This window comes from Marmota flaviventris, chromosome 3, assembly GCF_047511675.1.
Source record: "Marmota flaviventris isolate mMarFla1 chromosome 3, mMarFla1.hap1, whole genome shotgun sequence".
In the NCBI taxonomy this organism is placed as follows: domain Eukaryota; kingdom Metazoa; phylum Chordata; class Mammalia; order Rodentia; family Sciuridae; genus Marmota; species Marmota flaviventris.
Genome location: NC_092500.1, coordinates 64,360,675 through 64,426,667, shown reverse-complemented (window position 1 = coordinate 64,426,667; position 65,993 = coordinate 64,360,675). Strand labels below are relative to the sequence as shown.

At 45.9% G+C, this 65,993-nt stretch overlaps 3 protein-coding genes across 4 annotated transcripts in view; all 3 read right to left on the bottom strand.

The window, feature by feature from the left end:
- Positions 1-8,646: 8,646 nt before the first annotated feature.
- Positions 8,647-20,665, bottom strand: Krt72 (keratin 72). 2 transcript variants are annotated; one of them, XM_027949885.2, is made up of 9 exons: positions 20,210-20,665; positions 18,560-18,774; positions 14,472-14,532; positions 13,983-14,078; positions 13,107-13,271; positions 12,391-12,516; positions 10,196-10,416; positions 9,561-9,595; positions 8,647-8,837 (listed from the first exon to the last, which is right to left on the bottom strand). In XM_027949885.2, the coding sequence occupies exons 1-9, from the start codon at positions 20,663-20,665 to the stop codon at positions 8,647-8,649; spliced, it is 1,566 nt and encodes a 521-aa protein (XP_027805686.1). The 2 variants fall into 2 exon arrangements, with proteins under 2 accessions (XP_027805686.1, XP_027805687.1); XM_027949886.2 differs by lacking the exon at positions 12,391-12,516.
- An 11,668-nt stretch (positions 20,666-32,333) lies between these two features.
- On the bottom strand, positions 32,334-42,826 carry LOC114103961 (keratin, type II cytoskeletal 73). The gene is made up of 9 exons (XM_027949868.2): positions 42,380-42,826; positions 40,552-40,766; positions 39,695-39,755; positions 39,027-39,122; positions 38,156-38,320; positions 35,506-35,631; positions 34,950-35,170; positions 33,996-34,030; positions 32,334-33,206 (listed from the first exon to the last, which is right to left on the bottom strand). Exons 1-9 carry the CDS (start codon positions 42,824-42,826, stop codon positions 32,950-32,952), a joined length of 1,623 nt encoding a protein of 540 aa, XP_027805669.1. The 3' UTR covers positions 32,334-32,949.
- A 17,137-nt stretch (positions 42,827-59,963) lies between these two features.
- Positions 59,964-65,993, bottom strand: part of Krt2 (keratin 2) — a 6,233-nt gene continuing 203 nt past the window's right edge. The window contains exons 1-11 of the mRNA XM_027949870.2: positions 65,872-65,993; positions 65,555-65,817; positions 64,339-64,553; positions 63,945-64,005; positions 63,273-63,368; positions 62,502-62,666; positions 62,154-62,279; positions 61,110-61,330; positions 60,671-60,705; positions 60,263-60,571; positions 59,964-60,139 (exon numbers count right to left, since the gene is read on the bottom strand). The exon at positions 65,872-65,993 is cut by the window's right edge and continues 203 nt beyond it. Coding sequence (XP_027805671.2) covers positions 59,964-60,139; positions 60,263-60,571; positions 60,671-60,705; positions 61,110-61,330; positions 62,154-62,279; positions 62,502-62,666; positions 63,273-63,368; positions 63,945-64,005; positions 64,339-64,553; positions 65,555-65,817; positions 65,872-65,993 — 1,789 coding nt within the window. The remainder of the gene's footprint in view (positions 60,140-60,262; positions 60,572-60,670; positions 60,706-61,109; positions 61,331-62,153; positions 62,280-62,501; positions 62,667-63,272; positions 63,369-63,944; positions 64,006-64,338; positions 64,554-65,554; positions 65,818-65,871) is intronic.

Sequence of the window (65,993 nt, the reverse complement as noted above, 5' to 3'; positions counted from 1 at the left end):
TTAGGGATGACCTGGAATTCTTTGCTTTCCCTTAGAAAAGGAGCTTGGTGCAGAAATTGGACCCACTGCCTGTCCAAGACCAGCCAGCAGGAGTGAGAGGAGGTTCCCTCCTCACCCAGAGTTAGCTAGCTCACACAACCCTGTCCATCTGCCTTCCTCCCTGTCCTCTCTGCGTCCCTCCCCAAACTCTCCATCTTCCTGACCTGAACCGCGCAGGCTCCCGGGGGTATTCAGCCCCATGGCAGAGAGGAAATGCACCAGGGAGCAGGTACAACTGCTGCCATCTGATCTGGGGCATTGGAGAGGAAGGACAGGGAAGGGATGCGTGCGAGGAGGCACCCTATCCCCATTTAAAAATAAAAATATTTATTTTTGGGTACTGGAAATTGCACCCAGGGGTACTTTACCACTGAACTAAATCCCCAGTTCTTTGTTGTTGTTGTTGTTTGTTTGTTTGTTTAATTTTGAGACAGAGGCTTGCTAAGTCACTGAGGGGATCCATCTGCCTCGGTTTCCCAAGCCACTGGGATTATAGGACTGTGTCACCATGCCAGGCTCAGCATCAATTTAAATTTACTTCCACTCACACCCACTAGATGCCTACTCTGTTATGGATACTGTGCTGAATGACATCCCAGACAGGAAGTCACCAAGGTCAAAATTCCCACATGAGCATCTATTTATGACAAATGAAGCAGATCACGGTCAGGGACCTGGAACCTGGCAGCCATCCCCTCATGACTACTGGTCTCATGGACCTTTCTACAGCACCCTTGGGGTATGCATGGGGAGCTGCCTCTCTGCAGACACCCTTCTCTGGGTCAAGGGCTTCCCCTAACCAGCATCAGCCCCTCGGTCCTCCTCTGTGGCAGCCCAGCTCAGGACAGGCACATGCCTCTCTTCTCATTCAGTGCCTTGGTGCCAATGTAAAAAAAGGTGCCCCTTCTTCTGTAAAGATGCAGTCCTTTGCGGGGTGCATGGCTGGGTCACAGCCCCCACTTGCTCTTCACCATGCCCTAGTGCTGGGCACAACCTGCAAGTCGCCTCCAGAGCAGCCTTGCTGAATCTCCAGAACAGGCTCATGTTGCACAGGTGAGTGGAGCCTCTAGTCAGAATTCTCCCTCCCGCCCAAAGAGGGTCCTCAGAGTCCCCTGGACCCCCATACTCCCCAAGCTTCTGCAGGGAAGCCTGAGCTCTATCTTTCTCACCCCTGTCTTCTCCTCTTTGGGCCCCCAGAGGAAAGTGATGGTCCCCACCCCATTAGGGCTCTGTCATCCGAGCCCTGCTCTGCCTGGCTTGCCTCTGGCTTAGGGGCTCTGTGAACCAGTTTTCACTTTTCCCAGTCCGAGTGTCCTTTGTCTTCAGTAAGTCCTGGCCTGGGCCCCACCAAGCTCCTCTGGGCCCGTTTCTCCCTGTTTCTCCCCACAGCACTTCTACACAGAAGGCCTTTAGCACAGGCCAGGCCTCTAGCTTCACTACGTAGACCAAGTCCTCTTGAGCCCTCTTTCTCTCTTCTGTTTTGTTTTGTTTTGTTTAAACAAAGAAAGAAAAGAAAAAAGAAAATCTCTCTGAACTCTCTACAGCTCCACCCACTCATCAGGAGCTCCCCCCAGCAGGAACACATGCAGGTATGTCCAGGCAAGCACCGTCTTGCTCAGGGAAAGATGAAATTTCTTCCCTCCCCTCCTTTCAAAATACCACCCGGCCCCTGTTGGAATATTATTTCGATCATCTCCATATCTCGGGCTCTTCTACCCCCTTCATTTCTAGAAACGGTTTTTGTAAGGTATTTTCTGACTCCCAAGCCCGCTCATGGTCTGATTCCTTTCTGAAAGAGAACAAAGGGGCTGGGGAAATGCCTTAATCTTTTGATCGTGACTGTGAAGTCTGATGCTTGATCTGCCTCTTCCTCTGCCCATTTACAAAGTAAACAAGCCAGACTGCATAGCGGGCTGTAATTAAGCCACCTCATCACTAATGACATGCTCTCGATCTCCTATCATCCCTGTCCAAACAGGAAGGAGAAGCCCAGCCCCACCCCATCCCTAGGGAGATGCCAGAGTAGTGGGCCAGGCCTGGGGTGGCACCTACCTAGGCTGTGGGGAATGGACAGCCTTTCCCTGGGTCCACACTATAACTGAGCCTGCCGGGCCCTCGGGAGTGCAGTTAGGAAGGGGACAAGGGAAGGGGAGGCACCCTTGGGCAAGGCAGAGGCACTAGGGTGGGAGTTGGGAGGATAAAACATAAAAGCAGGATGTCAAGAAAGAAACAGAAAAAACAAGAAGTGGGTATTAAGGGAAGGAGAAGCCTATAAAGCCTGGGTCAGTGGAGAGGATAGTCTGGGGGAAGGAGCTATAAACAGAGAGAGCGGAAGATGCACCCTGTTGCTGGAGGCAGGGGGCGAACTGAGCCCTCCAGAGTTCATGAAAGACATCTCCCCACAGCCTGGCATGGAAGGGGTGGCTACCCACTGGCCACAGGGAATGTCTCATTGCTGTGGAGACGTTCCCTGCCCTTTGCCCCACCCTCAGGGAAGCAAACCTGCTGTGCAATTAGAGGTTAGGGCAGGTGGGTTCCAAGGGGCCCTTGACACTGGCACCTGGGCTCTGGTCGGAGTGTGAGCTCCTCCCACCCAAGCTGAGACCACAGCTAAGCCCCTCCCCTGTAGAGAAGGAGGCAGGAGACATGGATGCTGGGAGACGAGTCCCTATCTCTCCAGTGTGGTGGGTTCCCAAGGGGGCAAGCCGGGGTTTATGGCTGGGCTACAAGCTGCAACACCAGCTGTGAGGTCAGGAGGATGGTTGGGAAATGAGCCAGGAGCTTGAAGAGCAGAGAAGGGGTGACAAATACGAGGGAACAAGTGGCCTGGAAGTAAGAACCACTGATCGCAAGGACTGGGCTGCCGGGGTGGTGTGAAGCGAAGCTGGGTGACCCATGTCCTAATAGGGAGCCAAGGACGGGGCTCAGAGGACCCAGCAGCCACGGAGGAGAACCTTCCAGAGGACCCAGGAGAATGCAGTGGGACTGGAATGGAGCCGGGAGCCAGCCTGGCAGGTTCTCACTGCATGTAATGGAGCCCGGGATCTGCTGCGTGCTGGTCACCCGCTGAGCTCTGTTCACGTTTTAACTCACTTCATCCTCGAGTCGGTCCCTTGAGGAAAACACTCATATTTTTCCCATTTTCCAAATGAGGAGGCTGAGTTGCCCAAGTTCATTGTAAGTAGCAAAAGAAACAAACTAACCAAAGATTCAGCCCCCACCCCACCCCCCGCCCTGGCCTGCTGCAAAGTGTTGTGTCCTTACACAAGGAATGAGTGCTACTGTCCCTTCCAGCCCTGGACCCACCAGGCCCCGAGCTGGGAGCGCCTTTGCTCTAGAACTTGCTGTTTCATGTGGAGTTCCAGCAAAAAGCCTCTGGAATCCCTGAGAGCTGGGTCTAGTAGGAACGGGTCAGCCTTCCTGGGGGAATGGAGGGATTAGAAGCAGGAAGGAAGGTGTAGACGTGAGCCTCCTAGGAGGGATCTGCATCGACACAGGGAGGCAGTGAGGACACCTCCCCAGGGGGAGCAATAGGACAAAGTGATGAAGGTGATTTGTAGAAATGAGGCCCTCAGCCCTCTGGAACACTTGCCAAATGTGAATGTTAAGGACTTAGGATTTGCAAAATGATGGTCCTTTATACAACAGTCACTCTGCAGGTGGCTGAAGTGATGAAACTCTGGAAAGAAAAGTACAGGCAGCTGGGAAAGGGCACTTCAAGCCCCAAAACAGCTGCCCAGTGAGACCTACAAAATTTTAAGAAGTTCCCTATCTTAAATAAGACTTTTACCTCCTCCTCTAGGAAGTCTTCCTAGATTGTGTTCAGTTCTGATGCCTCCCTCCTCTATAGCTCCTTGATTGTGCCTTTCCAATGCCTCCGTATCTAGCTTATCTACCACATGAGACAGAAAGAGTTCTTGGAGAGCTCCCCATGCAGCCAGGACTGTGGCCTCCACATGCAGCCAGTGTCCATGGCCTTGGGCGAGCGAGTGTGTGTTGCTGAGTGACAGGGCTCTCACTCCTGGGACCTCTGGAGCAGCACCAAGATTCTCAGGCAGCCATTGAGAAAGTGCTACCTGAAGACCCTGAGCTCTCTAACTAAAGGTGAGAAGGTTCAGGGGGCAGCAGCCCCAGCAGCCCCTGCCCACCTCCCACCTGTGGAAGGAGAGGAGGGAAACAAGAGCCAGGGCCCGGGCAACAGGGAGGCCAGGGCCAGCCTGGGCATGCTGGGGAGCCAAACAGCATCTCTTTCAGCTGGCTGCTCTGCACTCTGCATGTGAAGGAACCTGCCCAGGATACCTTTCCCGCACCCGCCCATCCATGTCTTTCCTCCAGGGCCCACAAAGATGGGAGGTGCAGTACCTGGAGCTTCCAGCAGAGGGCAGGATGTACATAAAATAGAGGCATCCCTCAGGATTTGTCCTCACTGTGATGAACAGCAACTGGTGTCTAGATGGAAATGTGCTTCAGTGATCCTGGCCCCCACTTAGCACAGCTTCACTGGACCTCTGGGCAAGTCCTGCTGCTAATCCACACATCACAGGCATGAGCCAGTACATAGCCAGCAAACACAAAGAGAAAGCCCTGCTAATACACATTAATAACTGGGGCTGGGGATGTGGTTCAGTGGTGGAGAGCTTGCCTAGCATGTTTAGGGCCCTGGGTTCAATTCCCAGTAACAAAAATAAGTAATAATAATAACAACAACAAATATAGCCATGCACTATGTAACATTTTTGGTGAACAGCAGATAATATATACCGCAGTGGAATCAAAAGATTCCAATGGAGCTAAAAATTTCCTACCTCCTTGTAACTGATAGTGGTCATAGCATAAGGCATTGCTCAGGTGTTCATAATGATGCTGGTGTAAAGAACCTACTGCACTGCACTATTGCAGAACACACCTATTGCATACATATGTTGGTGTCCAGTGCAGAGTGCTTGATGATGGTCATAAACACTATGTTACTAGATTCTTTATCTGCTAACTATGCCTTCCATCATTTTTTTTAGAATGTGCCACTTGCACTTATTAAAAAACACTGGAACAGCATGCCACAGTCTCCTGGCAGCCTCCTCATTCAGCTCATGCTTGCTGTACCTCTTATTGTGCCAAGAGACCACATTGAGTGACAGACCAAGTGACAGAATCTGACTTTGCATGACCACAAAATCAGCTAATGACACTCTTCTCCAGAAGTGTCCCCATCATTGTGTGAGGCACAACTGTAATCAAAATAGCAGTGGATATGTGCATATTGTATTCCGGGTACTAATTTTCTTCCATTATCTCTTTTCGAGTTCGCAGATGTCCTCTCTGGTGAGTTCTCTGACAGTAAATAGGTGTCCAAGCAGGGAGCCCAGACTCCAGAATTGGGCTGGGCTTCAGCTTCCTCCTCTGCCATTTCCTCACTGCATGATCCCAGGGAACGATAGCTAACCCTCTGAGAATTAGCCAAGTTGCCAAACAAGTACTTAGGTGGTGTGAGGGGAGTTCCTGGCATATAGAAAGCTCTCAACAAAGGCCAGCAGGATCCTGTTTTACAAGACCACCATCTTGCACCAGCTAGGAGAAGAATCCGACCTTGAAGTCATGTGTACAACTCTTCAGACAAAATGCCAGACCCAGAGTCTTGTTGTCTGACAGACTGACCTTGTCTGTTGTCCAAGAATCCAACTTAGCATCTGTCCAGGACAAAAGGGCCCCAGTTTGGTTGATAAATTATACATACTGCAGACACACAAATGGATATAAAACAGCAATTTATGAACATAGATATGTGTCTCATCATTTGCATGCCAAGATATCAAGACACCAAGCATACACTGATCTCTTGCTTCCCAGTGAAGGTGATGTTATGGTCTGGATATGAGGTGTCCCCCAAAAGCTCATGTGTGAGACCATGCAAGAAGGTTTAGAGGAGAAATGAGTGGGTTATGAGAGTCTTAAGTATATATTTTGTGAGTGGAGTCTCTCTCTGATTCCTGATCATCATATGAACTGCTTCCCTCTACCACACTCTACCACCATGATATTCTTCTACCTCACCTTGAGTCCTGAGGAATAGAGCCAGATCTCTATGGACTGAGACCTGAAACTGTGATCCCCTAAATAAACTTTTCCTCCCTTAACATTGTCCTTAGCTGTTTTTAGTCACAGCAGTGAAGAAGCTGACTAAAACACGTGGGCTACACCCAGCCACGCATTCCTGCAGCAAATGGACATTGGAGGATCCTGGAACTAGGGGACATGAGGACATGGATGAGGAGACAGAAATAGGGCTGCTGCCATGATCCCAGGTAAACAAGCACCAACTGTAACACAGGTTAGGGATGGTGCTGCCATGTGCAACTATCAGTCCAGACCCGGGTGCTCCCAGGGCTGTGAACACATCATTCAGCCCTTGGGGTCCCAGTTTTCTCACCTAGAGAATTGGGGGATGGAGGGAACTGTTGGATCAGAAACTTGAGTGTTGCTTCTCATTTCATGCTAAATGGCTTGATGGATTTCACCTAGAGGGACCAGGCATCACGTGAACATGGGAGGTGACATTTCAGCCTGGTCACAAAGGATAAGCAGCCTTCTGATAAGTGGACACCCATCATGGAGGAATCATTATTTGCAGAGGCCCACAGGTGGGAAACCCATGGCTTTTTAAGGAAAGGCTAGAATGTAAAGGTAGGGAAAGAGAAGGCATCGTGGGTACCCCAAATGCCACCCTCTAGTGAGGCTCCTCCTTGAAAGATGAGCTGTCCCTTAAGAACTTTCTTCAAGTCAACAGTGCTAACTGGCTCCAAGACAGACGATCTCACAGAAACACACGTTTCTAAAAAAACACCCTTGAGTCTCTCTGCTTCTTACTCTGCTTAACTTTTCTTCATAGCAGTTCACACACTTGACATCCTGTCACATGTCCCTTGGTTAGTTGTATCTTTTTCCAATCCCCACTAGACTGTGAGTTCTATGCCAATTTTGTTGATTCTGATGTCCCGAGTGCCTGAACCATGCCTGCATCACCAAGTAGTTGTTAAATGAGCCACTGTCGGACATCTACAGCAGATGCAGATGCATCCGTAGCGTCTAGACACACAGGCCTCACACTTGAGGGTGAAAAAGAACTTGCCTAGGGAAGGAAAGCAGGGCCACTGTGGGAGAACAGGACTGGGAGTGGGTGGGGGAGAGGAAGGAAAAAGAATGAAGACTACTCTAGCAACTCCAGGCAGCGAGTGTGGAGACTGCGGGGCCTTCAAACCTGGGTGACAAGCCACATCAAAGTTTCAACTTCTTTCTTTGGATTAGAGAAAGGGGAATGAAGGGAAGGGAGGGGGCTGGCAATAGGAAGGACAGTAGAATGAATCAGACATAACCTTTCTATGTTCATATATGATACATGAGCAGTGGAACTCTACATCATTCACAACCAGAAGAATGGGAAGTTGTACTCTATGTCTGTATAATATGTCAGAATACATTCTAGTGTCATGTATAACTAAAAAAGAACGAATTTTAAAAAGAATAACATAAATGAATTTTTTAGAAAAGTTCCAACTTCTGACACAGTCTCAAAATGTCTTTCTGTAGCAGGTGCCATCACCTGTCTCACAGGGCCATTATGTAGACTAGGTGACACAGTGCCTAGGGACCACTGAACCTACTCAGTGTATTTCAACCATATACAGGATCAGGTATCGCCCAATACCTGCCTGGCTAAAACCAGAGAGCAAAGATCCACAGAAGGCCAGGGACTCAGAGGAAAGCAAGAGTTTCAGACCAAAAAAAAAAAAAACTAGGGCGATGCAGAGGCCAACATCCCAGGTTACAGAGTCCACTTGGAAAACCAGCTGGCACTAGGGCTTGGGTAGGGTGTGTCCCCACCAACACCCATGTTGAAATTTGATCCCCAATACGGTAGCAGCTGTGGGAGGTGGGGTCTTTGGAATGTGACTAGACCAAGAGAGCACCACCCTCATGAATGGATCAGTTCTCTCTAGAGCAGGCTGTTGTGAAGCAAGCCTGGCATCTCCCCTCAGTCTCTCTCACCCAAGTGCTCCACCTGCACATGTCACTTCCCCTTTCCACTTGGCTGCCACAGAGATGCAGCGTGAGGCCCTCACCAGAAGCCAAACAGATGCTGGGGCCATTCTCTTGGCCCTCCAGAACCATAAGTCAAAACAAATCTCTGTGTTTTTTTTTTTATAAATTACCCAGACTCAGGCATTCTGTGATAGCAATAGAAAACAGACTTTATTGCAGGAGAAGCATGGAACAGACACAATCCCAGTCAGGGGACAAAGAGAGCTTCTTGGCAGTGACAGCCCAAGACAGCCACTTGAAAAGGGTTTGCACTTGAAAGAGGCTGGCTGCAGACCAGCCTCCTGGGTGTGTGCACTATCTCTGCAGTTAAGCAATGAAAAGCCACCAGGACAGAGGGAACTAGCCTCCCCACATCAGAGTATGGCCCCACTGAAGACAACAGGGGAGAAGATAGGACTGGGATTATGGTGACAGGCAAAGCATTTCCTGAGTTGGAAAGGGGACTCTGGGATGGACAGGGAGGAGGTGAATGGCTTCTGCAGCCTTCCGCACAGAGCCAACACCTGCCCATCATCTGGAAGCCTTTTTGGATGCACAGCTACTGCTCGAGGTTTTGGCAAGGGGATCCTTGAGCTCGCCGCCACAGCTGCCTTTGGTCTTGACCTCCATAGCCACAGGTTTGTAGCTGTAACTGGTCGAGGTGCCAAAGCCCACATTGAAGCCAGCCCCTCCTGCGCCTGCATTGGTGCTGCTGATGACAGCTGTAAGGGCAGAGAGAAGACCCCAGCCCAGTCGGCCCTGTGCCCTGGACTACTCCTTCAGCATGCTCTCTCTTTTTCACTCTCTTTAGTTTGCTAAGAGATTTTCATGGGCTCGGATATATGGCTTCATTTTTCATGTACTCAGCCCCATATAATCAAGCTTTTTCTAGTGGTCTGTGAAAATTTATCAATATCAGAATTTCAGCTCTTAGCAGCCAGGACTCTTCTCAGGAACTTCCCCACAGACAGAACCAAATGATGACAGGCCCTTCACTGAGGGAGACCTTCTGATCGCTGCTGATGCCGAAGGAGGCTGCTGGCAGTATTCCTGCCTCTCCGAATGCAGCACCTCCCCACCTCTCCCCGGGGTTTAAGCATAGAGTGGGTTGTTTCAGCTGCTCTTTTTCATTATTCAGCTTTCAGGTCCCCCTTAACTCCTTTTCCTGAAATATGGGACTTCTACATTGGCCTGACCTCAATAGGAAAAGAAGGTAGTCATTAAGCATTGTTCTTATAGCCAACAGTTGGATTAGACACTGTTGGGTATCACTGAATTTTTCGGTAGATTGCGCTTCTGTTTTTCATAATATTGTTATTCTCCATCCATCATTTCCCTGTGGTTACTAAAGCCAGTTCCCTGATTTCTGTCTTATATCATGGGATTAAAAGGCCAGATTTCTAGTAAGGTGATGAAGGGTGGTACTGAGATGTGCAGGTACTTACAGATGCTCACGGAATTTGGGTATTCACCAGACATCCTGCAAAGGGAGAATATAACAGGTAAATCTCTCATAAACAATTGCCCCATCTGTGAATTAACCTCTTCTCTCAGAACATGCTCTCCAAGCCCATCCCATCCTCTTCCCATATCCCAGGGGGACCTGTCAAGAGGACTAAAGTGAACTCTGTTGTAGGGAGTCATTCTCCACCAGAGGCATCAGGATTATCTCTTCTGTGAGACAGCTTTGCCTCCAGTCCTCTATAGTTATGCCATTAGTCTTAGACAATTAAGAAAGAGCCCACATCCTTACTGGGCCCTAGGCTTCTCCAAAGTGACCTTGAACTTGAATGACCCTTGGAGGCCATCTTGTCCCTCCTCTCCAAGCCAGGTGAAGGACCATAAGATGTTCTGTTTTTCTAACACTGCTGACATTGATACTCCCTGTCCCATGACCTCTTTGGGACTTTTACAACTCAGTCCTTCTTGCTGTCTAACTTAAGCCTTCCGTACCACGTGGCAAGCCCATGTGCTGTAGGATTTATTCAGTTGGACCTTAACAGAACTAACCTGCTTGCCTTTGGGCTGCCTACTAAAGAAGAGAGAACACTGCCCCAGGCAGAAGGTATCTGCCCCTCACCTGCTCTCCTCGCCCTCCAGCAGCTTGCGGTAGGTGGCGATCTCCACGTCCAGGGCCAGCTTCACGCTCAGGAGCTCCTGGTGATCGCGCATCATTCGGGCCAGCTCCTCCTTGGCCTGCTGCAGGGCGCCCTCCAGCTCATCCAGCTTGGCCCGGGCATCCTTAAGGGCACAGTCACCCCTCTGCTCCGCGTCAGCGATGGCCGTCTCCAGACTGGAGCACTGGTGGCAAGCAGATTTAGCACTTTACGTCAGAGCCCAGTTCTGACATCTTGCTTGGACATCGCCCCCTCCTGTGGCCCTGACTGATAGCAAATGCTTTGAGATCCTCCAGGTTGATCACTAGAGGTGAATCCATCCTTCCCCTGGCTCACCCCAGTTGATGCCTCCGCATCTGAAGATGGAAGTACTGTTTTTAATGTGACAAACTCTTGCTATTAGGTAAAATCAGGTGACCTGCCAGAGGACACTGCAGATGGGGCTGTGTGCTTGCATGCATGTAAAAGCCTCCGGGGACTTCTTGAGTCTTTTAGTATGGACATGTTCTGGTCACTCAGCTAATGTTTGGTGGGATCTAAGGATCAGGCTTCTTTGTGGAGTGTCCCCTTTCTGTGGAGGCAAGTTTACTTCATGTCCAGAAAAACAACAACTGAACCAGAGGAAAAATGGATTTCTAGAATGCCACCTTCTTCTGTTAGGCAACCCCCAGAATGCCATCTCCCATGGCATTTTGGGTGAGTAGCTCACAGCCTGAGGAGACGCCCAGGACCTATTTGCCTAACCACAGAAAACCATGTCTCATCCTTGGAACTGTGAAGGTCTAGTGATTTGGGGGATGGTAATAAATTCTGTCATTTGAATTCAAACTGTCCTTTGCTCTTTTTTGTTGATCAAGAACCCCAGAATGAACCCAGGGCACATCAAAAGCTTAGGTCTTGTGAATGCAGTGTCGTGAAATCTTGACATTCTTTGATACAAATGCTACATTTGTTACTCTGAGCTTCTTTGAGCAGGGCAGGAAAGACCCTTGACTGAAGGCCCTCAAAAGGAGACTTGATGAGGACCGAGTGTCACAAAGGATATCACATGTTTACTACAGAGACATCTTCCCTGACCCCCAGAACACAGTGACATTCTGATCTTAAAAAGTCACTTTCTGGTAATAAGTGCACCCAACTGTGAGCACACAACATTTTATCAGCTAGATACCATCATCAAATGCCAAGGGAGCTTCAACATCACAATTTTTTCTTGCATTTACACATATCTTGATTAAGCAAAGAACTTAAATAAGTTCTTACTTAATTCTAAGTTCTTATTTCTTCTTCCCAGCATTATGAGCCTACTACACAGAGGAGTAGTAGTGTGTGTGTGTATATATGTGTGTTCACACATGTGCACATACATGTGCACAGGCACAGGATGAGGGGTGAGGAATGAAGTGAAGGGCAAGGAAATGGGACAACTGGTCTCCACAGAACCACAGGTGAGGTGGCACAAGTGTGGTTGCAATCATGCTATCCCAGAGATGGGGAACTGAGTGCAGTGCCCGCCACATGTAACCACCGTGGGGAAGACCCCCACCAGGGGCTTAGGCTGAGTCTAGGGTGGGAGGCTATTTCTTCCCCATTTTGTTCCAAAATCAACTGCAGATTCTCCTTCCTCCAACAAGAAATAGCCATGTCAAACCTTAAAAAGGCTTCCTTTTACCTACAGCATCAGGCCTAAACCTACTGCCTGACTTAGAAGGTGTCCAGAATCCGCCTACCCCTACCTCGTGGTCTCCTCTACTCCAGGCCACCTTGCTGCATTACCTGCCTTCTGCCCCAGGGAAGCAGCCCTCCTCCCTGCACATGCACCATGCACGTGCCTGCCTCCGTCTGTGGCTCCTGCTGGCTCCTTCGGTGGCACACCTCTCAGTCTTCCCTTTGCCTCCCATCCCGGTGCAATCCCAGCCCCTGCAGACAGCTTCCCTCGCGTCCCCACTCATCTCCAGCCCCTCTGGATTCCCATGGCATCTACAGTGCACGCTGCGCTGTGTAGAAGGCGCTGCTATCCCCATGCGCTCGATCCTCCCCTCCCTATGAGTTGTAAATACCTCCGGAGCGGACCACGTCTTACCCTTTATTCATATTCTGTCTTGTCCAGATGGGTGCCCAATCAACCCCATTCACGGACTCATTTCATAGAACCCACCTGCTTCTTCACATTTCCTATTTCCGAGTGGATCCTCTGAACCAGCCGGTTGAGCTCCGAGATCTCTGTCTTGGTGAGCTTGAGGTCGTCCCCATGCTGGCCTGCTGCAACCTGCAGTTCCTGGATCTGAGGTTGGATGGCAAGAGAGAAAGATCAGAGGTCAGACAGAAGTCACCTGCTGAGGGGTGCTCGGCACAGGGATGGTGCCCCCAAGCATTCTCATTATTGAAGCAATATGAGCGCAAGAGAAGGAGTTGGGGGGTAAGTGGGCAGGAAATAATGCTTTTCTTCTGGAGAGGAAGGGCCCTACCCTAATTCAATAGGATTCTTGGGTTCTCAAACATGAGAACCTTGTAGAGTTTGAATTTTCTGTCCTCATTTTGCTTGAGTTGGAAAGAAGAAGAAAACCTGAGATATGTAGGTTATTCATAGACACGATATCAAAGTTCTATCAGGGTTGTGGCTGTCATGGCCTCAGAGTTCAGTCAAAGGCCAGGGCAGGGGAAGGGCTAAGCCCCATGTGCATTCCTAACACATGCCAAGACTGCGGGTGATCTCCCCGGGCCATGGAGAGGCATTTCCACACACATGCACGTACACATCAAATGCACACACAAGCACATACATACACACACATGCCACGTGTGCACATAAGCATGCACAATGCAGTCCCAGCTGTAGTTACTGGGCTTTGGTGCATCTGGCACCCAGCTCACCTTGCCCTGATACAGGGCCTCGGCCTCAGCCTTGCTCTTCTGGGTGGTCTCCTCATACTGGGCGCGGACCTCATCAATGATGCTGTCCAGGTCCAGCTGCCGGTTATTATCCATGGACAGGACAACAGATGTGTCACTGATATGGGACTGCATCTGAGCAATCTCCTGGAGGACAGTGAGGGGAAGGGAGCCAGTTAGGGGGTCCCTGTGAGGGGACCACTTCTCCTGACCCTCCCTGGGCACATGTCTTGCTATCCTCAATGTGGAGCTCTGCCTCAGTGTCACCGGTTGTCTGGCATGAGAGTGGGTCCTTGAGCTTCAGACCCCCGTGATGGGACCGCTCTCTACCATGCCCTCAGGACTCTCCCACCCCTCTCCACTCTTCCTCAAAATCTAGCAAGGCCCCCCTTGCCCCACAGAATCAAGCCACTCTTCATGTGGCACTTGCAGGCCTCAAGGGAATGACTGCCACCTTTCCCCTCTCCAGGTTTCTGTTTCCTCCCACACCCCTGGAGCTTTGACAGCAGGCTTCTGGATCATCACTTCTTCTGTCCCTTCAGGCAGGAACATCGGGCCCTTCCCAGCACCCACTGAACTCCTTTCTCCAGGCTCTAGGATGGCCCAGGTGGGATTCACCCTGCTTTGCCTCTGCTCTCTCAAAGCTCCTCTGCATATTGGTTTTCGTGCCTGGCCATGAACTCCTGGGGGACAGGGATCATTCCCTCTCCCTCAAAGCCTTGGTCATTGCTTAGCACCCAGTGAGGTCTTGGCAAATGTCAGCTGCACCAAGTTAAAGACTTCTTCCTCCCACCCCTTGGCCACAAATCCTTGGTCAAGGGCAGCATCCCATAACACAGAGGTCAGCAAAGTCCTTACCCCTTCATAGAGATCCTTGAAGAATTTGATCTCTTCTGTCAAGGAGTCCACCTTGGCCTGGAGCTCTACCTTGTTCATGTAGGCAGCATCCACATCCTGGGGTACATAAGACAGTCAGGCTGCCCTAGATGGACAGCTGCCTTCCCTGCCCTGCCCTCCCTGCCACAAAAAGCCACAGCTCCCTGGTGCTCTCTACCTCCCTGACCTCATGTTTTGGAATGACCCAATTCCTGAAAGCAAAACAACTCAAGTGCAGTACAATAGCCACACTAGAAGTACAGCAGAATGTCTGGATTTAAGCTGGCACATGCTAGGAGCAGCCACATCCCAGGAAGGGACTTGGTGCAAGGAACTAGAGTTAGAATCCCAGTCACCCTTGCCCAAAGAACTGAGTGGCCCAGAGCGTCCCTTCCCTCATCTTGCGAACACCACTGGGCCAGGCGTCAGGACCCCTCCAGGCATCTTCCAACCGTGCCTGGGCCCTCTCACCTTCTTCAGCATCACAAACTCATTCTCGGCAGCAGTTCGTCTGTTAATCTCCACCTCGTACCTGTTGAGATAATGCAGCTGTGAAAACCCTCACCAAGCAGTCAGTGGTCCCCTCTATGCCACAAGTGGGGTGGAGACCAGGAACTTCTGGTGCACACATGACAGTTCCAAAGGGCATGGGGGCAAGGACAGGCTCAACGTCCATTTCCAGCTCCTCAGCTCATAGGCAGTCTTCCCTAAAATGGTTCACCTGAGAAAGCACCACTGGTGGAGAGTCCCCCAGATCTACCTTCCCACCTTCCTCTCAAAACTGGCCGCTTCTGTGTCACAGCAGAAAGGCACACACCTTCATATGCTGCTATGGCCCAGGGTGCCAACGTCTCCCAGGCACAGAACAAACACTGTATGTTGTATCTGTTTCTTAAACATTTTTTCCTCTTCCAGGTGAAGTGAGGTCTTAGAAACTGTTTGAATGGGACTGGGATGTTCTTCACACAGACATATTATAAATTGGGGAGGGCAGATTATGGATCATTGTATTTAAACAGACCACCTCTTCCATCCCTTGCTATTATCAAAGAATGTACTACAGGACATTTGTTAGAACAAGAACTTGAGCATTGGTAAAAAATAATAAAATAATAATACTAACAATAATAATGATAATATAGAATGTCAGATATACATACAAGGAAGAATTCAGGCTTATAAAGAAAGTCTGCAATATGATATGATATGAATGAACTTTGAGGACATTATGCGAACTGAAATAAGCAGTTACAAAAGGTGAATATATATCATTCCATTTATATGAGGTTCTTAAAGTAACAAATCATAGAGATGGGAAATAGTATGATGGTTGCCAGGGACTAGAAAGAGGAAATGCTTTCTGGAAATTTGGAAGATAAGTGACTTTATCAACTAGGAAAAACACCCTTTTTTGCGAGTCAGATGGTTTTCAATTTTTTAAAAAAAGAGAAGGGAGGAAGAATAGGAAAGACGGTAGAATGAATTGGACATAACTTCTCTATGTTCATATATGAATATATGACTAGTGTATGTCCACATCATTTACAATCACATTCATAATTAGAATAAGTTCTACTCCATGTATGTATGATATGTCAAAATACACTCTATTGTCATGGATATGTAAAGAGAAAAAAAATAACTGTGAAGGACTACAAAAAAAATAAAGAAAGAAAAGCCTACATTGTCAGCTGTGGATCATTTAAAATGATTTATAATGATGAGTCATTAATGTGGTTTTAACATGTGATCATTCACCTAAGAATTATATGTTTAACGTGGGGCATTTTGCAGGAAGTTGGGATCAGTGAGCAAAACAAACTCCTTCCTTTAGGAAGCAGAGTAATACAAACAATAAATAAATAAATTATATAGAATACTGGAAAATGATAAGTGCTATGAAAGAAAGAAAAAACAAAAAAACTGGGAACACATCCAGAAAACTCAATAACACTACTCTCACAAAACTCTTTACAATCTATTTGTATGAATAGTTTTCCAGAACTTGCAGAGGAATGAAGATAATATTAGACTAGAATCCTATAATTCTAACAAGAATCAACATCCTCCATGGATAACTAAGCCAATGAAAGAAAATCAGCCCTGTTCAACTCATTAAGAAATCTGTTTCCGCTGGGGAATGATATTGGCCAAATTATATTATATTGTGTGCACGTATGAATAAGTAACAACAAGTCCCACCATTATAATAATTATCATGCAACAATAAAAATACAGAAAAAATCAAAATAAATTTTTAAAATAAAAATTTAAAACCTTCTTTTTGAAAACTATTGTTATGTCTTATACTTATTTAACAAAATTAACAACACATTTTGTTATTTGAATAACTCAACCCAGAATAAATCTTAAGCATTTAAAAACTCATGGTAATTAAGAAATAAACTTTCTAAAATTTCAAGTTACAGGTGTATTTCATGAGCAAGGTCAATAAAAGACATAAAGGTATAAAAATATATTGCATTGTAATCAAATGATATGGGGAAAGTGGCTTGAAATTTTCAGTTCCAATGGGACAAGGGTCAGGTTGAGTTTATAATTTTTAAAGCAAAACTTTTTATTAACTTTTTGATGAAAGACGGTGGGTATTAAACTGCAGTGGCACCTAGATGCAAGTGAATATATTTAAATGATGATGTAGCCAATATAATTCTAAATGGCAATATACATAATATGCTTGAAATGACAGCCTTTACAACTACTTAAATTCATAAGAATTTTTAGGAGTCAAATTTTTAAAATAAATTGTGAGAATGTTTTTAAATGGTGAGTTTTTAAAAATTATTTTAGGGAATCTATGAGAAAAACCTCATGGTATAGAATGATGCTAAAGACACACACTATCTTTTAGAAACTCATAGTTTAATGGGAAGGTAAATGCACTAAAGCTGTTAATTCAAGGATGTTTTATGATTAGGAGCTTCTATGCAATGTCATAACAGGTACAACATAAAAAAGACCCACAGACGGAAGAGATTAGTGATAAAATTAAATTTAAAATAATCATAATAAATGCAAGTAATATTTATTTAACTACCTTTCTTCATGCTAAACATCATGCTAAGCTTTTCAGTAATTCTTTTAATTCCCACAACAGTTCTATGAGGTCAGTTCTATCTCAAGTTTACAAATGATGCTAAAGATATTAAGAGACTTGGCCAAGGTTATACTGGTAGTTTATAGTGAAGTTAGGACTCAAATCTAGGACTTTGACATCAGGGAAACAATGTCTTACACATGTGTTGTACTTTAATTTTTTTTAAGAGCTGTGAAGACATAACTATCAGGCATTATCTTCTCAACAGCTTTTTTTTAGGTATTAAGGCAGGTATCAGCATTTGATTTTGGGTTGGGGGTGCTGGGGATTAAACCCAGGGTTACTCTGCCACTGAACTACATCCCAAGTCCAAGTCCCCCTCTTTTGGGTGGAGGTGAGGGGAGAGAGTCCCACTAACTTACCCAGAACTTGGGACCCTCCTAGGTAAGTGTCTGGGATTACATTTGCACACCACCCCACCAGGCTCATATTTGATTTTTATAAATTTTATTAACTAAATTCACAGTGCAACAGGAGGCTCACCTATGCTGCTCAATGAGTTAATGGCAATTCTGCAACTCCAGACCTTTAACCTCTAAAAGGTATAGTCCCTGGAGGCCTCTGCCAGGGACTTCCAGCCTGCAGCCTCCTCTTTCTTCCATACCTTGCTCAAACACCACTTGGAGTCCAATTTACATCTTAATTCCACTTGAACTCAGTCCACACTGTATTCATTTCTGTTATCTGAAAGTATTCTGCAAGTTTGCCCCTACAATCTATGTGCTCTCTGTGGTCAGGGACTATGTCACCTCCCTTGGGGTCTCTATGCAGGCTCGGGCCAGGGTTCCTTTTCGGAATACAGTTGGACAGGCATTGAATGGGGAGCAAGAGAATGAATTCAGTTCTGATCATCTCCACTCCCTGGAAGTGCAGACGAGGTCACCTGTGCCTAGAAATGCTGACAACTGGAAGCAAACTTCCAAACTGTCAGGTCACAGTGAACCTCTCATTATTGGCTCAACTCAGAGGGAGACACAATATGGGCTTCCAAACACATTTTCACTTATTCTCCTGAAAGGTGAGGTTCAAAGGCACACATGCTTCAACATGAAGTAAGTCTTCATTTTTGCTTAGATTTGAAATTTGTTCTGGGATTGGCAGAGCATCTCACTTTCTGGGAACTACCATGGAAAGTGTCAGTCAGGAGAAACTACAAAGCCCCTTGAGTTGTCCATCTGATTGAGCCCATTCTCTTTCCCCATTCCTCTATTTCCAATGCTAGAAACTGAACACACATTTCCTGTAATTCAGAGCACCTTTCTGGATAGATCCATTGTTTTCCTAAGTCTCATTCTGTTTAAATGACTCCCCCTCCTCTGTGGGAAAGAAAACAGCAATGCTCTCAGCAAAGGAACTAAGAAGGCAAAAAGAAATTGGCTTGAGATGGAAACCTCATCTGTAGTCAGACTCTGCAGTGGGCTCTGCTCTGCCTCCCACTCACCTCTTCTTGTAGTCCTCCACCACATCACGCATGCTCCTCAGCTCCGAGTCTAGCCTCACCCTGTCTCCAGAAAGTGTCTCCAGCTGCTTCCGCAGGGTACTGATGCGGGCTTCATAAATGGACTCCAGGCTTTTTCTGCTGTTGTTCAGGTCCAGCTGCTGCAGCAGGTTCCACTTGGTCTCCAGCACCTGGTTCTGCTGCTCCAGGAACCGCACCTGGAACACAAAAGTGGTCAAGGCCCAGAGGCTGCATGTTGTTGCCTCTTGAGAGGGGAACAGGAAGGCTCATCAGAGGCAGAGTCAACTTAGCAGACATGCTCATCTGGGTCTCTAAGACAAGAAGCAAGATCCAGTTGAAAATAAATCAGGAGGCAGACTTGAGCAACGGTGCCATCTGGCTCTGCCTCGGTGAGTTTTCATGTGACTGAGAGTTTCTCCTGCTATACATGCTGGGAAGCGGGGAGAGGGGAGAATTGAACTGAGAAGCAACTGGAATATCTCACTAGTGGTTTGGATGCTCTTCCTCCCATGGAGACTAAATTGCTCTTGTTTCTTACTGTTCAAAGTGGGTTCTCACATCTTTACAGGGGTTCCTTCAGCTTTAGTCCCTCTGCTGCTCACCCACATCCTTCTTGTCACCTATGTCTAAACTTGGGGGACAGGAGAAAACACGCTCAGGAACAACACACTTAGAAAGAGGAAGCAGATGGCCCCTGTCTTCCAAAATAGTAGCTGTGTTTCTTTAACTCATGGCCTTTCCCCTCCGGCCACCTCACTCCTCCTTAGCAGAGCGAGAAAGAGGTCCACCCTCGGCTGTTTATCAACTTGGGCTCATTTCTTATGTCTTAGTTTCCTCATCTGCAAGGCAGAACAATAACAGAATTCTAGGTTGTGCATTGACAAACAAGTCCCTTGGGACAGTACCAGTTGCTGTCCATCATGCTGAGTGATGTCTCCAATGATGTGAGCTATTGTCATTATAATTAACGTTCCTATGTCACACTCATGGTCTAGACCTGCTACCCCAGTAGAGACAAGAGAAGCCCATTCCTGTCTCCTCCCATTCACTGGGGTCACTGCCACTGAACCGTCAGTCACCTTCCTTGTTACATTTTGGAGAACAATCCCTCCCCAAACATAGAACCTGACATGCCCTCTTTCCAAATGTCCCCTCAGCCTGATGCTAGTTTTCTCTTTTCTCTCGCCTCCTCTTCAATCCCCTCTTGCCTTTTAATTTCTCTCCATTCACCAAACCCTGTGACATTCCCCAGCCTACATCCCTCTAACTCCCTTGTGCTGAGTGTGTGTTCCCATTTCCTTGAGTGAAACTGGGAGCCATCAAAGGATCCATTCTACAAGTCTCCTGCCTCTGAGCATGCCGTCCTTCCCAGAGTCTTGTCCCATACAAGAAAGGAACAGGCTCCCCTGTATTGGGAGTTTGTGCCAGTCACTGTAAACATCCCAGCTGATCATTAAACTCACTGGGCTAGGATCCTTTACTGTGACATTTTACAAAAAGGAAAGGTAGGCTCAGAAAGGGATTAGTTCACCCTGGTTCACATGCAGCTCATCCTCAGGAGAATGGGTACAGAACTGGGGGGAGGCGGGGAATAGGGGTAATGCAGGGACAGGCACATGTTCCAGTACCCACCTTGTCGATGAAAGAAGCAAACTTGTTGTTCAGCACCTTGATCTGCTCCTTCTCCTGGGCGCGCACCTTCTGGATCTCGGGGTCTAGCTCCACATTGAGGGGGGCCAGGAGGCTCTTGTTGACAATGACCTGGGGGATGCCACCAGGAGGGCACACGGACGGACACGTGGGCCCCAGCCCTGCGCTGCCAAACACTGTGCCCACGAAGCCGCCTGGGCGGCCGCCGCCCACACCCCCATGGCCCAGGGCATAGCCGCCACCCCTCGCTGCTGCACTGAGCGCCAAGCGCCGGCCGCCCCCCACGCAGAAGAGGCTCTTGCTACCGAAGGTGGCAGCGCTCTTGACTCCGGCCCTAAAGGAGGCAGGACTGCTGCTGAACCGGCCAGAGATGACAGCCGAGCAGCCGCTGAAGCCCAGGCGCTCCCCGCTGGGGTAAAGGGTCAACTGGCGGCTCATGCTGGTGAGGACGGGTCGCTGGGCGGTGCAGGGCAGGGCGGCAGGCCAGGTGCAGACAACAGCTGCTCTCTCTACACAGCTGGCCCCTTAAATAGCCCAGTGAGGCCGGCAGCCTGGAGTCACCCTAATTTGTATGTTGGGAACACTTTTTAGGTGACTTGGGGCCCCCTGGGTTCTTCATTTAGGAAATGAGCATCCTTTCCCCAAGATTTTTGTCTCTTCCCCCTGAACTCTCCATGAATCCCCTATAAAAATGACCAGAACCCTGTATTTTCTTTGCTTACCTCCTGCATTATAATAATTTAGCTACCTTATCTCTACTTGCTGTCCTCCAATTACTGGGGTCATCACTGCCAAGATCTTCAGTGGAAGATTCCAGTGGGTCTGGCCTGTGGGTGTGGTACATGCAACAGATGTCCAGGCTGGTTCCTCATCAGAAGGACATGTGCAGGATCAAGAATATTCCGGAGGGGCTGGAGTTATGGCTCAGTGGTAGAGCACTTACCTAGCATGTTCAATTCTCAGCATCACACATAAATAAATGAATAAAATGAAGGTCCATCAACATCTAAAAATATATTTGAAAAACAAAAGAATAGTCCAGAGAATCATCCTAAACCCATTCCTCCCTCTACCCCCATTCCTGGAGGATGAGAGCTCCTTCTGAGTACCAAGGAGAATATTAAGAGAGAGGAGACAGGCTCTTCTGCAGGGACCTGACTGTGACTGACTTCAAGCCACTAAAAACTGTTCAACTGGCTGGGGGTGATTTTGGGCAAGAGCTAGAAGATTTATCCAGAAAAGCATTTCCAAATTAAGAATAGGGGAGATACTTTCCAGGAAAGAGGAAAGATGGGGAGATGGCAGGGAATACTTTAGGCATTTAGAAAATGCTCTTTCTGGGCTGGGGTTGTAGCTCAGTGCTTGCCTAGCATGTGTGAGGGTTCTATCCCTAGCACCACATAAAACTACATAAATAAAATAAAGATACTTTGTCTATCTACAACTAAAAATATAGAAAGAAAGAAAGATGGATGCTCTTTCCTGAGTTTTTTTGTTTGGTTTAAGAGAAAAAGAAGCTCATTCATCTGATCCCAGAAACCTCTGATCAGGGCATTTCAGATCAGGCATCTCAGAGTCCCCATCAAACTGGGACTGAATAATAGGAAGGGCTGGAAAAGACTCCTCAGATCTGAAATCCAGAACCAGATTCTAGAAGTTCATTCCATACAAACTACAGAGCATCTTTCTCTAGTCTAATCCAACTTCCTTTTCTCTAACTTAAATTGCCTTGGAGTTCTCTCTTCTCTGAGAAACAGTCTCCTGTTCTCAGAGTTGGTCCCCAGTTGGAATTGTGTTTTATTAGTCTCAGTGCTCAGTCTGTCTGAGCCCTGGGCATGAGTTTTGCTTCATCAAAGAGACAAGGCCCATAGATTGACCCTTTCATCCCCCACTGCCCCAGTGCTGAACCAGGGCCTGGGCACCAGGGACATTCAGGATGATTGTGAAACAGACTGCTTGGAACAGAGCTCATTGCTGTACCTTAGTTATGCCCTAGAGCTTCCCTTCGGCCCTCATGGGGTAGCCAGATGATACCTGGGTGTACTGACTGGCATGGCCTCCACTGAGCCAATCACAGCGCATAATAACAGCCAAGCTGTTTGCCCCTTGGAGAACAAAGTGGCAGGGCATCCTTGGAGATGGACATAGATTGACAGATAGAAGAATCTGTGGTGTCCCCAGTGGGGAAGAGGGTGGGCTCTCTGTACTCTCTATAGTCCCTTCCCTGTGGAGAGGGGAGACCTGTGGGACCAACAGGCCCTTTAATAAAGAAACTCCAGGTTGTGCTTTTCATTATCTCATGGGCTTTTCCTTATACCCCATAACTTTAGCCAGTTTTTTTTTACTCATCGTCACAAGAAAGAGTTTAATTCCAGCCATTGAAACAGAAAAGCAAGAAAAGGATTTGAACTGGAGAATCCTTACATAGCATTGTCTTACGAAGGGAATCTTTGAAGTAACTTTTTTTCTGGAAAGTTTCTAAGAAGTTGAGACACCCATCCCTCTGGGACCAGGGCTCTTCTGCCCAACAACAAAGAACAGGTAAAATGAGGTTTTCTTATCTTCCCATTAGTGCTTCATTGGCTAGATGAATCAGGAGCTCCTCAACCCCTGAGATCACCTTTATTACAGATTATAAAGAGACAGAAGTGACACACTCAGGGCAGATCAAAGGTGGCTGAGCCATGGAACCTAGCTCTGATAGCAGCTTACTGTGTCACCTCAGGCCCTGGTAACCACCTCTGTCTTTAGTTCTTGTATTACAGCAACCCCAGGATTGGAGTCTAATCCCAGAACATCACCCTTTGAAACCAGCATGCCATAACAAAGATGGATGAAGCCACTCTAAGCAGAGACTTGTAAATGTGCTGGTTAAACTGGGTCTCTCTTGTCCTGGAACACTCATGTGAGGGAAAGTAATAGATATTGGGGGATGGGAGTGTGAGGGCACATTCTGTGCTGGATTAAAAAATATTATCCAGGTGTCTCATTACAGAACTTTCTAGAACCATTAATATGCTGACTACTGGAAGATTTTTAGGGCAGTAGAACTACTTTATATGATACTCTAATAGTGGATACTGTCTTTATGCATTTGTCCAAGCCCATGAGCCCCAACATAAACTATGGATTCTAAGTGAGAGAATGTAGGTTCATCAGTTGTAACAAATGAACCACTCTGGTGGAGATGCTGATAATGGGAGAGGCTCTGCTCATGTGAGAGCAGAGCTACATGGGAAATCTCTCCACCTGCCACTCAGTTTTACTATGAACCTGTAACTGCTCTAACATTTTAAATCTATATATACATATACAAATGTATGGATGGATAGTACTAAACTATGTTAACAAGAAAAATAGTACTTAGTGCTTTCTGCTGTACCAAAGGGTTATACAAAACTCAATCTTTTCCACATGTGTTGACTGAGAAGTAGGATTGTGAATAATTTCCTTTTTTAATATTTCTGATTTGTACAACCTGAGCATATAGTGTTTTTTTTTTTTTTTTTTTTACAAATGAGCTATTTAAAAACAAAACTAAAGGGTAAGGAGAAAGAAAACTGATTCTTATATATTTATTTTTTAGTTGTAGTTGAGCACATACCTTTATTTCACTTATTTATTTTTATGTGGTGCTGAGGATTGAACCCAGGGTCTCGCACGTGCAAGGCAAACACTCGGCTGCTGAGCCACAACTCCAGCCCCATAAAGTACTCTTTTTATTTAAAAAAAAACAAAACAAAACCCAAAAAACTCCTCATTGTTTTCAAAACCTATTTTTATGCCATAGAGCTCTTTTTGGCCAAATATCTTAGTGGAACTAGGTTTTTAAGGAATATACTTTAAGAAACACTGAACAAGGTATCACCATTTCACCACTAAATAGACTTAAATTCCTTGAATCAAAACAGACTTGAACTTTAGGGGTCTTGTTAAGGAAGTCAGTTCCTGAGCCAACATGTTGGGGTGTTGGGCCTACATTTTCTTTTGTTAGGTGCAGGGTCTCTGGTCTAATTGCTAGGTCTTGATCCACTTTGACTTGAGCTTTGTGCAGGGTGAGAGATAGAATTTCATTCTACTGCATATGGATTTCCAATTTTCCCAGCATCGTTTGTTGAACAGGCTATCTTTTCTCCAATGTATGTTTTTGGTGCCTTTGTCCAATATGAGTAGGTTTGTCTCTGTGTCTTCTATTGTGTTCCATTGGTCTTCATGTCTATTTTGGTGCCAATACGATGCTGTTTTTGTTCCTTTAGCTCTGTAGTATAATTTAAGATCTGGTATTGTGATTCCTCCTTCTGTCTCTAATGGGAATTTCATTGGATCTATATAGAACTTTTGGCAGAATGGCCATTTTGACAATATTTATCCTGCCTACTCAAGAATATGGGAAGGAGACCACCTCCACCAACCTGTGTGGGAGCCCAGGCCCAGGGTAGACCCAGGTCCACCCCTCTGTCCTGCAGACCTATACTGGACCTCTGCCATCCATGCGGGAGCCCAGGCCCAGGGTAGGCCTGGGTCCACAAGGTCCACGCCCTCACCCATGCCCACCTGGGAGCCCAGGCCTAACCCACCTCCATCTTGGGACACTGCAGCCATCGCCATAGCCCTCCCCATGCTATAGCCTCCACCTTTCGACAACAGACAGGGCCTAGAGGCAGCTGCATCTCGGAACAGACATCCCAAAGCCAGTGTAAGTCTCATCATTTCAGCCCCATCTCTGAAAGAGGTTGCATCCATCTTGGGACATCCCCACTGCTATCTCAAGTTACCTCTGCTAGTGCCACCACCACCTATATATAGTTGCAGTAGCTTCCATCTCGTGATCTGCAGGATCTGGAAGCCCAACACCAAAGTGAGGTACAGATAATCTGCATGGGTACTACAAAATTATAGGGCAGAAACTGTAATACCTCAGATCTGCACTGCAAGAAAGGAAGACACATAGACAACATGAAAAAAAAAAGGAAAAAAAAATGCCCCAAACAAACCAGGATACTACAATAATAGAATCCATGGACAGCACAAGTGATGAAATCTCAGAGAAGGAGTTCAGAATGTACATATTAAAATGATCTGTGAATTAAAGAATGACCTAAATGAGCAAATACAGGCAACCATTAATCATACCAACAAAGAGATAAGGGAGCAAATACAGGTAGCAAAAGATTACGTCAAGAAAGGGTTAGAGATTTGGGAAAAAAAATCCAAAATCCTTGAAATGAAGGAAACAATAAACCAAACAAAAAACTCAATAGAAAGCATAACCAACAGACTAGATCATTTGGAAGACAGAACATCAGATAATGAAGACAAAGTGTACAATCTGGAAAATAAAGTTGACCACACTGTGAAGATGGGATAGCATCAAAAGACAAAATCTAAGAGTTATTGGGATAGAATAAGGCCCAGAGATTCAAACCAAAGGAATGCACAATCTCTTCAATGAGATAATATCAGAAAATTTCCCAAACATGAAGAAATAATTGGAAAATCAAATACAATAGACTTAAGTGACACCAAATGTACAAAATTACAACAGATCTACACCAAGGCACATTATAATGAAAATGCCTAGCATACAGAATAAGGATAGAATCTTAAAGACCTCAAGAGACAGAAATCAGATCACATAGACAGGGAGACCAATTCATATCTCAGCAGATTTTTCAACCTCAAGCCAGGAGATCCTGGAACAACATATACCAAGCTCTGAAATAAAATGGTTGCCAAACAAGAATCTTATATCCAGCAAAATTAAGCTAAAGATTTGATGAAGAAATAAAAACCTTTCATGATAAACCAAAGCTAAAAGAATTTACAGTGAGAAAGTCTGCACTAGAGAACATCCTCAACAAAATATTCCAGGAGGAGGAAATGAAAAACAACAATGGAAATCAGCAAAGAGAGGAACTACACTAAAGGAAAGGCCAATCAAAGGAGAAACCAAGCTAAGTTAAAAACAAAAAATAAATCAAAGTGTCCAGGAATACGAATCATATTTCAATAATAACCCTGAATGTGAATGGCGTAAACTCATCAATTAAAAGACATAGATTGAAAGACTGGATTTTTAAAATGTTGCCTTCAAGAGACTCATCTCACAGGAAAAGACATCCACAGACTGAATATGAAAGGGTGGGAATAAAACGTACCACTCACATGGACCATATAAATAAGCAGGGGTTTCCATCCTTATATTAGATAAAGTGGACTTAAAACCAAAGGTAGTGAAAAGGGATAAAGAAGAATATTTCATACTGCTGAAAGGATTCATACATCAATAAAACATAATAATCATAAATATCTATGACTCAAACAATGAGGCATCTATGTATGTCAAACAAACCCTCCTCAACTACAAAAACCAAGTAGACCACAACACAATAATACTGGGTGTCTTTAATACACCTCTCTCATCACTGGATAGATCTTCCAAACAAAAACTAAACAAAGAAACTATAGAACTCAATAATATAATCAATAATTTGGACTTAACAGACATATCCATCAACAAGCGAATACACTTTCTTCTCAGCAGCACATGGATCCTTCTCCAAAATAGACCACATGTTATTCCACAAAGTAAGTTTTAGCAAATACAAAAAATAGAGATACTACCTTGTATTCTATCTGACCATAATGGAATGAAACTAGAAATCAATGGTAAAATTAAAAAGAGAAGCTACTCCAACACTTGGAGACTAAACAATACACTATTGACTGACACATGGAGGAGATAAAAAAAAAAAAAAAGAAGAAGAAGAAGAAGACATCAGGGAGGAGATAAAAAAAATTCTTAGAGGTAAATGAGAACTCCAATACAACTTATCAAAATTTCTGGGATACTATGAAGTAAGAGTAAATTCATTGCATTAAGCTCATTCATTAAAAAAAAAAAAGTCAACAAATTATCGACCTGACATTACAGCTTAAAGCTCTAGAAAAAAACAAACAAACAAACAAACACTAAAAGTAGTAGAAAACAGGAAATAATTTTATCTAGAGTGGAAATTGATGAAATTGAAACTAAAGAAATAATTCAAAACATTGACAAAACAAAAAGCTGGTTCTTTGAAAAAATAAATAAAATTGACAAACCCTTAGCCACTCTAATGGGAAGAAGGAGGGAGAAATTTCAAATTACTAAAATTTGTGATAAAAAAACAAATATCATGACAGATCCTATTGAAATACAGGACAGAATTAGAAACTGTTTTGAAAATTTATACTCCAGTAAAAGAGAAAATCTCAATGTTGAGGGCCACAGCCGAGTCGGGATGACGCATGGCATTTTTGCCAGAAGTAGTGGTTGAGAGGTGATGCCAACGAGCCATTAAGATGATGACTTTTGAGTTCTCGCGGAGTTCCCGTTGAGTTCCGGTGAGCTTTCATGGGGATTTCTAAAGAGTTCGCATTGGTTGGTGAAGTTCGGGTGGTGGGAGTTCCGGTTGGTGTGTGGTGTGTCCCCGAGAAGGCTGCGTGGGTGGCGTTCAGGGGAGTTCGGAAATAAAGTTTGTTCCTGCTTGAGTGGCTCTTGATTTGTGCCCAGCCAGACTGCGGCATCTCAAAGACACCAACAAATTACTAGAGGCATGTGATCTATCCAAACTGAGACAGGAGAACATAAACAATTTAAACAGGTCAATTTCAAGAAAGGAAATAGAAGATGCCATCAAAAGCCTACCAACCAAGAAAAGCCCAGGACCAGATGGATTCACATCTGAGTTCTACAAGACCTACAAAGAAGAATTAATACCAATACTCCTCAAATTATTCCATGAAATAGAAAAGGAAGGAAACCTTCCAAACTTATTCTATGAAGCTAGTATCATCCTGATACCAAAACCAGGTAGCGACATATCAAGGAAAGAAAATTTCAGACCAATATCCCTGATGAACATAGATGCAAAAATTCTCAAAAAAATTCTGGCAAATTGCATACAAAAACATATTTTTAAAAAAAATAGTTGGGGCTGGGGATGTAGCCCAGTGGTAGAGCACTTGCCCAGCATGTGTGACACATTGGGTTCAATTCTCAGCACCACATATAAATAAATAAATAAATGTTCATTGACAACTAGAAAAATATAATTCTAAAAACAAATAGTGCACCATGATCAAGTGGGGTTCATTCCAGGGATGCAAGCTTGGTTCAACATACAGAAATCAATAAATATAATTCATCACATCAATAGACTTAAAGATAAGAACCATATGATTATATAAATTGATGCAGAGAAAGCATTTGACAAAATACAGCACCATTTCATGTTCAAAACACTAGAAAAACTAGGGATAGTAGGAATATACCTCAACATTGTAAAAGCTATCTATGCTAAACTAAACCCAAGGCCAACATCATTCTAAATGGAGAAAAATGGAAACACTCCTTCTAAAAACTGGAACAAGACAGGAATACCCTCTTTCACCACTTCTATTCAATATTTTCTTTGAAAATCTAGCACAATCATACATTGCTGGTGCGTCTGCAAATTGGTGCAACCAATCTGGAAAGCAGTATGGAGATTCCTTTAAAAACTTAGAATGGAACCACCATTTGACCCAGCTATGCCACTCCTTGGTCTATATATCCAAAGGACTTAAAATCAGCATACTATAGTAATGCAGCCACATCAATGTTCATAGCAACTCAATGCACAATAGATAAACTGTGGCAGCAATGCAGATGCCCTTCAATAATGAATGGGGTAAAGAAACTGTGGTATATATACATAATGGAATATTACTCAGCAATAAAAGAGAATAAAATTATGGCATTTGCAGTTAAATGGATGGAGTTGGAAAATATTATGCTAAGCAATGTAAGCCAATTCCCAAAAAACCAAAGGCTAAATGTTCTCTGATAAGTGGATACTGATCCATAACTTGGAGGGGGGAGGTATAGGAAAAATTGAGGAACTTTGGGCAAAGGGAGGGGAAAGTGGGGAGGGTGCATGGGGGCAGGAAAGATGGTAGAATGAGATGGACATCATTACCCTAGGTACATGTATGACTGCACATTTGGTGTGATGCTACATCATGTACAAACAGAGAAATGAAAAGTTGTATACAATGGATCAAAATGCAGTCTGCTGTCAGATATATCTAATTAAAATAAATAAATAATAAAAAGAAATATGTTGTGACACTTCCTATTGACTGTGAAGTCTTCTGAAGAGAAATCTACTAAAAAAAAATTCTCATTAAAAAAAATCTACAACTAAAAAAAAAGGAACATGGATGGTCTTTCCATCTTCTAAGTCTTCCTCAAATTCTTTCGTTAATGTCCTATAGTTTTCATTGTAGGGTCTTTTAGCTCTTTTGTTAGGTTAATTCCCAAGTTTTATTTTGCTTTTGTTTTTGATGTTATTGTGAATGGGATGGTTTTCCTCATTTCTCTCTCAGCTGATTTGTTATTGGAGTATAAGAACACAATTGATTTATGAGGTTGATTTTGTATCCTGCTACTTTGCTGAATTCATTTATGATTTTGACACATTTCCTGGTGGAGTTTTTGGAAAAACAAAGGAGATATAAATATAACATGCAGCCTGATCTAGCTATGGCCCTCTGTCTAGAGTTGTATTGTCAAAACCAAAGGGAGATTATCTGCATGGACCCCAGAGAACATGTCCAGCATCCTCCCAGAACTGGCCAACGGAAAAAAATACTCATCCTAGCAATGGCACAGGGTCTCTAGGCTGAGTAGGCTTGCACTACTGACTGCCAGAGCACACCAAATGGCCTCACACTCCTCCTCATTTCCCAGCCTCCAGTGAGGTTCCATGGGGACTTGGATCCATGCGACTAGCATTAGACACTGAAGTGTAAGTGACATGAAAGTATATCCCATCTGGGATGATGAGGTAGTTAACAGCCCATGTGCCTCTTCCATCTCCCTTTTCCCCTGTCTCAGTGACCTTGGAGGCCATGTGTCTCATGTGATGGGGCTACAACAGCTATGATGGAGGACAGCTGCCCTACCCAGCCTTGGCCTATGAGTGAGATCCACCTTTGTTGTATTAAGCTAAGCTGCTCATGTTTCATTTAAGGCAGTCAGCACTAATGATCAGAACCCAAGATAAAGACTGCATGGCAGAAATATCTCTAAATAGCCAATGGCCATCGGCTGGTTCACTTTCATCAATCTTCTGCTCTCTATGAGACCGACCCTGCTTCCCTTCTCACTCAACTTTCTTGAAGAAAATAGTTAAGACCTTATCGTGCTAAGAGCAACAACTCATGGAGCCGTTACTAAGTCCCAGGCACTGAACTAAATAATCCTCAAACATTATTTCATTAAACTTAATTCTTGTGACAACTTTATGAGGTAACTTAAACTATTAACCCCTTTTACAGATGAGGGAAATGAGCAGAAGTCCTGCTGTACTCAGACCACCAGTGAGTGGCAGAGGTCTCTTGACTCAGGCTCCACCTGACAGACAAGGTGTCAATTGTCCCTCAAGTTCCATAGGACAAAATCTTTATTCTTAGCAGATGAGAGAAGTCCTCTCTGGTATGGCCCTGCTAATGCCTCCTCCACCCCAGGTGCCACTGCACCCCCTCACCACCTGTTGATCTCCCTCCCACCTCCAGAACAGTAACAAAGTGCCTCCGGCCCCCAAACTCACTTCCTCCTCTTGTCCAGCTAGTAAACTCCTGTGAAACCTCTGAAGCGATCTCTGTTTCCTCCTCTGTGAGCCTTCCCTGCCCTCCCTCACTCCCCCTGTACTGCCTCTGTAACTTCTTTAGTCTCTGTTCTCTATGTTCTGTTTACTTTTTGTTGTTGTTGTTGTTGTTGTCTGTTTACTTTTTTAATGGTATGTCTCCATAAGGTCATGGACCAGGTTTCTTCATCACTGTATCCCCAGAGTAACACACACCAGGCACATAATACATAATATTTATTGAACTGACTTTCACTGGCCCCAAGAGTCCATTCCTGAAACTGGTTATTCTGGAAGTTAGTTCTTTGGGAAATAAACATTATTGCTTAGAATATGGTCTTGTTTCAAGTTTGGATTTTGTGAATTGATTTACCAGCAGTCACATGCCTCGTGCAGCAAACTCATTGTCGAGTTTTTGAACCAAAAAGATAGAGGACAAGCTTCCGTTTCCACTAACATTTGTCAAGCATAACCTTGTGCCGGGAACAGCACAAGAATCTTTGTGTTGTCTCATTTTAGCTTAATGACCATCTGGGGATCTGATTCTGCCTAGTGTGTAGATAAAGAGTTGAGGTTCAAAAGGTTTGATAGATTTGCTGTTAATCACCAGTTAGTTGCAAAGTCTGAGTCCAAATTCAAAGCTCTAGACTTGGAAGTGTAGCCTCTCTGGACCCACAGGAGTCTGGTCAGGCACAACATGTCAACCTCAATCTGAATGTGCACTGGCCTCTCACTGGCTTGTGCACCCTGACAGCATCATCTCGCCTGGGAACCTATGAGGCATCTCTGAGCATGCAAGTGTTTTCAAAACAAAGAAGTGAATGTAACAGAGATGGCCCTCTACTTACACACACACAAACACACACACAACATGTATTTATACATATAAAACCTCATCTGTGTGTGCGTGTGTGTGTGTGCATACCCAAATACTTACCAAATTTCATGTATACACATACATACATATACACCCATACTTAACTAAGGACCAAAAGTAATTAAGTCTTTACTCGAAAGAGGAAACTATCTTTGGGTTTTTTCTCAGGGAATAAAAAAGATATCAAGTGTTATGCTTTCTGCAACCTCTTAACCAATTTTAAATCTTTCCACCAGACAAATGGTTGCTCCTTCTCCTACTATGGACCTGAATATTTCTAAAGAGTGCACATTCACTGGACCACATTGAGAAAAGTACAACTTAGAAGGCTCATCTACTGGGAGGAGGGGGTACAGATGAACACTGAGTGTCAGTGCAATCCATGAAGGGTCTCTTTTACTCCAATCAAAAGATGCTTTGGGGCTCTGTGAACCAGGGGACCTCAGGTGCCCTGGGTTCCCATTCAGTGACCACTCCACCCACAGAAGAGACATGGTCTGAGATGAGGTTTCCCTCAGGAGAGAAAGACAACCTGACCCTGCAGGAGTTTTTAAAGTTTATTGGTGGGATACAGGAAGCAGGGAGATGAAACCTAAACAGGGACAATAACTCAGATTGAGAGCCCAGATCCCTTGGTTGGTAGGACCAGCCTCACAGGGGACGCTCAACTCTATAATGGGCAGTGACCATACCAGATACACCTGTGACCAGGCACCTGTCCTGAGCTGGTGCTGGTCTAAGAGGAAACCATTCTTCCTAGACTATGCATCAATGCACCTGAGGTCTTCTGTGTCCAGGGAACACCTGGCCAGATGACTGCCTGAGCCAGGGTGGAGAGCATAGCAGGAGAATTGTGCCACTCTTGAGAGAGAACCTTCCTCTATAAGGGGCCATGCAGGCAGAGAAAGGGCAAGGTCCTCATCAGGAAGGAGAGGCTGAGTTGAGGGGTCTCTGTGGAGGCAGAAGGATGGGGAAGCAACTCTAGCCCAGAATCAGGATTTCGACTAAGAATACTAGGGCAGAGAGGTCAAAGAGAAGGAGGAGATGTTGGTGACAAAGAAAAACAAGGAAAAGGTGATGACAAACAAGACAGAGGAACTTCCTAGAGAAGAGAGTCCAGAGAAAACCTGGGCAGGGCAGATGCTGGGGAACAGGCTGGGCTGTCGGCCACTTTATCTCGTGGTTTTCTTGGTGGGTGAGCTCAGAACTAAGGTCTTCCCTGGGGCATCCTTGAAGTCATTTCCACTGCCCAGCTTGGTCTTGACCTCCCCGCGGGGGCTGCAATTCCCACTGCCAGTGACACAGCCCCCAGGCAGCACACTATAGCCCCCACTGACAGAGCTGGTCCGGTAGCCATAGGTGCCAGGACCACTGAGCCCAAACCCAGCCCCTGCACCTGCTGTCCCAGAATTGGAGCTGCTGATGACAGCTGTGAAGGAAGGAGAGAGAAGTGATCAGTTTGTGTCCTGGGCAGGGGTGGCCCTGAGTCCTTTCCAACCCCTAGCCCCAACTAGTTTAAATGACTCCCTCTTAAGCAAACAGTTCATAGTCACTGTGAACTTTGGTTTAGTGACACATGCTCAATTCTTGAGCAGCCAGCCAAAGCATGAGGAAAAACAGCCCAGATCCCACAGGACCCTCGAATTGGGCACCTGCTCATTCCAGGAACAAACGACAGTAGCAAGTTTTGAAGAACAGATGAAGCTCAAGTATCAGATAAGCTCCGTTCTTGCATTTCTCTTTTGCGTTAAGTTTTTTCTTTCAAAGTATTTCCTGATGGGTTGAAGTAGGGAGTTTTTGCTGGAGCCTCTTTTAGAAGGAGCGTGGGCTGAACCCTATAGAGACAGCATTAAAACTGGCTCACACAGCACGTCAGTGCGCAGGTCTCTGCCCTCAGAGGGGAGCTGGGACTCTGGGGCCACGGTTCCTTCATGCAGGAAAGCTGGGGTGGGGGTGGCAGAAGCGGGGGTGGGATTGGGCATTTCATCCCAGCATGGGCGAGATTTCAAGGGAAGGGGTCAGTGTGCAATGTCACAGTGTGGGTAAAAAGCAGCTCTGAATTGGGAGAGAGGAGGCAGCAGGTTTTTGCAAGGGAGGCAAGGATGTGGCAATCGTGGCCACCAAACAGAGCCCAGACTGTTCCACAGGGGTCTCGATTCATTGCCTTTGTGTTTGTTGATCACCTAGACATACTCCCTTAGAGATATGAAATACTCACAGATGCTCACGGAATTGGTATATTCTCCAGACATCCTGCACAGAGAGAAAACACAACTGAGTCTCCTTCACGTGGAATTCAGGTTGCCCTCTCCACTGCCTCAACCCTAGCGCGGAAGTCATCAGCCAGACCAGCTGGGCCTCCATGAGTTCCTGTACCGCTGCCTCTAAGCATCTCCCTCCCTCCTCAATCTACCCTCCTCACTTCAGAGAATGGAGGCCTGTGACCTTGGGGCCCCTATGCCCCTCCCAGGGTCCCTCCTGCAAAGTTTCTCTTGAGCCCATTTCTGTATTGCTGGGAAGCTCCTCCCCCTATAAATATACACGTGGAGCTGTTAGGACCAGGAACTGCTCCTGATGAAGTCACTGTGTGACTTGAGACCAATAACTTCTCCTCTCTATGTTGCAGGGATTTTCAAATGTCAGTGTTTCGTGAACTCTCTTTCTAACTGTTGCTGTGACCATGTGCACCTTGCACTGTCATAGATTTAGTATTTTTAACTGTCTTTTATCAGAAATGCATTTCTCTTTTTTTAAAAAAAACTTTTCTATCACCATAATAAATAGAAAACCAATATTACTTTACCAAATTGGGGGGGGGGGAGTACCAGTAAAAATAAAAATAATGAAAATAAAACAATTTAGTTGAGGGGGACTAGATTCTGATGTCTGCCAAGTGACTGTGCATCTGGGGTCCACTGTCTCTTTATTAACATGGGATCATGTGCAAGCTTGTGAGAGGCCTTAAAGACATAGGAGCACTAAGCTGACATTCTCCCCCAAGAGCCAAAGGACATTGCTGTCACATTATCAGAGCAGACGCTGCTCCAGGCTATGTGCATAGGTGAGCCAAAAAGCATCTCCAGCCCTCCAGCAGCCTGACGCCCACACTCTGGGAAACTGAGTGGAAAGAGAGATGGCAAAGGATCTTCCAGCCCCTAAGGCTGCCCCTCACCTGCTCTCCTCGCCCTCCAGCAGCTTGCGGTAGGTGGCGATCTCAATATCTAGGGCCAGCTTCACGCTCAGGAGCTCCTGGTGATCACGCATCATCCGGGCCAGCTCCTCCTTGGCCTGCTGCAGGGCGCCCTCCAGCTCATCCAGCTTGGCCCGGGCATCCTTAAGGGCACAGTCACCCCTCTGCTCGGCATCAGCAATGGCCGTCTCTAAGTTGGAGCACTAAGGGGCAGGAAGTAGCATTTCCCCCTAAGTTCTGAGGCACCTGGGCCTCACTGCATCCCCCTTGTGCTCACGGTGTTGGACCCTCCTCTGCTGTGCCCTATTTCCTAGACCAGGGACCCAGATGATGGTGGAGCTCCTCAACCTAGCACCAGAAGGCTTATTATTCTGAGAGCTGAGGCTTTATGAAAAGACCATTGGATGCTTCCAGACTTCCAATGGGAGCGAGGTATTGCAGGGGGCAGGGTCTCCATGAGAAATGGGTTCTGACATGCAGAATGCAGACAGAAGTTCTTGCCTCCCTTGGGGGTGAGTCCAGAGCCCAGCCCCCTCACCTGCTTCTTCACACTCTCAATCTCTGAGCGCAGTCTCTGGATGACCCGGGTCAGCTCTGAGATCTCGTTCCTGGTGTGTTTGAGGTCATCCCCATGCCGGCCAGCCGCCAGCTGCAGCTCCTGGAACTGGAGAGAGAGGGGCCAAAGCAGGGACATGACTCCGGGCCTCACTGAGCCCTGCTTGGCACAGAGACTCTGTCTTTGCTTGGCAGAGGTGGGCAGGGACTCCCAGCCTCACCAGCCCATCCACAACCTCCCCTTCAACCATCGTTCATTGGACTTTTTTGTTTGCCTTAAATACAGCTAATCTCACTGGGTTCGATTTGGCCGTAAGGACGATTGGAAATCCAATACTCTCCACACGGTAACTTTGTAACACCCAACTCCAATTATGATCCTTGTACCACTTCAAGGTCAAGGTCAAATTAAAACTCTTAGCTTGATTTCAAGGTGCTCATTTCTCAGTACCCCTGCCCATCACCTGACTTCCCAGCTGTATCATATAGCTCTACAGTTCCCCAAGGTATTTCACCCACTCTTATGTCTCTGAGTCTTTGCTTGAGCCCCTCCCTCCACCTGGAAACCCCTTTCCTCTGTTCTTCCTTTTTCCCTAGCTGGCTCCAACTCACAGGGCAGTGCCACTTCCTCTAGGAGGCCTTTCCTCATCCCCTGGTTAGATGCAATTCTGTTCCCATTGTCCCTGGCATATCAGTCCACAGGGAAGAGCATACCACATCATGATGACACATTTCTGTGCCTTCCTTGTCATATTCAGAATGAATAGATGACAGGATCTTTAATTTCTGCATTACCAGTACTTAGCACAGTGCCTAGTCAGTGCTCTAGGAAATTCTGGTGAATGAATGAATGAATGAAAGAGGGAGTCAATAAGCTTTCCATCTGTACTTCCTACAGATGGACTTCCTCTCTTGATACGTTAGCTGGATCCTTGTCTGTGGAATCCTTGCTGGGCTAGGAGGGAGGGCTTAGCATGAAGGAACCATTTGTATGTGTGGTAGGGGTGACGTCATCTGTACCTCAATACGTCTAGCCATGAATTTTGGGTCATGTACTGGTTCAGGATTATTCCTGCCTTTAAGGTTCATTGAGTAGTCAATAGGGAGTACCCCAGTTCTAGTCCAGGATTTGACTTAAGGGAACCACAAAATAGGTGTAACCTTCAGCACTCTAGGGACATAAACTGCCCTGTCTCTGTACCTGAGAGCTCAGCGCCAGCATAGCCTCAGATTCGAGATTCCTCCTGGGGTTGCTAAGTCCTTCCAAAGGCAGGAGAATCTCTCTATGCTCCTTATGTTTAGTATTTGGTGCTAACCCTTGTCAGAGGCTCCTCCCCATTTTTCTATAAGTGGGCAGGAGGGATGCCCCATACACTCCCGAGGCAATCAGGTGAGCACCCTCCTGCCACTCAGCTCTCAGCCCAGCCAAGCCCCTGGGTAGAGTTGGTGCTTCTTCCTCAGCCATCTCCTGACTTCCTGCCTAAGCACCAAGGAAGTTGTAATCAGTTCATTCAGCTCAGCTCCAGCCCCATCACTGACTAGCTAAATGCCCTTGGCAAGTTACTTGGACATCCTGAGCCCCAATTCTTCATCCTTGAAAAGGAAAATAACTAAAATACTCTGAATGCCACAGTGATATTCTTCTCAATAAATACTGAGCCCTAAATGGAGAAGTAGAGGTATGGATAACTTCAAGCAGCAAATGGTCCAGTGATCATGTCTGTGTGTCTATGCAGACCTGCCTACTCCTTCTGGAGAGGGGGGTGGGACATAACAGCCTGGGATTGAGCACTGGCTCCTGACAGCTCGGCATGGATAGGCAACACAGCCATTCCCAGCCCTGGTTTGAGACAGTAATGTGAAAGGGTCTGGGGACCAGACTCTCAAATCTGTGACAATATCAAGAAACCCTGACCTCTGTTGTCTCTGGGGCCCTGAGAACCTCCCTTCCCAACTACCGTCCAAACCTTCTATCCAAGATTGGCAGGGAATCAGGGGAGGGAGAAAGAAGTTCTTCCAAGAGTGATTTCCCTAGAGAAAGAGTCTGATAAACAGCAAGGAATAATTAAAAAGTCGCCATCTTGATCTGAGAAACCAAATTATCTAGAGTCACTCCCCACCCACAACCAAACCATTAGAGGAGTTAAGATCTAAGAGACTCAAACTCACTCTTTATCCTTGGAGTTGGACTTAAATGAAAAGGTAGGAGTTACCTGATCCCAGATCATACTGAAGGATCCCCTAATTTATATAATGAATGCTGGAGCCGAGGCTTCACCTACTCATATTTCCCCTACCCGAGACTCAGTTCAGAACTCGGCCTCCAGGGAGTCAGTCCTGGCCTAGTTCCCTAGTCTGGGTTCTGGGAGCACCGCGTTCATTTGCATTCAGCTGTGTGCATGTCCAATGGCTGCTGTCAGTCTAAGTGGATCCCAAGGACTGAGCTGTGTCTTCTCCTCCCTTAGGCTTCCTCCAGTATCGGGGTACAGTACTGTGCTCCCGGTAAGCACAGTACTCAGAATGAGAACAAATGCTTGGCTGAAGTTCAGAGGCTCCTGGAGAGTCATGGACAGATGAAACAGAGACTAGACAGAGCCCCCCATACACATGACTGGACAGGTGTGCAGCCTCACCTTGGTTTGGTACAGCGCCTCAGCCTCAGCCTTGCTCTTCAGAGCAATGTCCTCATACTGAGCACGGACCTCTGTGATGATGCTGTCCAGGTCCAGGTTCCTGTTGTTGTCCATGGAGAGGATGACAGATGTGTCACTGATATGGGACTGCATCTGAGCAATCTCCTGCAGGGGAGACAAGAAAGCATTCAGTTTTTTGTTTTGTTTTTTCATGATCAGAGGAAGGTGCCAAGGGGATGGCCCCATTCCAAAAGGGTGGCCCCAGACTATTCCAAACAGATGAACTTGCTTCCCCTAATGCCTGTAAGATTAGAGCTCACCAGCCCAAGTTTCAATAGCAAAAAAATCAAATATCAAAATTTCACATCAAAACACTGCTGAATAGGTTTTAAGCAGACCAAGAAGAAAGCAGCCCTTATATCTGTCACTTGAGGCAGGACAGGAGTAGGAGAGATAGAGAGAAATATCCTGGCCACTACACAAGGGTCACAGGAGCCTGTGGATGTTTGGTCAATAGACTAAAGCTTGAAGCCAGATGCTCATAAAAGAAGCAGAAAGGGTGTGGGGAGTGCCAGCTCCATCCCTGGGGATTCCTGCCAAGACCCTAGGAAACACCAAAGAGAAGACAAGTGGGAATGAGAATCTGCTTGAGTGAAGTTCAGTGTGAACCCCATAAGGTCCAATGGCTTCCTGAAAGATGTGAGTGGGACCTCTGGAGGACAGGCAGGAGCTAATAGATCTTCCTGCCTTTGACCTATAAAGCTTCCAGCAGCGAGTACTGGAGGTCCCCTGGGCCTTAAAGTTACCAATAAGAAGAATATATGTCTGTCCTTCTAGAAGACAGAGCTGGAGTTGGGCAGGGGAGACTTACGCCTTCATAAAGGCACTTGAAGAACTTGATTTCTCCGTCCAGCGCATCCACCTTGGCCTGAAGCTCCACCTTGCTCATGTAAGCTGCATCCACATCCTAGGAAGAATCCAGAGACCCCCTGACATGGCCTTCCTGTGAGGCTATATAAGACCCACTCACTAAATGACACCCAAGCACCAATCCTGGGGATAGCCACCCCAGGGAATGGAGTCAAGACCCAGGGACAGAAACCTGACTTCCAGCCAGGACTCCTTGTGCAACCTCAGGCAAGTTCCTCAGACCTCTGTAACTCCTCCTGCCTCTTTCTTCAAAGAGGGCAAGGGAGCCTGCTTCTCCACGTGGCAGTCACTAGGAAGTCAGTGAGCCACGAACAGTCACAGCAATTTGCCAATGACAGGCAGGGTGAAAGGGTGATCTCAGCCCTTCCCAGAGCCTGTCCTGTGGCCTAGGCAGAGGGCATAAGCTAGACTGTCCAAGGCTGGACTCCTGTTCCTTTAACACACCCCCAAAATGTTCTGTTCCAGACAACCATCAAGTGTCCAGGGCTCTCAAGCAACAAGCCTTCATCTCCTCTGTGGGCTCGTCAGCCCCAGGCCTTTCCTCAGGGAGCACAGGCCTCAGTCCATCCTCTGCCCACCCCTAAGAGAACAGAGGCCAGGCATCCTCACCTTCTTAAGCACCACAAATTCATTCTCAGCAGTTGTACGCTTATTTATTTCCTCTTCATACCTGCAGAAAGAGCACCAGTGAGAAAGGTGTACCTGCGTGTGTGCGTGCACGCGGGTGTGTGTGTGTCCTCACTGAGAAATGAGAAGAGAGATTCCCACCTTACATGTCTTTCAACAGGTATTATTCTATATCTATGCAATGGTCCCAACTCTAGGAACACTTGGCCAGAGTTGTGGGCTGGGTCCTGGGCCAATGACTGGATGTTTTGGGTCTGAATTTCCTCTGATGCCTGGGGAGTGAGGAGGTTCTTCCTCCTCCTACTCAGCATCCAAATCATAGGAACATGCTGCTGCCCCTTTCAGCCATGCTTTCTGTGAAACCCCTGCTACCTGACTCCTTTACTCACAACTCCCCTCCATTCTGAGGCACAAGTGCCAAGGAAGCCAGAACTGTCCCCTAGAGCAAGAAGAAGGAGCATGGCTTCAATGTCCAGGACCTAAGGGAAATGAGAGAAGAAGCCCAAACAAAAACTCCACCTCCTGCCCTGTGAGGGGGCTTCTTGGAACTCAGGGCACACTTGGTGTGCTTAAGAGCCAAGAGGCTGAGCTATCCACATACGGGGCTCTCAGGTGGACAGTAGGAAAGAGCATGCCAAAGAGGGATGCCTGCCAGGACAGCCCTCACTCTGCCTGAGAGCCTGACTGTCCACTCTCCAGCCCGTGTGGTTGCCCATGGAAAGCTCTTGTTTTGCCTGGGCAGACAAGCTCAGTGATCTGTGCCAGAATCATAGGTCCCAGTGCCTGCTGGAAAAGACCAACCCCAGGAGGCAGCCAGCCCAGGCAGTGTCCCTGCTCACCTCTTCTTGTAGTCCTCCACCACGTCCCGCATGTTCCGCAGCTCTGAGTCCAGCCTCACTCTGTCCCCAGACAGGGTCTCCAGCTGCTTCCGCAGGCTACTGATGTGGCCCTCATAAATGGGCTCCAGGTTCTTCCTACAGTTGTTCAGGTCCAGCTGCTGCAGCAGCTCCCACTTGGTCTCCAGCACCTGGTTCTGCTGTTCCAGGAACCGCACCTGGAACCCAAATCAACAGCCACCTTGAACCTAGTTCACAATCAATGTGGAGAGAACTGTGAAGGAATGGTGCTATCTTACACTATGTTAACTTAAAAGGTGAGCCCCTTAAAAATGCTACTCAAGGGCTGGGGTTTTGGCTCAGTGATAAAGCACTTGCCTAGCACTGTGAGGCACTGGGTTTGATCCCCACATATAAATAAATGAAATAAAGGTATTGTGTTCACTTACAACTAAAAAATATTTTTTAAAATGCCACTTAAATCCCTCCCCACCTAGAACTCTTAGTCTGATGGAGGCGCTTCCTCTGAACACAGTTTCTAAGATAAGGAGGACCCCAACATTTTCTTTCCCCTCTCAATCTGTTGAGATCTAGACCCGCTGGCTCCTTGCACCTACCTAAACTTGCCTGGGCTGCCTCTGTAGCCTGGTGAGTCCTTGGACACATAAGCTGGCCAGGGCTTACTGTTCCATTCTTGGGCTCTTCTGCTTGGGACATGTGGGGGGCCAGCCTGTGATCTGTCTATTTTCTGACCCCTTGTTCATGGCCCCTCCCAGTCTCCCATTGAGCTGGAGGTCAATGCTCCACTGCTCTTGGATCTTGAGCCTCCTCCATCGCTTTAACACTTGGATCTCTAATCTCAATCTGAGCATTTCCCCAGGGGCAGGGGGAGACAAGCATTCTCCAAACACAGTCCAAAAATATCATGTCATTCCCTTATTTAACACCCTCAAGTGGTTCCACATCACCCACAGGGTCAATGCTCTGCACAATGTGCCCAGCCCTTCCACCCCTCCTCCACATGCATCCAACACTCTCACAAACCCAAGGGCTCCATCCTTAGTCCTGCCATGCTGCATGGGCTCCCTCTCCCTAGACTGCCTTTGCCACCTCCATTGGGATCACTCCTATTCATATGTCCCCTGCTACCTATGCTCAGGAAGTTTCTACTTCTCAAGACCCTACCACCACTTTTTTTCCTTAGTGGTTCTCAAATTTTTGCATACATCAGCATCACTTAGAGGGTCAGTCAAAATGGAGATTGCTGGGTGCCACCCCAAAGTTTCTGATTCAGAGGGGTAGAGCCTGGGAATATGTGTTTCTATCAAGTGTCCAGGTGATGCTCATGGGGCTGGTTCAAGGACCATGTTTAAGAACCACTGCCCTGGTGCCTGTGATCACATCAGTCTTGTCTCCTAGGTTAGGTGTATTGCAGACAGAGTCCTTCATTTGATCCAAGCCTGATCTGGTCTGGGTCCCCTAGGAGGAAGAACTGGGACCCCTGGCCTTCTAGGCATCTCCAGCTGCCACTGGCCTCTCCTCTGCCTGGTTTCTAAAGATCATTTTTTGTCACTCTCCCACTTATCAGCCTGAAGGCCACTTTCTCTGCCTCCTGGACACTTTCCCAGACCAAGCTTTCTAGCTCTTCTCTCCATGCTGACCCCTGTCCCTCAGATTCAATATCCAGTTCCTCTCTGATCTGTCCTGTGCTGTCTGCCTCCTGGGGCTGTGTCCCCTACTTTCTCTGCTCTAGAAATGGAGCCCCCTCAAGGACAGTAAAGGCAGAGGAAAGAGGAAAGTTCCATGCTTACATTTCACTAGAAAGACCCACCTTGTCGATGAAGGAGGCAAACTTGTTGTTTAGAGCCTTGATCTGCTCCCGCTCCTGGGTGCGCACCTTCTGGATCTCGGGATCCACTTCCACATTGAGGGGGGCCAAAAGGTTCTTGTTGATAGTGACCTGGTGGATGCCCCCAGGCACGTATGTGGCTGGATACGAAGGCCCCAGAGCCACACTGCCAAACATGCTGCTAGCAAAGCCTGTGGCCCGACCCCGACAAAATCCATAGCCTCCAGTCCGCCCACTGCCACTGGACACGTTGAAGGACATGCTCCGGCCGCCCCCCAAGCTGTAGAGGCTCCGACTACTGAAGCCCCCACCAAGCCCTTTGCCCGCTGCTCTGTAGGAAGATGAGCTGACCCCAGAGAGCACTGCCGAGCAGCCACTGAAGCCCCCCTTGGAGGCAGCTCCCGACTTGCAGGTGAATTGGCGGCTCATGTTAGGGAGACCAGAGAGCTCAAAGAAGAAGCTAAGTCTTAGCTGTGGGACAGTTCACCAGCTTGTGATCTTGTCTCCCTCTTTATAGGGCTCAGGAGACAGTCATTTCCCTAATTTGTGGGTTTAGTTTGCCTAGGAGCAAGAAATCATTTTCTTCCAGCAAAAATCAGAGCACTGGGTAAATAACTTGAAAACCCCCGAAGTTCTGGGCTGGCAAGCCTTGCTCATATAATTGAGTCTTACCTAATTAACGTGTGGTAATTAGCCTGGCCATATTATCCCTAGAAAGATCTTGGCTGGGAAGTTTGTCACAGCCTCAATTGTCCTTCTCCTAGGGAGTGGGGGAGGCTAAGATTGTAGGGGTGCCAGGAGAGACCTTTAATTGACAGCATCATCTGTGAGAGATCTCACAAACATGCCGGCATCAGATAGGCTGCTTCAGGGACCCTGGCTGGGCTGCTTTTATGTGATTAGGAAAAGAGTCCAGAAGCCTGGTTTCCCAGGGCTCCTCCAGACAGTTCTCATGGCTGCCCAGGGCCACGGAAGAGAACCCCACTAGGAATTCAGGCCCAGTGCGATGGCTGCTGGCCCCCTTCTATGCCCCCCAGCAGGTTCCCCAGTCCCCTGTGCCAGCCAGACTACTTATTTACTTTCACTTGCACATACTAACTTCTATCCCCACTCTTGACCTTGAAATCATGATCACTGCCACGATTCACCATTCACAATGGCTGACACCAGTGCTTTGGTGTTGAAAGACCTTCTTGCACACAGAAGCTCACTCAATCCACTTAGTCTGCCTGGAGAAGAGCAACGACAATCCACATCTCACAAATGGGGAGAGCGAGGCTCAGAGAGTTGAGAATGCCCTTCCTTTAGCAAACATTAAATGAACTCTGTCTTTGTTAGAATCCCCCAAAAGGGACACATCTAAAACACCCAGGCCCCAGCCTTAGGGACTCCCTTGGCTGATCTTATAACTTCACATTCAGAGCTATGAATGAAGGCTTTATTCATTCATCTATCCAACCAGCCAGCTAGCCAGCCATTTACTTGTTTGTTCACTCATTTATCCACTCGTTTAACAAGTTTCTATGGAGGGCTGATCCTGCCCCTGGTATTGTGCTAGGTTCTGGGATCCTGCACTAAGAAAACCAAAACCTAGCTAAGAATTCTAGGCAGACACAAATTTGACTAGGGTCTTGACATTACCAAAGTGTGTGACCCAAGAGCTTCACAATTCCCACATCTCAGATACATCCATAGTATATAATTTCTTCCATAAAAAATGCAGTCATTGCACTAGCTCAGTGTTTGAATGAAGTTCACCAATCTTTCCTTTTTATTTCTGTACAGAGGTTCTGTGTGCCCCTAACACCATTCTACCATGCAGTTGCCAAATTCAATCTTCTTTTTTTAAACACAAAGTATATATTTTCTAGTTAATAATAACCATTTTCTTGGATGTCCTTGATCTCAATACAGGAAATAGCACTGGGAAATCTTCTATTTTTTGTTCATGATCACAAAGGTGTATTCCTTTGCAACTTCTTTATAAGGCAGGGTGACTGAAGACCAAGCAAACTGCGTCCTAATGAGGATGCTGAGTGCTGCAGCCAGAACCATCCCCTGATTGGTTCCTTTCAGCACACCAGCTTGAGGATGGAGGTAACTCCTTGTGACCTTACCACAGAAGCCACCCTCCCCCGCACCCTGGAAACTTTCTCTGGTCACTTGTCCCAATCCAATTCTTCCTCTCTGGGCAGATTGCAGGGTGGTAATTTGGGGATGATGAACAATTCTCATGTCCACAGGGTTGGGAATATGACTCAGTGTTAGAGTGCTTGCCTGGCCTGCATAACCCTAGGTTTGATTCCCAGCATCATAGGAAAAAAAAAAAAAAAAAGAACCTCAGGTCCATCTGGTCATCTGGTTAGTGAGTATTTTTTTAAAGTTACCAGTAGATTGACTTTCCCATGAAGTTTACTGGAAATATATGGAGGAGTGGGGGCAAGTTGGGAATAGTTGATTCTTTTAAAAGGAAACATAGGGCACAAGATCTACTCCATAAACAGTAGAGGCTCAGGACTCTGCTCATATCCTGTAGCCTAGAAGGTCACAATGGACGCTACATCAAACTAGACTCTGCCTGCAGGATGGTCTCTGAGATGTGTTGTATTTTTCCCTTATCCCTGGAGAAGGAGACACATTAACTCTTCCCATCTCACAGGTGGATGATCCTCACTGGCTTTCTCTGGGAAGGGAGTCAGGCCAAGCTGGCACACACTCACGCTACAGGCCCCAAGGACCTTTCTCTCTGCTCCTTCCTTGGACAAGGGTCTATGAATCCATGGGAGGCAAATGCGTCAAATGGGGCTTTATAAAATCAAATAAAAACAAGTTCTTCAAAAACCAGGTTGCAGTGCCAAGGCTAACATCCATTAGGAATAACTGAGAATGACTAGTAATTATGGTAGTGAGTGCATGCCCCTCTTTCAGGACTGGAGATAGGACAAGTGCCCTTGCTTCTTCCCATGGAAGGGGACAGTGAGGACTCTGAGCACTGCAGGGTGCAGGGAGAGGCAGGGTCAAAGGCAACCAAAACTCTGAAGACTCTCTAAGACTCTTGGGAGGGTTTTCTCCCAAGAAAACTTTGGGGTGTATAAAGGGAGGAGAAGAAAAGAACTGGTTTTGACCCAGGAGCCCATTTCAAGTAGACCAAGAAAATAAAAGGTGGGGTAGAGCCAGATCAGGTAGGAACGTGTGGATGGCTTAAGTCAATGGATGACATGAGAAATCAGGGCTGGAAGACTGGCTCTTGCTTCCAGGAGGGGGACCTATAGGCTTCAGGGCCCTGAGTTGGATCCCTGATCTCTCTTGACCTGTCGCCTCATTGCCCAGCCCCAAACTGATATCTCCAAAATTCCCAACTTGAGATCTGAGCCCTTGGGGGATGTCAGTGTCCCCTGAGGGCCCCACAACCTTGGACACAGACCCATACACTGCACCAGGTCTCCTTCAAGAGATTCTGGCACTTGGGCAGAAGCCAATTGCAGCTAAACCAGAAGTGGACATTGTGCTTGACACCAGTGATGTGGGGAACAAAGGAAGAGTCAGGGCAGCTCCGAAGTCCCGGCACCCCCTCAAGTCCTTGAACATCTGTCTCCCACCCGGTACTGAGGAGCATCCTCCTAAAGTGTCCCATAAAGGAAAAATGGCCACCAACACCAGGCATCCCACACTCTCCATCCACCTGGACCATCTCTCTACCCTCAGACTGAGGGTCCTAAAGGCAGGATCTCTGCTTCCTCCACCAGGAGGACAGCATGAGAGCCTAAGTGCAAAAGGACCCTGTGGTTTCTCTAATCTCCTCCATGGGGGGCCATAAGACAAGAAGTGACTTATCCAAGGCCACACGACCAGTGCTTACAGAGAAAGGTCCAGCACCGCAGGACCCAAACCCTCACCCACCAGGAAAGACTCCTGCCTCTTCCTCTCAGGCATCAGGGAAGGGCATCCCCTGATGGATCAGCAGAGGAGACTCCCCAGCCACTTATAGTAGCTCATAGTGTCAGTGGCTCCTCCAGCTATCCTGTAGGCACAGAGACAATCAGAATATGAGCAAATCCTCTGAAAGAGCTCAATAGGGAACCATGTGCAGAGGGAAAGAGTCCCTAGGCCTGGTCCCCAATGCATAATTCAGTCTCACTCTGGGAGGATCACTGTCTGCAATTTCCAGCATGAGACTGGATTATGCAAGTGAGAGTAGCCAGGACAGCTGCTGTCATCACTGAGCCCTGCTCACCCCACTCACTTGTCACAACTGTCCAAGACTTGCACAGCCACTTTTACCTCTCCCAGGCCCCTCTGCCCCATATGCCTCTGCCCACTTTCCCAGGCTGGTATCAGGTTAACCACACCTGCTTGGGCAAAGCTGAAGAAAGCAATAGCTTTCCTCTCTGTATTTCTCAATGGCAGGGAAATCCTTCATCTTCCCCTCTTGTCCAAGAGTGGGAACATTTAAAGAAATGCTTGCAGCATGTGGGGCCAGGATTAGTGCTCAGCCTGTGCACTGGGGACACCTCTGCTGAATGAGTCTCAGCTGACATTTCTCAGAATGAATGAGTCAATCATCTAAGCCATAATACAGACAGGAAGGCAGACATAGAGTCCTTCCTGTGACTGAGGACAATAAGGACCTTTGCTCATCCATGTCTTCTGGGGTCTGCCTGCTTTCCTCACTCTCCAGCAGCTTGCAGTAGGTGGCCATCTCCACGTCCAGGGGCAGCTTGTCCCACAGCAGCTCCTGGTAGTCACGCAGCGCTAGGCCAGATCCTCCTTAGCCCATTGCAGGGCAACCTCCACTTCCATCAACTTGTCCCCTCTGAGTGCCTCCTTGCCCTTCTGCTCTGCCTCCAGAGTGGCGTCTTGCCAAGGTCAACAGCGGACAGTGAGTGGAGCCTGGGAGACCAGGCGCCTGCCCACACTGTGTTTGTCTCCTCCACCTCATAGCCTTCATTCATTGTGGAAAATGTGAGAATACAGAAAAATAGAAAAGAATCTCTGTAACACCCCCCAACGGTTACCACTGCCAAGTTGGTGCCCACCTGTTTCTTGAGGTTAGTGATCTCTGCTTGAAGCCTCTGCATAGTGCCCTTCAGTTTGTGGACCTCTCTTAATTCCTTTGAGGTCATCTCTTTCCCTCCTGGAAGTGACCTGAAGCTCCTGGTACTGGAATCAGGAAGAGCCTAGGGTGGCATGGGGTGAGCCAAACCCAGGGCCCCTCACCCCAGATCTCAAAGCCCTGGTTCAGCCAGAACATATGAGTCCTGCCTAATCTGGTCACTGTGGCCAAGACCAACATCCGGAAGAGACATATTCCTTTCTGCTAGCAATGTATGTTTTCAGCTGAGGGGGAAGCACAGTGCTGCCGCAGTCCGGCTGCAGCAAAATAACTGGAGGGTGACGAACAACTTATGTAGATTGATACAGCAGGAGTGGGAGCCGTTTATTGTAGGACAGGAGGGGTATATATACATTCCACACAGCTTATCTTAATTAGCATAAACTAGATACATCAGTCAACCAATAAGGAATCTCCACACTTAATGGCTCGCTGGCGTTACTTCACAAACCACTCCCTCTGGCAAAATGCCAGGCGCCATCCAGACTTGTTTACAGACTCTAACATTTGCTGGGCGCCATCCTGACTTGTTTACAGACTCTAACACAGCCACACAGCATAGCTGTGTACCTGTCAGAGATCATCGAGCCAACTCCTAGGCCAGAACACACCTTTTTTCTGTCCTTGCCAGTCAGACATTGAGAGCAGTGACAGCGACCTAGGTGATGTACAGTGGGAGGGGAACCCACTATTTCTTAAATCATGCTCGGCTCAGATGAGTATTGGGGGAGCCAGACTTCCTGAAGATGTGCTTCATGGGCTGTAGTTGTAGAAGGCACTAGGGAACAGGTGGGGTAGAAGGAAGGAACCTACCTGGGCTGAACATTGACCACCACCAGACATGGAATGAGGAGCTGACTAGAAAGGTGCGAGAGCCACTTGGTGTCTCTCAATGTGCCTATGTCTGCAGACTTGGGACGGTTCCCCTGACAGGGCTAGCAAGTCTCAAAGAAGCCAGAACCCTGGTGACTTCTGTGACTGGCCCAGAGGTTTTCATAGGTGGTCCTCTTGCCTAATCTCCAGGACAAGACATACGACATCAAGTGACCTCACCAAGCACAGGACAAGTAAAGCAGGCCCACCCTGCCAGTCAGTTGTCTGAGTGGTCTTGGACTTACCCAGTTTCTGCTTCCTTTCTCACTTGTAGCTCTCAAGAAAAACTGCAGAATACAACTGGGAATACAACATGCTGAGCTAAGGGGGAACCCACCGGGGTTCTGTTCCTCACCCGCCCTGAAGCACGATGTCCTCCAACGCTTTAGCCCAGCAATTCCCATTGCCCTACAGGATAAAATCCAGGAGAGGCTACTTTCTGGGGTCCTTCAGTTGCAATGCATATGGAGCATGTGATTCCATCTGCCTCAGAACATCCTGAGACTTGGGAGACTGGCCTTCAGTGAATCCTAGGTGTCTGGATGCCTATCTGTAAGTAATAAAGCTGCTTCATGTAACTTGTTGTGGAAGAGGGTGAGTTCTGCCTCCCTAGATGCAGATCAGTAACTAAACCATGCACAGTGAACTTGCTTCACAAACCCTGTTGACCAAGATTTTCAACTCTTTTGTGCACAAGTCAGTGCAGGACACTTCTCTAAGCAGTCTCTCTTGGTCTTGTACAAGGCCTCTGCCTCGGCCTTGTTCCTCTGGACCACCTCTTCATTGTACTGCATCTTGATCTCAGAGATGATGCTGCCCAAGTCCAGGTGCCAGTTGTTGTCAATGGCAGGCACTACACTAGTTCACCTGAACCAGCTCCTGTGCAGCAGGGCAGGGCTCAGGGGTCAATCCTCAGGAAACACTCTCAATGTTTTCCTGCTGGGATGCTCAGATGCTCCTTATGTATCTCCTGGAGTTGGCAGCTGGCCAAGGGCAAATTCAGGGTTTGGCTCCCCTGAGTTAAAAGTGACAAGAAAATGAAAAATGCCATCTAGTTGGGCCCAGTCTGTCAAATAATTATCACTTAGTTATCAGCTTTTTCTTATTATAATTTATCTACCAACTACCTGCTGACCTAGGCAATATCAAGAGTGTGTAATTATACCCCCAAAGCTCACAGACGGGGTGTTTCCTGAGATTGTTGGTATTTCAACACTTTTGGTTCCTACCCAAATGGTATTTAAATCCAAGATATGTCTTCCTGAAGCTTTGGAACAGAGTCCCTGATGAAACAGAAACTGATGCTGAGAAAGAATGGTGATTCAGAGACCCACCCAATGGGACTTCCCTGTAATCAGTGGGAACTGCTTCTAACCCCCTACCCAAAAAAAAAAAAATTAAATATATATAAATACAAACACACATTTTCCCAAAACAAATGTCAAAAAAATTGAGAATAATTAACTATGTCTACCAATGGAACATTATGTGTATAATAAAAATTGCAAGATTTTTTTCTAACAAAAAAATCTACATCGATGTTAAATGAAAAAAGGAGAAATCAAAATCAAGTAAACAGCCTGACCACTAAATCCTAGGCACAAAAAAGAAGGCCTAGGGCAACTTAGAACAGGATAAACATAGCTATATATTTCTGAGATTAAAACAAAACACTTTAGAAACCCATGTTCAAAAACAAAATATATCAGTGTCAACAGTGGTTGTCTTGTGTTATGGTTGATTTTTATATTTTTCGTCTTTCTATTTTTGCAAGTTTAAAATAGCAAGCAGACATTATTTTTACAACAGAAAAACCAAGTCCTGTGAGGCTTCAAGCTCTTCTGCAGAGAGGTGAACCAACCCTTTTAAAAAACAATCAAGCAGCCCAAAGACACTGACCCTTTCTTTCAGTCACTCCATAACTTTTTGGCTAGCTGCCTAAGAGAATATTCTGGGCTCAGGTTTCTTTCATCCACCCTTTATCCAGGCCAGGAAAATGCCATCATTTTCAATTCCAGCTCTTCTATTTTCTAGTTTTGTGATTGTGGGCCTTTCAGTCTCAGTTTTGTTATCTGTCAAATGGAGTAATAATGACACTGTCCCTGCTATGTAACCATGGTATTATATAAACTGTTCTTGGGAATGTAAATAAATGTTAGCCTTTGCCATTAACATTTTACAAAGGTGAACGCTGAAGTCTACATCTTCCCCCAAGCTGTAGTGTTAGCAGCAATATATGATATTTTTTCCTGATTATTGTATTCTAAAACTGTTAAGTGCTTTATAAAATAATCTCCCTTAATCCTTACAACAGTACAGAGACATAGTTATGACTAATTTTTTGAAAGTGGAAACTAAAGTTTAAAAGATTAAGTGCTTTGCCCAGATGATGTAATTCTTTAAGCAGTAGAGACAGGATTTGAACCAAGTATGACTGATTCCAGAGCTCAGTACATATATGTTGATTTGAGTCCATAAATTTCACTACAGGGATCGGGGCCCCTGCATGGAGGGGTAGACTTTGATCAGATTTTGGAGAAGGAGAAGGAGCAATGAGGGAGGGCGTCTTAACAGAACCAGGGGAGGAACCTCACCAGCAAGGGTTGAGGAAAAGGGGTCTGAGCTGAGGCACCGAAACTCAGAAGTGTGAAAGAGGGACAAAGGTTGGATATGTCAAGGCCAAAGAGATTAGCTATAATTATGACAAAAGTGGCAGGAGGGAAGACTGTATGTTCCCAAGCAGAGGTGGGACCAGGTTGTGCAATCCCTTCTATTTTTTTCCCTCCTTCTTTTCAGATAAGTCTGGAATTCTGGTGAAAGATGATACTTTAAAAAAAAAATCATTCTTATCATTTATCTTGAGTACCCCATGCACATTTGATATGAGTCCAGCTCTGTGGAAGGTCATGACCTTGATAATGTCTTCTCCTCTCCCTTAAGAAATATCTAGTCTAAATGGGTGATGGAAGAACTAGCTACAGTTAGCCCCCAGGTCCTCTCTCTCCTTTGCCCCTGTCCTGTGAGTCTTGGAACACCCTCCCCTGGGCTTTCACGCCAGCCCTCCTGGCAGGCCTCTAGCTTCACCCTCCCTCAGACCCTGCATAGAAACCTGCAGTGGTTCCTCATGCCCTGCCACTGTGGATATTCAGGGGAAAATAGAACTTTTAGTCTTTTTCTTATTATTAAAAAAATACACTTTGTGTAAAAAAATAAGCAATGGGATAGAATATACACACCAAGTGATAATTAGTCCTCTTCACACTCTTTCACTCAGACCTGTCCCAAAGCCACTGCCAGCACATAGAGCAGATTAGTGAAAATTAGACAAGAACATCCCTTCCTCCAAACAGATCAGAAATCTTAAAATAGTAAATTGAATCAGTAGTATATGAAAGGGATAATCTAGCATGACCAAGTGGAGATTATTCCAGAATATAGGATTGGTTTAATGTTTGGGAATCAGTTAGCCTAATTCACCATATTAATGGAATAAAAGAGAAAAAAATATATGACCATTTGAATAAATACTTTAAAAGTATTTGACAAAATTCAATGCTTATTCAAGATTAAAAAAAAAAAAAAAACTTACAGTGCACTATAAGGGAAATTCCTGAACTAATAAAACTATTTTTAAAAATAGACAAAAAATGCTTACACTTAATATTTAGATAATGGTAGAAGAATTTATGTTTCCAAGTAAGATTGGGAACAAAGCAAGGAGTCCACTCTTGTTGCTTCCATTTAACATTGTCTAGAGAAACTAGTCACAGCAATAAGGCAAGAAAAAGAAATAATAGCAATTTGGAAAAGAAAATTCAAAACTCTATAGACATTATGATTATGTACATATAAAATTCTAAGGAATCTACAAACTTAGATAGAAAAAGTGAAAATTAATTTTAGCAGGCTGGGATTGTAGCTTTAGTGGTGGAGCACTTGCCTAGCATGTGTGGCACTCTGAGTTCTATTCTCAGCATCACAAATAAACAAATAAATAAAATAAAGGTCCATCAACAACTAAAAGAATATATTTTTTAAAGTTTTTTAAAAATTAATTTAATATGCTCATGATACAGGGCCAGTATTTTATAAATTGTGTTTTTATTTACCATAAACAAAACAGATTAAAACTTTTAAATATCATTCACAATAACATAAAAACATGAAATAAGGATAAATTTAACAATATATATACAAGACCTGTACACTATAAAACATATGTAATGTTATGAAACATTGCTGGGAAAAATTAAAGAAGGCCTAATGTAACTGTGTTTATAGATTGGAAGACTCAAAATCAAGCAGCTTAATTTTTTTTTTTTTAGAGAGAGAGAGAATTTTTTAATATTTATTTTTTAGTTTTTGGCGGACACAACATCTTTGTTTGTATGTGGTGCTGAGAATCGAACCCGGGCAGCACGTATGCCAGGCGAGCGCGCTACCGCTTAAGCCACATCCCCAGCCCTTAAAATGTTAATTCTCCTCAAACTGACCCATAGATTCAATGATATTTCACTTAAAATCAAGCAGCATTCCTTGATAGGCATTGAAGTGCTCATACTAAAATTTATACAAAAGTTTAAACAAGCTAAAATATTCAAAATAATTTTGAAAAAGATAGAGGAAGTACACTACCTCATTTTAGTACTACTCAAGCTTCCATATGAAAATAATGTAGTCAAAACTTAAAAATAGGCACCTTAAACAATGGAACAGAATAAAGAATCCAAAAATAGATCCACACATATATGTTCATTTGCAACAAGTAAACAAGAGTCCTCCAAATAACTAATCCTTAAACAACTAGCTATCTGCTTGGGGAATAAAATTAATTTTGACTCTGTCTTATACTACACCTAAATGTTCACTCAAAATGAATCACAGTTATTCATGGATTATATGATTTTAAAACAATTTTTTATTCTAGAATGAGAACATTTGTGACTATCTGATAAGCAAGGATTTCTTAGTACTCTAAAAACACAACCTATAAAGAAAATCTGATAAATTGGCATTTATTAACATTAAAAGCTGCTGATGGTAAAATTCTACTCTGAAAATGGGGGAGAGGATCCACACACTGGAAGAAAATATTCTCAGTCCATATATCTGACAAAGGACTATTAACCAGAACGTGTAAAGAACTCCTATAACTCAAGATGTCAAATCATCCAATAGAAAACTGCACAAGGTTTGAACAGACCCTTCCCAAAAGGTAGACAAAACCAATAAACACCAAAAGAGATGCTGAACATCACAAGCCATCAGGAAAATGCAATTGAAATGTTAGTGGGGTAATGTACACACTTGCTAGAATGAAAAAGAGTGACAAATACTCAGTATTGGAACAATTGAAACTCTCATTTGTTGGTGAAAATGTAAAACCATTCGCCTACTTTGAGGAAATTCTAGAACAGAGAAAAGCAATTGACTGTGACAAGAAGTAGATCAAAAGTGCTGGGGCTTAGAATAACTTACTGGAGTGATGGAAATGTTCTATATTGTTATTTTAGTAGTGGTTATGAAAGTATACAAATTCATATTTTTAAAAAATGAGACATCTTTAAAATGTAATGCAATGTACTTTGTATATAAGTTAATCTTCATTAAACTTGAATTTAAAATAAATAGCATGTACTTTCGAATATGATCTTCCACAGATTTTAATTCACTGGAGTTCAGCAATACATTAAACTAATATACCTTTCTGCAGATTTTGAACTAAAGCATCTCCTGCCATTTCTCTTCCAAAAAGAAGGACAGTAGAGGGGCTGGGGTTGTGGCTCAGTGGTAGAATGCTCGCCTAGCATACATGAGGCACTGGGTTCAATCCTCAGCACCATATAAAAATAAAATAAAGGTATTGTGTCCACCTATAACTAAAAAAAAATTTTTTTAAAAAAGAAAGACAGTAGAATGAATCTGACATTATTACCCTATGTGCATATAAGAATTCATGACCAGTGTGTTTCTACATCATGTACAACCAGAAGAATGAGAAGTTATACTCCATTTATGTATGATGTGTCAAAATGAATTCTACTGTTATGTATAACTAATTAGAACAAATAAAATAAATAATTTGACATATTGAAGGATCAAAAAAAGTAATCGGATTTAAGACCACTTAGTTAAAAATATTGTTACAGTTTGTATCTCTATCTATATGAATCAAGATTTTTCTCAATTCAATGCCCACACAAAATATATTAACTAGTAATATTCTTTAGGATTTTTCATATAGACAATCACATAATGAATTAATAAAATCAGTCTTATTTCCTTCTTTCAATCTATATGGTCTTTCTTTCTTTTATTTGTTCTTTTTAGTTATACATGACAGGAAAGTGTATTTTGACATATTATATATACATGGAGTATAAATTCCCATTCTTGTGGTTGTACATGATGTGTAGTTACACTATCATGCATTCACATATGAACATAGGAAAGTTATGTCCAATTCACTCTACTGTTTTCCCCTTTCCCATCCCTTCTCCCTTCCCTTCATTTCCCTTTGTCTAATCCAGTGAACTTCTATTCTTCCCTCCCTTCTTTTTTTTAAGCACCAATTTATTTTTATTATTTTTATTTTTTTTATTAGTTGCTTATGACAATACAATGAGTCAAATGGAGTAATAATGACTGCCAAGCCTCTATAGTCATGTGAATGAGCTCCTTAAAAATTTCTTTACACACACACATAGAGGGAAAGAGAGCGAGAGAGTGAGTGATCTTGACATATCATACATTTGATTCAAATGGGGTATGAATTCTCATTTTTCCACATGTACAGGTTGCAGGATCACATTGGTTATACGGTCACGTATATACATACAGCAATACTAGTGTCTATTGTATTCTGCTGCCCTTCCTATCCCCCCTCCCCTCCCCTCCCCTCCCCTCCCATCACCTCTCTCTACTCAATCTACTGTGACACATTTCTCTCTCTTTTTTTTTCTTCCCCCTCACATCAACATACATGTATTTTGTATAACGATGAGGGTCTCCTTCCATCTTCCATGCAATTCCCCTTCTCCCTCCCATTCCCTCCCACCTCTCTTCCCTATTTAGTGGTAGTCTTCTTCTCATGCTCTTCCTCCCTACTCTATTTTGAGTCACCCCGCCTTATATCAGAGAAGACATTCAGCATTTGTTTTTTAGGGATTGGCTAACTTCATTTAGCATAATCTGCTCTAATGCCTCCCCTCTTTTTTCTTTCTTTTTCTGTTTGTATTATTGCACTGTCCAGGAATCCCAGTATGATGCTGAACAGGAATCTGGCTTATTCCCAATCTTGTAGGAAAAGCATTAAGACTTTTATGACTAAAAATAGTTGTTAGTTGCAGGTTTTTATAAATGACCTTTATCAAGTTAAGGAAGTGTGCTCCCTCTTGCTCGCTTGAACTCACTCTCTCGCTCTCTCTCCCTCTGTGTGTGTGTGTAAACAAATTTATAAGGAGCTCATTCACATGACTGTAGAGGCTTGACAGTCCAAAATCTGATGGAAATGCGGATGGCAAGCTGTGCAGTTTAAGTCCTCGGGCAGTTTGCTGTAGAAACCGGAAAATAAAATCCAAAAGCCATCTAGAAAATTCCCCAGGAACTTCACTTCAACTCTTAGTTTGTTCAGAATTTGTTCTTTATTTGTTTTCACAATAAATGGATGTTGTATCTTGTGGAATGTTTTTGCATCTATTCAGGGGCCATATGTGTTTTCCTCTATGATATGTCAATATGGCAAATATGTCTATTGACTTTTTTTTCTTTTTTTGCAGTGCTGAGAATTGAACCAAGTAACTGATTCTTGAATGTTGAACCAGATTTTCATTTCTGATAGAAACCTCAGGTCATGATCTATTATATTTATTATATATTTCTGTGCTTAATTTGTTCATACCTTATTGAGACTCTTTGAATCTATTCCATGAGGGATAACAATATCATTAGTTTCATTGTAATATCTTTCTGTGGTTTTAGCACTAGGGGAAAGCTGGCCACATAAAACAAGATGGAAAGTCTTTCTTCTTCTATCTTCTGGATAGGAGAGTTATCATTATTTCTTGCCAAGCACAATGGCACACACCTGTAATCCCAGCAACTTGGGAGGTTAAGGCAGGAAGATTGCAAGTTTAAGGCCAGCCTCAGCAGCTTAGCAAGAATCTGTGTCAAAATAAAAATTAAAAGGACTGGGGATGTAGCTCAGTGATAAAGCACCCTGGGTTCAATCCCCAATACCAAAAAAAATTATTATTATTATTATTATTATTTATTAATTAATCCCACATATCCTTCAGGGCCTGAATGTGAAATCGTATCATCCATGAACAGTTTCCCATCCCATAATTCTGTCTAGAATTAACAATAATAATAGATGCCATGGCATTGCATGCTGTGACAGCACAAGTCCTATGAATGAGCATTCATCATTTATTATTGTATCTAACTTTCTTTGCAGCCCTATGAGAAGACACAGCATTACTGTTTTACAAATGGGTAAATCAAAATGGTTAAGTAACTTTTCCAAAAGCAAATATCTTTTATCTGATTATCAATTTTTTATTGATAATTTCTTTTATTGAACAGCCTATTCAATTCCAAGGTGCCAGGAATTAAGCCCACTATTGCTCCTGCTCCCTTCCCCTCTATTTCAGTCTGGGGAGCTGGTTCAAAGTGCAAATTTCTAAGCTCTACCCCATTTTTCTGCAGGTACAAACTCTAGGGAGCTAGAACCAAGAACGTGCATTTTTAGTAAGTGCCCAAATAATTTTAATGCACACGCTAACTTAAGATTAGCTCTTAGTTACACTCAGCCTTGTGTGAATAGCTGTCAACTCCACATCCATCCCTAACTAGACCTCAGCTCCCTGCAGCCCCACGTAGCCCAGGGGACGCCTTGCCTCAGTCAAGCTCCCTCAGACTGTTAATGAAAATTATGTGGACTGACCCACGCTCACTCTCATACAGGCTTTCTGAGCATCTTTACTGACTCTGTGTCACAAATCCTCATCAGCTGTGACTGAAGGAAGCAGAGGCAGAAATCTTGTCAGCAGAGCTAGAAGGATCTATGGAGATAATCTTCATCCACCTTATGAACTGATAACAGAAATTGACGAGAAACGACTTACTAGTGTCACACAACAAGTCCCCCAATGCTGAAAAACAGCATCTGAGTCTCCTCATTCCCAGGATGAGGCCTTCTCCACTTCACAGCAGGTAAAGGAAGCATGAGCATTCCATTCAGGTGGGCTTCCTGGAGGAGGGGAGCTCTCCAAGGACACTTATGTGAGTTGACAAAAAAAGGGAGTCTGATAAAGAGGAGAGAGGAGGCAGACTCTGGAGAGGGCCTTGGTGGGAGGGGCATGTCCCAGATTCTGACTAGTCTATGATGCTTGGAGGAGGGAGAGATCCCCTCTCCAGAGCTAGCCCCTTGCCCATTACCTCTGAGAGCCTCAGGCCCACATCTCTCAGAGTTCATGTCCAAAGTTTATGTCCATCTGCTCTTTGAGTGCTACATAAAAGTTTTGAAGCCACATCTGCTCTTTGATTGCAACATAAAAGTAGCATATGTCTGAGTAGATCCAGGAAAAAAACAGGCTGTCTCTGGAGGGATGGAGAAGAGGAGCCTTGAACACAGAAGGGGTCAGGGCTTCGGCCACTGATAGGTGGAAGTTAGGTGGTTGGGAATAAAAGCCGCCCCCTTCCTGCCTCACCTCTTCCTCCCCTCAGAAAGTTCTCAGAGTAGCTCACAGATCCTGAAACCTGAGACAGTGCATGAACTTGGGGGTGGAGGCAAGTTTCCTAAACTTCCTTCTTGAGTCTTACCTCCAGTTACCTTACCTAAATTCACTGACTGCCAAAGCACCCTTCCTGCCCCAAGTGTCTGTGAAACTAGTTTCTGTTTGTGTTCATGTTTACACAACCTGTATACCCTAAAACAGCCAGCCCCCCGTACTTCTTCCCAGCGTGATAGCTTAGCCTTGCCCAGACTGGGGCCAGGGCAGTCCTCAGGACCCTGCTCTGAGCAGCAGACCTCCTGGAATGCTCAGCCTCTGTTGTCACCTTGCCATCATGGCGCTCACAGAGCTCTTCCTGCCCAGCCTGGGGCTGTGACCTGGCTAGTCCAGGCCAGGGAAGGTGTCTGTTTCTGTGAGTGTTGCTCTCCTCTAGAGCCACTGCCATTTCTTGAAGTCATTCTTTCACCCTCTGGGGGAAAGAAGAGGGTCACAAGCTCAATCAGGCCTCACTAAGTTCTTAGTACTGGAATGAAATCAGAGGAAAAATTATCCTCAGGATTTTTTTTTAAGTTGTTTTGAAGCCACATCTGCTGCATCTGAATACTACATATGTGAAGCTTGCTTTCACCCACCCAAGCTACCAACTCTCTTTTGGGCCACTCTGGCCAAACTGTTTGACCCTTCCCTATCTCCCTGGGAGCTCAGGGGAGCCCTTCAGGAGAAGGGGCCAAAATAATTTTCATGCCCACAGAGGAAGGCCATACTGATTGGGACATTCATGGGTGCCCATGGATTAGGGGAGATGGGTTTTTTATATGGTCAGGGTAATGGGACTTCTCTGCTGGGAAAACAGAAGTTAGTTACTCTGGAGACATCATCACAGCCCTCCAGATGCTTCCCAGGTGTTTCCCTTAGCCTTGCCCAGAGCACTAGGGAGTGTAGCCTGCAGGGGGAGAGGACACGGTCTAGACCAGCCTGGCAGAATTCTGCCTGGGAAGCTCAGAACTGCAGAAGCCTGGGTGCGTGCTCAGGGGCTGGGCTAGTTTACCTTACAAAGAAGTCCCCTCTGAGCAAAGCTCTTGCCAGAACAGGAAAGATGCTTCTTGAGAACAGTGCTTCTTTCTAGGAAGAGAATTTTCCACAAATCCCCCCGTCCACCAGCTGGTGATGCCATAGTAAGTCTGGCAAATACTTTCTGAGGGCATCACAGTCCACCCCTTTGCTTTCAGAAGAAAACACCCTGGACCTCTCCAAGCCACACTTCCCCAGGGGGACCTGCCCCTCCTCCAGGACTCCCTCTTTTGTCATTTCCAAATCTTCTTTTTCCGTGGCTACCCACTTCCACTTCCACCGAGACTTTACATCAGACAAATGAGACTTGACATCAAACGACATGAATTGCAAATGAAGTTTATTGGGCAGACACCCCGACCACAGCACTTCAGAAAGCATTGATGAGGGGGACTATGTACACAGAAGCACGTTTCCCCAGGCACTTCCAGGAGAAAGGCGAGAGCTTTGAGATGGAATTGGTAGGCCGCACTCAGCAGAAGACCTGTCTGGAAAAGAACTAGCAAGTGGGCATTGCAGGGACATAGGGGACCAGGAATGGGGCATGGCTGGAAGAAAAATTTGGACAGTGAAGTTTTTCCCCAGAACACAATGGGTATCACTGGCTCTAACTAACTGGTTTGGAAAGATCTTTCAAAAACTGTATATGGACATCCCTTTCCCCCAAATGCCTTCAGAGATGGCATTTGACAGAATTTGACTTGCTGTCAGTTAGAGGCACAGAGACGGGCTTCTACATTCTGGAGTGGAAGAATCGGGAAAGGACACCATCTTATCTAAAAGAAAAGGTCACACTGGAACCACAACCTTCACCTGAGCCAGAACCACCCTTTTCAGAGCCAGAAACTCCCCCTCCAGAGCCAGAGCCTCCTCTGGAACCACCTCCAGAGCTGAATCCTCCTCCAGAGCTAGAACCTCCTCTGGAGCCTCCTCCAGAGCTGAATCCTCCTCCAGAGCCGGAGCCTCCTCTGGAACCTCCTCCAGAGCTGTATCCACCTCCAGAGCCAGAGCCTCCTCTGGAGCCTCCTCCAGAGCTGAATCCTCCTCCAGAGCCAGAGCCTCCTCGGGAACCTCCTCCAGAGCTGTATCCACCTCCAGAGCCAGAGCCTCCTCTAGAGCCACCGCCAGAGCTGAATCCGCCTCCAGAGCTGGAGCCTCCTCTAGAGCCACCGCCAGAGCTGAATCCTCCTCCAGAGCTGGAGCCTCCTCTAGAGCCACCGCCAGAGCTGAATCCTCCTCCACCACCACTTCTGGAACCAGACCCTCTGCCTCCAGAGCCGTAACTGCTACTTCCAGAGCTGAATCCTCTACCTCCAGAGCCCTGGCCTCCGAAGCCAGCCCTGGATGCCACACTTGAAGATATGGTGCTGCTTGTCACGGCTGCAGGAGAGAGAATGTTACCACAGAAAGTGCCGCCCACCTCTGCCTGCTGCACCCCACACACCACCCCATAGGACAGGACCACACCCCACTACTTACACACAGTCACGTTGTTACTGCATTCTCCAGACATCCTGTCAGGGAGAGAGAGAAACGGATTTGTGGCAGAGTACTTAAACTGCATGCATCTTGCTTTATAATTTCCATCTACAAGTGTGCAGTTTAGACACTAAAATCAGCCACCAGGGACTACCCTGTCTTCATACCACTTTGCTTTCTTCTTTCAGAAAAGATCAGGGTTCTTAAGTTCTTGCCTAATATATTTTAATATGCCTGTTAATCATTCCATACTGATGAATAGGCAACTGTACACCAATGTTTTGTGTCTGTAATTTTGGCTTAGGGAGCATAGAGAACACCAGATCTCAGCTGTCAGAAGCCCTGTCCCCGCTCTGTTTTCCCTGCCTTCACTGCAGCCCTGGTAGGAGGAGAAAGAAGGTGGCCCAGGGTTCCCTTCTCCCCTCCCAGTGCCCCTCACCTGTACTCCTCGCCCTCCAGCAGCTTGCGGTAGGTGGCAATCTCCACGTCCAGGGCCAGCTTGGTGTTCATCAGCTCCTGGTAGTCACGCAGCAGCCGGGCCAGGTCCTCCCGGGCCTGCTGCAGGGCCTCCTCCAGCTCTGTGAGCTTGTTCTTGGCATCTTTGAGGGCATGTTCTCCACGCTGCTCAGCATCTGCAATGGCATCTTGCACACTCTTACACTAGGAGAGAAGGAGGGAAAGTTTCTGTTTATACAGAGGGTGGAATCTGCCCCGCAGAAGGAGACAGGGAGCAGAGCTGCCCAGTTTGGAAGGCCTGAGTCGCTGGCCCGAGTGCTGAGTGCCCCCTGAAGTGAATTCAAGTCACAGACACTGTGCTAAAACTCACTGCTGTCTCTGGGGTACCTTGCTCCCACCTCCCCTTTGACCAGACCCTTAGGCTTTCTCCAAGATGTCCCTGATCCTCAAAGCACAGGGTCAGGATCACTGTCCTATTCTGATGCAAATGAAGAGGTTCCATGCAGAGTGCTTTGCAGGACTTCTGCTTAAGGAGCCAACTCTGCCCCTCATTATCTGATCCACAGCTAATGTCCAACCCCTGGCCAGCCCCTCCAAAACTCAGGGCACCGCTCCCACCCCTGGCCTAAACCCAGTCTGCTGGTGCCTAGGCCTGTGCCACACACAAACACAAAACTATGTCTGCAATCCTCAGGGGGAAGAAAAAAAAAAAAGACTTTTGCCTTTTTTGCTGCTGCTTCTTTGACCAGGTAGGCAGCCAAAAAGTGATCACAATTATTTCCCTTCACTAATCCTTATTTTGAAACGTCTCTTAGACCACTCTAAAAATTGTTACAGCCTTGAATTAGGTTTAGGGAGAGAGGATCAGGATCAATATAAACTAGATTTGAAGCCCTCAGTGTCTCCTGTCTCTCTCCCACACATAAGCACACACACACACTCTCACACACACAGTTACCACTGTCCACACCACCCTGAGCTCTACTCAACCAGTGGAGCTGGACCAATCCTAAGGGGAGCACCTCACCTGCTTCTTCACGTGTGAGATCTCTCCTTGCAACCTCTGGATCATGCGGTTCAGCTCGCTGATCTCCATCTTGATCTCTTTCAGGCTCTCTCCATGTTTCCCCGCAGTGACCTGGAGCTCCTCATACTGATATGGGAAGAAGAGGACAGTTCACAGGGGAGTCTAGCCTGGGGCAGGCTCAACTTGACCCAGTGGGTATCAATCTGGACACTCTTTCTTGGGAATGATGCCCAACTTTGCCCAACTTCCATTAAAGAAGCACACCAGTAATCTTACTGTACGTGTCCTGGCTGGGGTGAAGCCCAGCTTGTAAGGACCTGTGGCTCCTCCTAGTTCCCCAGCACTTGCCTTGCTATGGTACAGGGCCTCTGCCTCGTCCTTGCTCCTCTGAGCGATCTCCTCATACTGGGCCTGAACCTCAGCAATGATGCTGTCCAGGTCCAGGCTGCGGTTGTTGTCCATGGAGAGGATGACGTTGGTGTCAGTGATTGTCTGGTGAAGCTGAGACACTTCCTACAACACACAGGGAGATCTGGCCATGACCTTCTGCCCACAGCCACATAGACTCTCAGACTAAGCATGCCCTGGTGGGATGCTATGCCTAGGCCTCTCCTGAGGTTGCTCTCGGAACTATGGGGGGGTGTCTGGGTTTCTGAGCCTCCTAGTCAACAGCTTTCACCCCTTATGCCTGTAAGTGCCTCAGAAAGAAGCCCATTCATGGCAAATACCTTCATTTTTTTTCTTTCTATTTCACAAATCATGTGCGCCTCTAGACCAGGGAGAGGGATAAGGAGACATAATGCATTTTTATCTCTGAAGTATACTAGGCAGAGAAATGAGCACAGGACAATCTCTTCCTAAGGGAAGCTGGGCTTGTAGAGGATTGAGGGAGGAAAGTTGAAGTGGTATTTCTTGAACCTCACATCCTATGACATCAGAGAAGAAAATCCTTCTCCCTCAACACCTGAGTTATGGAAGTTCCTAGTGGGGGGTTGGTGGCACCTTGAATTCAGTCAAGACATAAACCCCATTCTTTCCTCCGTTTCACCAACTGAGTAGGACTTTCTTTTGGTGGAAAGGGTAGACAGTAAGGATATAATCCAGGAGAAGGCTTCTTACCGCTTCATAGAGTGTTCTCAGGAACTCAATCTCCTGGGTGAGTAAGTCCACATTGATCTGCAGATCCACCTTGTTCGTGTATCCATTGTCCACATCCTGCAAGGAAGGTCAGGGGTCTCTGGTGAAACTCGGATGGTCCTCCGTATGGTTCCAGCCACTCTCCTCTACCCAGTGCCTGTGAGCTGCTCTCCAGTATCTCAAGCACCTCCAGATAAGCCACATCCTGATAGAGCCTCATTTGGTGTGTGGTTCACCATGCTCCTCTGCAGGGTGCTCCATGCCCATGCCCTCTGCTCATACCCCCAAGACCAAAAGAGCTTGCATGGAACAAAGCTTTGCTAACCATTCTGTCCCCTGTTTGAGACATGGTGTGTTCCCACAATGGGTACAATGGCCTCTGTGGACTTCCATAGTCCTCAACCCTCCTCTCCTGTCTGTCCATCCCACCTCTCCTGAATTTCCCTGGATTCTATTCCAAGTCCCCTGCAGGAAAATTATCTCCAGAAGCTTGAACTGCAGAAACCCTATTTGTTCCATAAGAACAGGCCACAGACATGTCATCCCTATCTCTAGCTACTGTGCACTCACAGCTGTCTCCCAGCCTTCCTGTTGGGACATGATGGTGTGTGAAGCACCCTGTTCACATCCCAGCCATGGCATCCTCTTGCTTACCTTTTTAAGTGTCACAAAATCATTCTCGAGCGCTGTACGCTTGTTGATTTCATCCTCATATCTGTTGGGACCCAGATGCGGCAGTTAAATTGGTTCTAGTTTATGTATTCTTTTTCTTTTCCTTTTTCTACTGAATTCACCTGAAATGCCCATTCTCTGAGAATATTAAACACTCTTTAAACACCTAATTGAAACTATGATATCCCAAATGAGGATAGATTTCTATAAGTTAATCTCAAACATGTGAAAATATGATCTCTAAAACCATAAGTTCTTCCTCACAAATAAGTGACAGATACAGACACCTCTCCCCTTTGTCACCACAAATGCCACTGGGAGAAGAGTGACTGGATGTTCCCTTAAGTGTCTATCTCCACACATCTACTTCACCTACTTCTTCTTAAAATCCTCCACAAGATCTTGCATGTTGTTCAGCTCTGAATTCTGCGAGGTTCTTTCGGCATTAAGCCCATCCACTTGTTTCTTGAGCATACTGATATAGGCTTGGAAGATGGGGTCTAGATGGGTGGTCCTGGAGCTCACGTCTATTTGCTGCAGCAATTCCCATTTGGTCTGCAGCACCTGGTTCTGCTGCTCCAGGAAACGGACCTGCCATGACCAAAGAAGAGCACATCAGGTCTGGTTCTCCCTCCACACCAATAAGCCATGCTCGCCCCACACCAGCTCTGGTGCTGCTCTAGGATGTAAGGAAGTCATAAGATTTTATGCTCAACAGTCAGAGGGAGGCTGGAGAGAGCTGGGAAGAGCTTCTGAGGTCCCTGCCCTCACACTTGGAAAGTTCTACAACTCCTAAAGCTATGCCTGGCCCTCTCCGTGCACACAGCTCTATTTCCTACGCCCACTGTTTTGTTTGCAACTGCTCCCAAGACTCCAGGCCATTTCCCTCCCTCCTCCTAGTAACATTCCGTGCCAAGGTCCCATAAATTGTGGGGAAAACCAAAAGCAAGCACCCACTGGCGCTGTAACCCAAGATGCTGAGCACGTGTCCCAGAGGGCAGGGCTCCTTGCCTGGTTTTGAAAGCCTTGTAAAGTCCTGACTAATTCAAGGCAGACAAAACAACAGACAGGTTCATCTGCCTTGAAATGGGAGAAAACCCAGTAACACCCCAAAGTGACACCAATAAAGACTTTATGGGTGACAAAACTGAGAACACATCTCTTAAAGGCCAGAGTTTCATTCAGCTCCAAGCATATATTTCAAGTTCTGCTTCCCAGAATTTCATAGAGTAATCACTTTTCAGGGAAGGAGAAACTACCTTGGAAGAAGTTTTCTCACCAATCACTTTCCGAACCTGCTGTCACATAGCCTGACCTGTTCAGTCCACTAATTGCTATGTGGATTTTTCTGTGATTATCAGGATTTTCCATACATATTAGTTATTTGGACTGAAAAATAAAACCGAAGAGACAAATAATTCCTAACTGTAGACTGTTGCGGGAAACAGAGCCTTCAAAGCCAGCATCTTTGCCATTAAGAATTTGCAAATAACCCAGGCTGCAATGGCCACACCAAGGGGCTTCTAGAAGGAACGAATCCTTGTCCTTTCTTTTACAATTAGCACTGAAGGAGCCAGCTTCTTCCATCTCACCTTGTCGATGAAGGAAGCAAATTTGTTGTTGAGAGTTTTGATCTGCTCCCGCTCTTGAGACTTCACGTTCTGGATTTCTGGGTCAACTTTCACGTTGAGTGGCTGCAGGAGACTCTCGTTGACAGAGACTTCGTGGATGCCACCACCAGGAAATCCTCCAGGGCCAGAACCACCAGGGCCACCAGGACCCCCAAAGCCTCCAAAGCCACCAGGACCTCCAAAGCGGCCTCCACCAAAACCGCCACCTCCGAAGCCGCTGCCGCCTCCGAAGCCACTGCCTCCACCGAAACCGCCGCCGCCAAAGCCGCTGCCTCCGCCAAAACCACTGCCACCTCCAAAGCCACTGCCGCCTCCAAAACCGACTCCTCTGCCACCAAATCCACCACCGGAGCCAAAACTTCCACCTCCTCCAGCCACACTTATGGAGATGCTCTTGGTC

Excerpts from the sequence above, each read along its gene's own strand:
- Krt72 (XM_027949885.2), bottom strand. The coding sequence starts at position 20,665 with ATGAGCCGCCAGTTGACCCTTTACCCCAGCGGGGAGCGCCTGGGCTTC. Across the intron at positions 12,517-13,106 it reads AGGCCCTGTATCAGGGCAAG|ATCCAGGAACTGCAGGTTGC; the intron begins GTGAGCTGGGTG and ends ATCCAACCTCAG. Across the intron at positions 10,417-12,390 it reads TAGGAAATGTGAAGAAGCAG|TGCTCCAGTCTGGAGACGGC; the intron begins GTGGGTTCTATG and ends GCTTGCCACCAG.
- LOC114103961 (XM_027949868.2), bottom strand. The coding sequence starts at position 42,826 with ATGAGCCGCCAATTCACCTGCAAGTCGGGAGCTGCCTCCAAGGGGGGC. Across the intron at positions 35,632-38,155 it reads AGGCGCTGTACCAAACCAAG|TTCCAGGAGCTGCAGCTGGC; the intron begins GTGAGGCTGCAC and ends CTCTCTCTCCAG. Across the intron at positions 34,031-34,949 it reads CTGGAGGGCGAGGAGAGCAG|GATGTCTGGAGAATATACCA; the intron begins GTGAGGGGCAGC and ends CTCTCTGTGCAG.